The following is a 72,089-nucleotide window of genomic DNA, read 5'->3' as shown; positions in this document are numbered from 1 at the left end:
TCCTCGATATTGGGATTTCTATACATACTCATAGACTCCTTCTGGTGCTTCATAAGCCATATAGATTTCCATATCTGACATTTTGAACTTATTTGTGGTCAAAGTGTCCTAAAAAAATTCAAACTATATAAAGTTATAGACTCCTTTTGATGATAAATCAGCTATACAGAGGTCCCCCTTTGACCTCCTGAATATATTTCTGGCCAAAGAGCCCTCGATCTTGCGTTTTCGATACATACTCATAGACTCCTTCTGATGCTTCATAAGCCATATAGATGTCCATATCTGACCTTTTGAACTTATTTGTGGTCAAAGTGTCCTCAAAATTTTTCAAACTATAGAAAGTTATAGACTCCTTTTGATGATAAATCAGCTATACAGAGGTCCCTTTTTGACCTCCTGAACATGTTTCTGACCAAAGAGTCCTCGATCTTGGGCTTCCTATACATACTCATAGATTCCTTCTGATGCTTCATAAGCCATATAGATGTCCATATCTGACCTTTTGAACTTATTTGTGGTCAAAGTGTCCTCAAAATTTTTCAAACTATATAAAGTTATAGACTCCTTCTGATAAAAAAAGAGTCCTCAATCTTGAACTTTGCATTCTCACTCCTAGACTCCTTCTGATGGTTCATAAGCCACATATAGAATTCCATATTTGACCTACTGAACTTATTTCTGGTCAAATGGTCCTCAAAGGGTTTCTTATTATGTTAATTCAGCCATACAGAGGTTCCTATTTGAACTACTGAACACATTTTTGGCCAAAGAGTCTTTGAACATTAACTTTCTCTGCTTATTGACTTCTCTTAATAATACATTAGCCATACAAAAGTCCATATTTGACCTACTAATATATTTCTGGTCAAAGAGTCCCTGATCTTGACCTTTCTGTACATGCTCATTGACAGCTTCTGATGTTTCATCAGCCTGAAAGATGTCCATACTTGACCCATTGAATATATTTCTGACCATAGAGTCCTCGATCTTGAACTTTCTAAACATACTTGTAGACTTGTTAATTAATTATCTGCTATCCAATGTATTTGAACAGTAGTTCAAATTTTATATTTTGAACATATTTCTAGACTAATTGCTTTTACAATCCTTCTGATGTTTCATCAGCCATACAGTATAGTTCAAATTTGACCTATTGAACATTTCTATAACCAAAGTGTCCTCGATATTGATCGTTCTATACATAATCATAGGCTTGTTCTGATGTTTCATCATTGAGACAGAAGTCAGTTATTGACCTACTGAACATATTTCTGGCAAAAGAATCATCAAAGTTTAACTTACTGTTCCTTCTCCTAGACTATTTTTGATTTTACATCCACCATACAGTAGTCCATATTTGACCAAGAGAACATATTTCTGGCCAAAAGAGTCGTCAAAAGGTATGTTTATATGCATTCTCATCGACTACTTATGATGTTAAATCAACCATATTGTTAGTCCAAATTTGACCCATTGAACATATATCTGGCCACAGAGACCTAGAACTTTAATTATCTATACATAATTACTATCTCCTTCTGATTTTTCATCACCCAGGCTATTATCCATATTTGACAATTGAACATATTTCTGGCTGGAAGAGTCCTTGATCTTTCTATACGTACTCATAGACGCTTTCAGATAGTACTTCAGCCAAAAAATGATCCATAATTGACTACTAAACTCATTTCTGAGCGATGGGTTTATAATCTTGATTTCTCTATACATTGACTCCTTCTGATGTTACAATAGCAAAACATTACTGTATTGTATTGTATCAATATGACCTATTAAACCTATTTCTGACCAATGAGTCTATGAACATTTTTCAATACATAATGACTCCTGATTTTACAACAGCAATATAGTATTTCAAAATTTGATCAATTGAACATATTTCTGGCCAAAGAGACCTTGATCTTATTCTTTCTATACATACTCCTTCTGATGTTTCATCAGCCATATAATTGTCCACAATTGACCTACTGAACATTTTTCTGCCCGAAGAGTCTATGAACTTGAACTTTCTATACATAATCATTTACTTCTGATGTTTCTTCAGCCATACAGTAGTCCAGATTTGACATGTTGAACATATTTCTGACCAAAGAGATTTTTATCTTGAACTTTCTATTCATAATTATAGACTCTTTCAGAAAGTTACATCGGACAGACAATTGTCCATATCAATTATTAAACATATTTCTGGCCAACAAGTCCATGAACTTGAACATTCTGTACATGCTAATTGACTCCTTTTAGTGTTTCATCAGCCAGACATTAGTCCATAATTGACCTACTGAACATATTGCTGCCCGAAGAGTCTTGAACTTGAACTTTCTATATAGGCTCATTGACTCCTTCTGATGTTTCACAAGCAGACAATAGTCCATAATTGACCCTCTGAACATATTTATAGTAAAAGAGTCCTCTGTCTTGAACTTTCTATAGATTCTCAGTGACTCCATATAGATAATTGACCCACTGAACATATTTCTACCTGAAGAGTCTTTGAACTTGAACTTTCTATTCATAATCTTCTTCCTCAATCTTCATTGACTTCTGATTCATCAGCCAGACAGCAGTCCATATTTGACCCACTAAACATATTTCTGGCAAAAGAGTCCTCGATCTTGAACCTTTTAAACATACTCATAGACTCTTTCTGGTGTTTCATCAGCCATGCAGTAGTTCTGATTTGACATAATGAACATATTTCTGACCGAAGAGTCCTCGATCTTGAACTTTCTATTCATACTTATAGACTCTTTCAGATAGTACATCGGCCAGACAATTGTAGATATTGACTATTGAAGTAAAAGAGTTCTCGATCTTGAACTTTCTATACATTCTCAGTGATGCCTTATTTTGTTTCTTTAGCCATACAGAAGTCCAGAGTTGACATGTTGAACATATTTCTGACTTGAAAATTTTGTACATGCTAATTGACTCCTTTTAGTGTTTCATCAGCCAGACAGTAGTCAATAATGGACCTACTGAAAATATTTCTGGTAAAAGAGTCCTCGATTTTGAACTTTCTATACATTCTCAGTGACGCCTTATTTTGTTTCTTTAGCCATAAAGTAGTTCAGATTTAACATGTTGAACATATTTCTGACTGAAGAGTCCTTGATCTTGAACTTTCTATTCACACTTATAGACTCCTTCAGATAGTACATCGGCCAGACAACTGTCCATAATGACTTTTTTTTTTTTCTTTTTTTTTTTTGGCCAACGAGTCTATGTACTTGAACTTTCTATACATGCTCATTGACTCCTTTTGATTCTTCATAAGCCTTATTTATGTCCATATTTATGACTTATTATTATTTCTGGTCAAAGGTTCCTCAAAAGTTTTTAAACTATGTAAAATTATAGACTCCATCTGATGATAAATCAGACCAAAAGAGGTCAAATTTTGACTCTTGAGTCAATATGTATAGAGAGTTAATGTTCAATGATTCTTTGGCCAAAAATATATTCAGAGGGTCACATACCTGTTAAAGTGATGTATCATCAGAAGAAGTCTATGAGTATTTAGTAAGTTAACTTGTAAGGACCTTTTTGCCAAAAAATATTTTCAATTCGCCAGATATGGACATCTATATAGCTAATGAAGAATCAGAAAGAGTCAATGAGTATATATAGAATGGTCAAGTTGAGACTCTTTGACCAGAAAAAATTTCAGTATGTCAAATATGGACTTTTGTCATGATGATATAACATCCGAAGATATCAATCTGAATGTATAGTGTTAATCTTTAAGGACTCTTTGGCCAGTAATATTTTCGGACATCAGAAGGAGTCTATAGATTATGACAGACAAAATCCTTTTGAGAACTCTTTGGTCAAATTTTTTTTCAATCGGTCAAATATGGACTACTGCCTGCCTGGTTTGGCATTGCAAGAAGTCAGTCTATATTGTATAGTGAGTTAATGTTCACGGACTCTGGCCAGAAATATTTTCAGTAGGTCAAAAATAGACTACTGGCTGGTTAATATAACATCACAACAAGTCAATCTGTAGTCAAAAGTCAAAAGTTCAAGCAAGATAATGTTCAAGAACTCTTTGGCCAGAAATATGTTCAAAAGGTCAAAAGGTGACCTTTGTATAGCTGATTTATCATCAGAAAGAGTCTATAACTTTATATAGTTTAAAAACTTTTGATGACCAGAAATAAGTTCAAAAGGTCAGATATGGATATCTATATGGCTTATGTAACATTAGAAGGAGTCTATGAGTATGTATAGAAAGGTCAAGATCGAGAACTCTATGGCCATAAAAATATTCCTTGGGTCAAATATGGACTTCTGTATGGCCGATTTAACATCAGAAGGAGTCTATGAGTTTCTAAGAGTAAAAAACATTTTGAGGATTCTTTGGCCAAAAACATGTTAAATCTCACAATTTTTCTCCCAGTAGGTGTTTTATATGGAACAATAGTAATATCATTCATAATAAAAAATCTTTGTACATGGAGAATTGGGTCCAACACAACATTCTAATTGTTAGCCAACTAATTGACAAAAATGGGCAATTTTACACTTACCCTAATTTTATTTCAAAATATGGTTTATTTGTAAATGAAAAAGAATTTAACAAAGTAATTAAGGCTATTCCTAATGGCATACTAATATTAAACAAATTCTCAGATGTAGATATCAATAATACATCTTTACAAAATCCTCAACTCTTTGTAAATGGTCTTTCTTTATTTGATAAAGGTTTTAATAACAACTTTATAAGAAACTCCTTTAATGTTGGATCCAGTCCTCCATGTAAATCAAAGTGGCTTAAACCTTATTGTATATCTTGGCGCAACATTTGGACTATGCCCTATAAGTTTATTATTTCTAATAAAATCAAAGAAGTAGTGTACAAAATTATTCATAGATGCTATCCTGTAAATGCAACCATTAGTAGATATATTCACACTGTTTGTGATAAGTGCACTTTTTGTAACACATCACCTGAAGACATTGAACATTTGTTTTTATATTGCCCTTTTTCTATTTCTTTTTGGACTGACTTTAAAATAGATATGACGAAAAAATTGAACAGATGTCTTAATTTAGACCCTTATGACATTTTACTTTGTTTCCAAAACCCCTTTTTTTCTGAAAAACAAAATTATATAGTTAATCTTTTTATCATTTTGGCGAAATTTTATATTCATAAGACTAGAATAACTCAAAAGAAACCCTCCTATATTGCCTTCTATAACAGCGATCTAACAATATATTTTGAAACTCTTTTAAACATGAGATCACAAAATAAAAAGCTTATAAAAACAATACAAATATTAAAGCTTTTCAAATACTTATAAATGCCCTGATATTTTATACTTATATTTTTGTATTCGTTCTTATGTTTATGTTTATTTTATAATTATTTTTTCTTTTCTTTTTTTTTTTTTTCTTCTTTTTTCTTTTCTGGTTAAATATTTTGAGCTGTATTATCAATGCTTTGTAACCATTTTTTTTTTTTTGCATTGTACTGAAATGTTTTTGTATTTGAACTGACTAAATAAAAAAAAAAAATAAATAAAAAAAAAAAAATAATAATTACAACAAATTTTCTTTATGCTTTGAAAAAAAAAAAAAAAAAAAAACATGTTAAATCAGTCAAATATGGCTACAGTCTGGCTGACATAACATCACGAGAAGTCTTTATGGTAGGAGAAATATAAATAGTAAAGTAAATGTTCAAGGTCTCTGGCCAGAAATATGTTCAGAAGGTCAAATATGGACTTCTGTATGGCTGATTTAACATCAGAAGGAGTCTATACATTTATGATAGACAAAATCCTTTAGAGAACTCTTTGGTCAATTTTTTTTTTCAATCAGTCAAATATGGACTACTGTCTGCCTGATTTTACATTACGAGAAGTCAGTCTATATGTATAGTGAGTTGATGTTCACGGACTCTGGCCAGAAATATGTTCAGTAGGTCAAAAATAGACTACTGGCTGGTTAATATAACATCACAACAAGTCGATCTGTAGTATAGCAAGATAATGTTCAAGAACTCTTTGGCCAGAAATATGTTCAGAAGGTCAAAAGGTGACCTTGGTATAGCTGATTTATTATCAGAAGGAGTCTATAACTTTATATAGTTTGAAAAATTTTGAGGACACTTTGACCAGAAATAAGTTCAAAAGGTCAGATATAGACATCTATATGGCTTATGAAGCATCAGAAGGAGTCTATGAGTATGTATAGAAAGCCCAAGATCAAGGACTCTTTGGCAAGAAATATGTTCCTTGGGTCAAATATGGAATTCTGTATGTCTGACGTAACATCAGAATGAGTCAACAATATGGAAAGGTCAAGTTTCGAGTACTCACTCCTTGGCCAGAAAAAAATTCGGTAGGGCAAATAGGGACTTTTGTCAGGATGATATAACATCCGAAGATATCAGTCTGAATGTATAGTGTTAATCTTTTAGGACTCTTTGGCCAGAAATATGTTAAGTAGGTCAAAAGGGGACCTCTGAATAGCTGATTTATCATCAGAAAGAGTCTATAACTTTATATAGTTTAAAAAATTTGATGACCAGAAATAAGTTCAAAAGGTCAGATATGGACATCTATATGGCTTATGAAGCATCAGAAGGAATCTATGAGTATGTATAGAAAGCATAAGATCAAGGACTCTTTGGCCAGAAACATGTTCAGGAGGTCAAAAGGGGACCTCTGTATAGCTGATTTATAATCAAAATGAGTCTATAACTTTATATAGTTTGAATTTTTTTTAGGACACTTTGACCACAAATAAGTTCAAAAGGTCAGATATGGACATCTATATGGCTTATGAGGCATCAGAAGGAGTCTATGAGTATGTATAGAAAGCATAAGATCAAGGACTCTTTGGCCAGAAATATGTTCAGTAGTTCAAAAGGGGCCCTCTGAATAGCTGATTTATCATCTGAAAGAGTCTATAACTTTATATAGTTTAAAAAATTTGATGACCAGAAATAAGTTCAAAAGGTCAGATATGGACATCTATATGGCTTATGAAGCATCAGAAGGAGTCTATGAGTATGTATAGAAAGCCCAAGATCAAGGACTTTTGGCCAGAAATATGTACAGGAGGTCAAAAGGGGCCCTCTGTATAGCTGATTTATAATCAAAAGGAGTCTATAACTTTATATTGTTTGAATTTTTTTTTAGGACACTTTGACCACAAATAAGTTCAAAATGTCAGATATGGACATCTATATGGCTTATGAAGCAGCAGGAGTCTATGAGTATGTATAGAAATCCCAAGATCGAGGACTCTTTGGCCAGAAACATGTTCAGGAGGTCAAAAGGGGACCTCTGTATAGCTGACTTATCATCAAAAGGAGTCTATAACTTTATATAGTTTGAATTTTTTTTAGGACACTTTGACCACAAATAAGTTCAAAAGGTCAGATATGGACATCTATATGGCTTATGAAGCATCAGAAGGAGTCTATGAGTATGTATAGAAAGCATAAGATCGAGGACTCTTTGGCCAGAAACATGTTCAGGAGGTCAAAAGGGGACCTCTATAGCTGACTTATCATCAAAAGGAGTCTATAACTTTATATACTTTGAATTTTTTTTTAGGACACTTATACCACAAATAAGTTCAAAAGGTCAGATATGGACATCTATATGGCTTATGAGGCATCAGAAGGAGTCTATGAGTATGTATAGAAAGCATAAGATCGAGGAATCTTTGGCCAGAAATATTTTCAGTAGTTCAAAAGGGGCCCTAGCTGATTTATCATCAAAAGGAGTCTATAACTTTATATAGTTTGAATTTTTTTTAGGACACTTTGACCACAAATAAGTAAATGTCAGATATGGACATCTATATGGCTTATGAAGCACCAGAAGGAGTCTATGAGTATGTATAGAAATCCCAATATCGAGGACTCTTTGGCCAGAAACATGTTCAGGAGGTCAAAAGGGGACCTCTGAATAGCTGATTTATCATCAAAAGGAGTCTATAACTTTATATAGTTTGAATTTTGTTATGACACTTTGACCACAAATAAGTTCAAGAAGACAGATATGGACATCTATATGGCTTATGAAGCATCAAAAGGAGTCTATGAGTATGTATTGAAAGCCCCAAGATCAAGGACTCTTTGGCCAGAAATATGTTCAGTAGGTCAAAAGGGGACCTCTGTATAGCTGATTTATCATCAAAAGGAGTCTATAACTTTATATAGTTTGAATTTTTTTTAGGAAACTTTGACCACAAATAAGTTCAAAAGGTCAGATATGGACATCTATATGGCTTATGAGGCATCAGAAGGAGTCTATGAGTATGTATAGAAAGCATAAGATCGAGGACTCTTTGGCCAGAAATATGTTCAGTAAGTCAAAAGGGGCCCTCTGTATAGCTGATTTATCATCAAAAGGAGTCTATAACTTTCTATAGTTTGAAAAAATGTTAGGACACTTTGACCACAAATAAGTTCAAAAGGTCAGATATGGACATCAATATGGCTTATGAGGCATCAGAAGGAGTCTATGAGTATGTATAGAAAGCATAAGATCGAGGACTCTTTGGCCAGAAACATGTTCAGGAGGTCAAAAGGGGACCTCTATAGCTGACTTATCATCAAAAGGAGTCTATAACTTTATATACTTTGAATTTTTTTAGGACACTTATACCACAAATAAGTTCAAAAGGTCAGATATGGACATCTATATGGCTTATGAAGCACCAGAAGGAGTCTATGAGTATGTATAGAAATCCCAATATCGAGGACTCTTTGGCCAGAAACATGTTCAGGAGGTCAAAAGGGGACCTCTGAATAGCTGATTTATCATCAAAAGGAGTCTATAACTTTATATAGTTTGAATTTTGTTATGACACTTTGACCACAAATAAGTTCAAAGGGTCAGATATGGACATCTATATGGCTTATGAAGCATCAAAAGGAGTCTATGAGTATGTATAGAAAGCCCCAAGATCAAGGACTCTTTGGCCAGAAATATGTTCAGTAGGTCAAAAGGGGACCTCTGTATAGCTGATTTATCATCAAAAGGAGTCTATAACTTTATATAGTTTAAATTTTTTTTAGGAAACTTTGACCACAAATAAGTTCAAAAGGTCAGATATGGACATCTATATGGCTTATGAGGCATCAGAAGGAGTCTATGAGTATGTATAGAAAGCATAAGATCGAGGACTCTTTGGCCAGAAATATGTTCAGTAGTTCAAAAGGGGCCCTCTGTATAGCTGATTTATCATCAAAAGGAGTCTATAACTTTCTATAGTTTGAAAAAATGTTAGGACACTTTGACCACAAATAAGTTCAAAAGGTCAGATATGGACATCTATATGGCTTATGAAGCATCAGAAGGAGTCTATGAGTATGTATAGAAAGCCCCAAGATCAAGGACTCTTTGGTAAGAAATATGTTCAGTAGGTCAAAAGGGGACCTCTGTATAGCTGATTTATCATCAAAAGGAGTCTATAACTTTATATAGTTTAAAAACTTTTGATGACCAGAAATAAGTTCAAAAGGTCAGATATGGACATCTATATGGCTTATGAAGCATCAGAAGGAGTCTATGAGTATGTATAGAAAGCCCAAGATCGAGGACTCTTTGGCAAGAAATATGTTCCTTGCGTCAAATATGGAATTCTGTATGTCTGACGTAACATCAGAAGGAGTCTATGAGTTTCTAAGAGTAAAAAACATTTTGAGGATTCTTTGGCCAAAAACATGTTAAATCAGTCAAATATGGCTACAGTCTGGCTGACATAATATCACGAGAAGTCTTTATGGTAGGAGAAATATAAATAGTAAGGTAAATGTTCAAGGTCTCTGGCCAGAAATATGTTCAGAAGGTCAAATATGGACTTCTGTATGGCTGATTTAACATCAGAATTAGTCTATAAGATTATATAGCTTAAGTATTATATATTATATAAGATTATATATATTTAAAACCTTTTAAGGACCCATTGACCAGAAATAAGTTTAACAGGTCAGATATGGACTTCTAAATGGCTTATGAAGCATCAGAAGATGTCTAGAGTATGTACAGAAAGTTCAAGATCGAGTACTCTTTTTCCCAGTAGTTGAAATATAGCTGATTTAACATCAGAAGGAGTCTATAAATTTATAAGAGTAAAAAAAAAAAACATTTCGAGGCCTCTTTGGCCAAAAATGTGTTCAATCGGTCAAATATCCACTACTCCTTGCCTGAGTTAACATCACGAGAAGTCAGTATGTACGTATAGTAAGTTAAGTTTCATGGTCTCTTGGCAGAAATATGTTTAGTAGGTCAAAAATGTACTTTTTTATGGGTGATGTAACATCAGAAGGAGTCTATAAGTTTGTTTAAAAACCTTTGAGGACCCTTTGACCAGAAATAAGTTCAAACAGGTCAAATATGCACCTCTATATGGCTGATTAAACATCAGAAGGAGTCTATAAGTTTATAATATAAACAAAATACCTTTTGAGGACTCTTTTGCCAAAAATATGTTCAATCAGTCAAATATGGGCTACTGTCTGGCTTACTAAACATACAAGACTGACTTCTTGTGATGTTATATAAGACAAGAGGGACCTCTGTAGGACTGATATGACACATGACATATGTGAATTGGCATTGCACAATAACTAACTTATTCATTTATTCTTTTAAGGGAAATTATTGCATTTACCTCTTGCATTACAATGCATAGAATAAACTACTTCATACCTCATGTGCAATGAAAACATAACATGAGTGTTGCATTGCACAAACGATCTAAGAATTAGCGTTGAATAATAATGTATTATTATTATATCTAACTATATCAGTTAGATATTTTATGCAGTGGAATGTAGATAGTTGAGATAGTTATTGTATGTTTGTGATGCACTCATAGCTTATATGTTATTCTTCAATGCACAAAGTTTGATCTTGTGTGAAATGCAATAGCACATATTGTATTTCCTCAAAGCAAAACGCAATGTAGTTTGGGAATGAGTTACTTCTGGTGTGTAATGCAATGCAAGAAGTGCATAGCCTAAATGTTATTCTTCAATGCACAACGTTAGATCGTTAGTGCAATGCAATGCAACAGCACACATGTTATCTCTTTAATGAACATGGGAATGGTTAAGTTCTAGTGTGCAATACAATGCAAAAAGTGTATAACCTATATGTTATTCTTCAGTGCACAACGTTAGATCGTTAGTGCAATGCAATGCAACAACACACATACCATCTCTTTAAAGAACATGGGAATGATTAAGTTCTAGTGTGCAATGCAATGCAATGCAAAAAGTGCATAACCTATATGTTATTCTTCAGTGCACAACGTTACATCGCTAGTGCAATGCAACAACACACATATCATCTCTTTAAAGAACATGGGAATGATTTATTTCTGGTGTGCAATGCAATGGGAAACGTGCATAACCTATATGTTATTCTTCAGTGCACAACGTTAGATCGTTTGTGCAATGCAATGCAACAACAAACATTATCTCTTTAATGAACAAGGGAATGATTTAGTTCTGATGTGCAATGCAATGCAATGCAAAAAGTGCATAACCTAAATGTTTTTCTTCAGTGCACAACGTTATCGTTTGTGCAATAAAATGCAATGCAATGCAATTGCAACAACACACGTTATCTCTTTAATGAACATGGGAATGATTTAGTAGTCTGCAATGCAATGCAATGCGAAAAGTGCATAACCTACATGTTATTCTTCAGTGCACAACGTTAGATCGTTAGTGCAATGCAATGCAACAACACACATACCATCTCTTTAATGAACATGGGAATGATTTAGTAGTCTGGTATGCAATGCAATGCAATGCAATGCGAAAAGTGCATAACCTACATGCTATTCTTCAGTGCACAAAGTTAGATCGTTAGTGCAATGCAATGCAATGCAATGCAATGCAGTACAAGGCATTGCAAATCAATGCAATGCAACAACACACGTTATGTCTTTAATCAACATGGGAATGAGGTAGTTCTGGTGTGCAATGCAATGAAATCCAAAAAGTGCATAACCTATATGTTATTCTTGAGTGCACAACGTTACATCGCTAGTGCAATGCACTGCAATGAAATGCAGTGCAAAGCATTGCAAATCAATGCAATGCAATGCAATGCAACAACACACATATCATCTCTATAATGAACTTGGGAATGATTTTGTTCTGGTGTGCAATGCAATGCGAAAAGAGCATAACCTATATGTTATTCTTCAGTGCACAACGTTAGATCGTAAGTGCAATGCAATGCAGTGCAAAGCAATGCAAAGCAATGCAATGCAATGCAATGCAATGCAATGCAAAGCAATGCAAAGCAATGCAAAGCAATGCAAAGCAATGCAAAGCAATGCAAAGCAATGCAAAGCAACAACACATGTTATGTCTTTAATGAACATGGGAATGATTTAGTTCTGGTGTGCAATGCAATGCAATACGTGCATAACCTATATGTTATTCTTCAGTGCACAACGTTTAAGAGCGTTAGTGCAATGCAATGCAATGCAATGCAGTGCAAAGCAATGCAAATCAATATAGTGCAATACAATGCAATGAAAAACACTCGTTATGTCTTTAATCAACATGGGAATGAGGTAGTTCTGGTGTGCAATGCAATGCGAAAAGTGCATAACCTATATGTTATTCTTCAGTGCACAACGTTAGATCTTTAGTGCAATGCAATGCAATGCAATACAATGCAATGTAATGCAATGCAAATAAATTCAATGCAATGCAATGCAATGCAATGCAACAACACACGTTATGTTTTTAATCAACATGGGAATTTGAATTGCATTGCATTGCACTAACGATCTAACGTTGTGCACTGAAGAATAACATATAGGTCATGCACTTTTTGCATTGGATACCAGCATTGCATACCAGAACTAAATCATTCCAATGGTCATTAACGTGTGTTGTTGCATATATTGCATTGTATTGCATTGCATTGCATTGCAATGTATTGCAATGCAATGTTTTGCGTTGCATTACATTCATTTGCATTGCTTTGCACTGCATTGCATTGCACTAAAGATCTAATGTTGTGCACTGAAGAATAACATATAGGTTATGCTCTTTTCGCATTGCATTGCACACCAGAACAAAATCATTCCCAAGTTGATTATAGAGATGATATGTGTGTTGTTGCATTGCATTGCATTGCATTGCATTGCATTGCATTGCATTGCACTAACGCTCTAACGTTGTGCACTGAAGAATAACATATGTTATGAACTTTTTGCATTGCATTGCACACCAGAACTACCTAATTCCCATGTTCATTAAAGACATAACGTGTGTTGTTGCATTGTATTGTATTGCATTGCATTGATTTGCATTGCTTTGCACTGCATTGCATTGCACTAACGATCTAACGTTGTGCACTGAAGAATAACATTGCATTGCATTGCATTGCATTGCAATGTATTGTATTGCATTGCATTGCATTGCATTTCACTAACGATCTAACTTTGTGCACTAAAGAATAACATATAGGTTTACACTTTTTGCATTTCATTGCATTGCACACCAGACCTAAATCATTCCCGTGTTCATTAAAGAGACAACGTTTGTTGGTGCACTTTTTGCTAACGATCTAACGTTGTGCACTGAAGAATAACATATGTTATGCACTTTTTGCATTTCATTGCACACCAGAACTACCTCATTCCCATGTTGATTAAAAACATAACGTGTTGTTGCATTGCATTGCATTGGATTTATTTGCATTGCTTTGCAATGCATTGCATTGCAATGCATTGCATTGCATTGCATTGTATTGCATTGCATTGCATTGCATTGCACTAACGATCTAACGTTGTGCACTGAAGAATAACATATAGGTTATGCACTTTTCGCATTGCATTGAATTGCATACCAGAACTAAATCATTCCCATGTTCATTAAAGACATAACGTGTGTTGTTGCATTGCATTGCATTGCAATGTATTGCAATGCAATGTATTGCAATGCAATTTTTTGCGTTGCATTACATTGATTTGCATTGCTTTGCACTGCATTGCATTGCACTAAAGATCTAATGTTTTGCACTTTTCGCATTGCATTGCACACCAGAACTACCTCATTCCCATGTTGATTAAAGACATAACGAGTGTTTTTCATTGCATTGTATTGCACTATATTGATTTGCATTGCTTTGCACTTCATTGCATTGCATTGCATTGCATTGCATTACACTAACGCTCTAACGTTGTGCACTGAAGAATAACATATAGGTTATGCACGTATTGCATTGCATTGCACTCCAGAACTAAATCATTCCCATGTTCGTTAAAGACATAACGTGTGTTGTTGCATTGCATTGTATTGCATTGCTTTGCATTGCTTTGCATTGCTTTGCATTGCTTTGCATTGCTTTGCATTGCTTTGCATTGCTTTGCATTGCTTTGCATTGCTTTGCTTTGCATTGCTTTGCATTGCTTTGCATTGCTTTGCATTGCTTTGCATTGCTTTGCATTGCTTTGCATTGCTTTGCATTGCTTTGCATTGCTTTGCATTGCATTGCATTGCATTGCATTGCTTTGCACTGCTTTGCATTGCACTAACGATCTAACGTTGTGCACTGAAGAATAACATGTAGGTTATGCACTTTTCGCATTGCATTGCATTGCATACCAGACTACTAAATCATTCCCATGTTCATTAAAGAGATAACGTGTGTTGTTGCAATTGCATTGCATTGCATTTTATTGCACAAACGATCTAACGTTGTGCACTGAAGAATAACATGTAGGTTATGCACTTTTCGCATTGCATTGCATTGCACATCAGAACTAAATCATTCCCATGTTCATTAAAGAGATAATGTTTGTTGTTGCATTGCATTGCATTGCACAAACGATCTAACGTTGTGCTCTGAAGAATAACATATAGGTTATACACTTTTTGCATTGTATTGCACACTAGAACTTAACCATTCCCATGTTCATTAATTAGATAACATGTGTGCTGTTGCATTGCATTGCACTAACGATCTAACGTTGTGCATTGAAGAATAACATTTAGGCTATGCACTTCTTGCATTGCATTACACACCAGAAGTAACTCATTCCCAAACTACATTGCGTTTTGCTTTGAGGAAATACAATATGTCCTATTGCATTGCATTTCACACAAGGTCAAACTTTGTGCATTGAAGAATAACATATAAGCTATGAGTACATCACAAACATACAATAACTGTCTCAACTATCTACATTCCACTGCATAAAATATCTAACTGATATAGTTAGATATAATAATAATACATTATTATTCAACGCTAATTCTTAGATCGTTTGTGCAATGCAACAATCATGTTATGTTTTCATTGCACATGAGGTATGAAGTAGTTTATTCTATGCATTGTAATGCAAGAGGTAAATGCAATAATTTCCCTTAAAAGAATAAATGAATAAGTTAGTTATTGTGCAATGCCAATGCACATATGTCATGTGTCATATCAGTCCTACAGAGGTCCCTCTTGTCTTATATAACATCACAAGAAGTCAGTCTTGTATGTTTAGTAAGCCAGACAGTAGTCCATATTTGACTGATTGAACATATTTTGGGCAAAAGAGTCCTCAAAAGGTATTTTGTGTATATTATAAACTTATAGACTCCTTCTGATGTTAAATCAGCCATATAGAGGTGCATTTTTGACCTATTGAACTTATTTCTGGTCAAAGGGTCCTCAAAGGTTTATAAACAAACTTATAGACTCCTTCTGATGTTACATCACCCATAAAAAAAAGTACATTTTTGACCTACTAAACATATTTCTGCCAAGAGACCATGAAACTTAACTTACTATACTACTGACTGCTCGTGATGTTAACTCAGGCAAGGAGTAGTCGATATTTGACCGATTGAACACATTTTTGGCCAAAGAGGCCTCGAAATGTTTTTTTTTTTTACTCTTATAAATTTATAGACTCCTTCTGATGTTAAATCAGCCATATTTCAACTACTGGGAAAAAGAGTACTCGATCTTGAACTTTCTGTACATACTCTAGACATCTTCTGATGCTTCATAAGCCATTTAGAAGTCCATTTCTGACCTGTTAAACTTATTTCTGGTCAATGGGTCCTTAAAAGGTTTTAAATATCTTATATAATATATAATACTTAAGCTATATAATCTTATAGACTAATTCTGATTTTAAATCAGCCATACAGAAGTCCATATTTGACCTTCTGAACATATTTCTGGCCAGAGACCTTGAACATTTACCTTACTATTTATATTTCTCCTACCATAAAGACTTCTCGTGATATTATGTAAGCCAGACTGTAGCCATATTTGACTGATTTAACATGTTTTTGGCCAAAGAATCCTCAAAATGTTTTTTACTCTTAGAAACTCATAGACTCCTTCTGATGTTACGTCAGACATACAGAATTCCATATTTGACCCAAGGAACAAATTTCTTGCCAAAGAGTCCTCGATCTTGGGCTTTCTATACATAATCATAGACTCCTTCTGATGCTTCATAAGCCATATAGATGTCCATATCTGACCTTTTGAACTTATTTCTGGTCATCAAAAGTTTTTAAACTATATAAAGTTATAGACTCCTTTTGATGATAAATCAGCTATACAGAGGTCCCCTTTTGACCTACTGAACATATTTCTTACCAAAGAGTCCTTGATCTTGGGGCTTTCTATACATACTCATAGACTCCTTCTGATGCTTCATAAGCCATATAGATGTCCATATCTGACCTTTTGAACTTATTTGTGGTCAAAGTGTCCTAACATTTTTTCAAACTATAGAAAGTTATAGACTCCTTTTGATGATAAATCAGCTATGCAGAGGGCCCCTTTTGAACTACTGAACATATTTCTGGCCAAAGAGTCCTCGATCTTATGCTTTCTATACATACTCATAGACTCCTTCTGATGCCTCATAAGCCATATAGATGTCCATATCTGACCTTTTGAACTTATTTGTGGTCAAAGTTTCCAAAAAAAAATCAAACTATATAAAGTTATAGACTCCTTTTGATGATAAATCAGCTATACAGAGGTCCCCTTTTGACCTACTGAACATATTTCTTACCAAAGAGTCCTTGATCTTGGGGCTTTCTATACATACTCATAGACTCCTTCTGATGCTTCATAAGCCATATAGATGTCCATATCTGACCTTTTGAACTTATTTGTGGTCAAAGTGTCCTAACATTTTTTCAAACTATAGAAAGTTATAGACTCCTTTTGATGATAAATCAGCTATGCAGAGGGCCCCTTTTGAACTACTGAACATATTTCTGGCCAAAGAGTCCTCGATCTTATGCTTTCTATACATACTCATAGACTCCTTCTGATGCCTCATAAGCCATATAGATGTCCATATCTGACCTTTTGAACTTATTTGTGGTCAAAGTTTCCAAAAAAAAATCAAACTATATAAAGTTATAGACTCCTTTTGATGATAAATCAGCTATACAGAGGTCCCCTTTTGACCTACTGAACATATTTCTGGCCAAAGAGTCCTCGATATTGGGATTTCTATACATACTCATAGACTCCTTCTGGTGCTTCATAAGCCATATAGATGTCCATATATGACCTTTTGAACTTATTTGTGGTCAAAGTGTCCTCAAAATATTTCAAACAATAGAAAGTTATAGACTCCTTTTGATGATAAATCAGCTATACAGAGGTCCCCTTTTGACCTCCTGTACATATTTCTGGCCAAAGAGTCCTCGATCTTGGGCTTTCTATACATACTCATAGACTCCTTCTGATGCTTCATAAGCCATATAGATGTCCATATCTGACCTTTTGAACTTATTTCTGGTCATCACATTTTTTAAACTATATAAAGTTATAGACTCTTTCTGATGATAAATCAGCTATTCAGAGGTCCCCCTTTGACCTACTGAACATATTTCTTGCCAAAGAGTCCTCGATCTTGGGCTTTCTATACATACTCATAGACTCCTTCTGATGCCTCATAAGCCATATAGATGTCCATATCTGACCTTTTGAATTTATTTGTGGTCAAAGTTTCCAAAAAAAATTCAAACTATATAAAGTTATAGACTCCTTTTGATGATAAATCAGCTATACAGAGGTCCCCTTTTGACCTCCTGAACATGTTTCTGGCCAAAGAGTCCTCGATATTGGGATTTCTATACATACTCATAGACTCCTTCTGATGCTTCATAAGCCATATAGATGTCCATATCTGACCTTTTGAACTTATTTCTGGTCATCAAATTTTTTAAACTATATAAAGTTACAGACTCTTTCTGATGATAAATCAGCTATTCAGAGGTCCCCTTTTGACCTACTGAACATATTTCTGGCCAAAGAGTCCTCGATCTTATGCTTTCTGTACATACTCATAGACACCTTCTGATGCTTCATAAGCCATATAGATGTCCATATCTGACCTTTTGAACTTATTTGTGGTCAAAGTGTCATAAAAAAATTCAAACTATATAAAGTTATAGACTCCTTTTGATGATAAATCAGCTATTCAGAGGTCCCCTTTTGACCTCCTGAACATGTTTCTGGCCAAAGAGTCCTCGATATTGGGATTTCTATACATACTCATAGACTCCTTCTGGTGCTTCATAAGCCATATAGATTTCCATATCTGACATTTTGAACTTATTTGTGGTCAAAGTGTCCTAAAAAAATTCAAACTATATAAAGTTATAGACTCCTTTTGATGATAAATCAGCTATACAGAGGTCCCCCTTTGACCTCCTGAATATATTTCTGGCCAAAGAGCCCTCGATCTTGCGTTTTCGATACATACTCATAGACTCCTTCTGATGCTTCATAAGCCATATAGATGTCCATATCTGACCTTTTGAACTTATTTGTGGTCAAAGTGTCCTCAAAATTTTTCAAACTATATAAAGTTATAGACTCCTTTTGATGATAAATCAGCTATACAGAGGTCCCCTTTTGACCTACTGAACATATTTCTGGCCAAAGAGTCCTCGATATTGGGATTTCTATACATACTCATAGACTCCTTCTGGTGCTTCATAAGCCATATAGATGTCCATATATGACCTTTTGAACTTATTTGTGGTCAAAGTGTCCTCAAAATATTTCAAACAATAGAAAGTTATAGACTCCTTTTGATGATAAATCAGCTATACAGAGGTCCCCTTTTGACCTCCTGTACATATTTCTGGCCAAAGAGTCCTCGATCTTGGGCTTTCTATACATACTCATAGACTCCTTCTGATGCTTCATAAGCCATATAGATGTCCATATCTGACCTTTTGAACTTATTTCTGGTCATCACATTTTTTAAACTATATAAAGTTATAGACTCTTTCTGATGATAAATCAGCTATTCAGAGGTCCCCCTTTGACCTACTGAACATATTTCTTGCCAAAGAGTCCTCGATCTTGGGCTTTCTATACATACTCATAGACTCCTTCTGATGCCTCATAAGCCATATAGATGTCCATATCTGACCTTTTGAATTTATTTGTGGTCAAAGTTTCCAAAAAAAATTCAAACTATATAAAGTTATAGACTCCTTTTGATGATAAATCAGCTATACAGAGGTCCCCTTTTGACCTCCTGAACATGTTTCTGGCCAAAGAGTCCTCGATATTGGGATTTCTATACATACTCATAGACTCCTTCTGATGCTTCATAAGCCATATAGATGTCCATATCTGACCTTTTGAACTTATTTCTGGTCATCAAATTTTTTAAACTATATAAAGTTACAGACTCTTTCTGATGATAAATCAGCTATTCAGAGGTCCCCTTTTGACCTACTGAACATATTTCTGGCCAAAGAGTCCTCGATCTTATGCTTTCTGTACATACTCATAGACACCTTCTGATGCTTCATAAGCCATATAGATGTCCATATCTGACCTTTTGAACTTATTTGTGGTCAAAGTGTCATAAAAAAATTCAAACTATATAAAGTTATAGACTCCTTTTGATGATAAATCAGCTATTCAGAGGTCCCCTTTTGACCTCCTGAACATGTTTCTGGCCAAAGAGTCCTCGATATTGGGATTTCTATACATACTCATAGACTCCTTCTGGTGCTTCATAAGCCATATAGATTTCCATATCTGACATTTTGAACTTATTTGTGGTCAAAGTGTCCTAAAAAAATTCAAACTATATAAAGTTATAGACTCCTTTTGATGATAAATCAGCTATACAGAGGTCCCCCTTTGACCTCCTGAATATATTTCTGGCCAAAGAGCCCTCGATCTTGCGTTTTCGATACATACTCATAGACTCCTTCTGATGCTTCATAAGCCATATAGATGTCCATATCTGACCTTTTGAACTTATTTGTGGTCAAAGTGTCCTCAAAATTTTTCAAACTATAGAAAGTTATAGACTCCTTTTGATGATAAATCAGCTATACAGAGGTCCCTTTTTGACCTCCTGAACATGTTTCTGACCAAAGAGTCCTCGATCTTGGGCTTCCTATACATACTCATAGATTCCTTCTGATGCTTCATAAGCCATATAGATGTCCATATCTGACCTTTTGAACTTATTTGTGGTCAAAGTGTCCTCAAAATTTTTCAAACTATATAAAGTTATAGACTCCTTCTGATAAAAAAAGAGTCCTCAATCTTGAACTTTGCATTCTCACTCCTAGACTCCTTCTGATGGTTCATAAGCCACATATAGAATTCCATATTTGACCTACTGAACTTATTTCTGGTCAAATGGTCCTCAAAGGGTTTCTTATTATGTTAATTCAGCCATACAGAGGTTCCTATTTGAACTACTGAACACATTTTTGGCCAAAGAGTCTTTGAACATTAACTTTCTCTGCTTATTGACTTCTCTTAATAATACATTAGCCATACAAAAGTCCATATTTGACCTACTAATATATTTCTGGTCAAAGAGTCCCTGATCTTGACCTTTCTGTACATGCTCATTGACAGCTTCTGATGTTTCATCAGCCTGAAAGATGTCCATACTTGACCCATTGAATATATTTCTGACCATAGAGTCCTCGATCTTGAACTTTCTAAACATACTTGTAGACTTGTTAATTAATTATCTGCTATCCAATGTATTTGAACAGTAGTTCAAATTTTATATTTTGAACATATTTCTAGACTAATTGCTTTTACAATCCTTCTGATGTTTCATCAGCCATACAGTATAGTTCAAATTTGACCTATTGAACATTTCTATAACCAAAGTGTCCTCGATATTGATCGTTCTATACATAATCATAGGCTTGTTCTGATGTTTCATCATTGAGACAGAAGTCAGTTATTGACCTACTGAACATATTTCTGGCAAAAGAATCATCAAAGTTTAACTTACTGTTCCTTCTCCTAGACTATTTTTGATTTTACATCCACCATACAGTAGTCCATATTTGACCAAGAGAACATATTTCTGGCCAAAAGAGTCGTCAAAAGGTATGTTTATATGCATTCTCATCGACTACTTATGATGTTAAATCAACCATATTGTTAGTCCAAATTTGACCCATTGAACATATATCTGGCCACAGAGACCTAGAACTTTAATTATCTATACATAATTACTATCTCCTTCTGATTTTTCATCACCCAGGCTATTATCCATATTTGACAATTGAACATATTTCTGGCTGGAAGAGTCCTTGATCTTTCTATACGTACTCATAGACGCTTTCAGATAGTACTTCAGCCAAAAAATGATCCATAATTGACTACTAAACTCATTTCTGAGCGATGGGTTTATAATCTTGATTTCTCTATACATTGACTCCTTCTGATGTTACAATAGCAAAACATTACTGTATTGTATTGTATCAATATGACCTATTAAACCTATTTCTGACCAATGAGTCTATGAACATTTTTCAATACATAATGACTCCTGATTTTACAACAGCAATATAGTATTTCAAAATTTGATCAATTGAACATATTTCTGGCCAAAGAGACCTTGATCTTATTCTTTCTATACATACTCCTTCTGATGTTTCATCAGCCATATAATTGTCCACAATTGACCTACTGAACATTTTTCTGCCCGAAGAGTCTATGAACTTGAACTTTCTATACATAATCATTTACTTCTGATGTTTCTTCAGCCATACAGTAGTCCAGATTTGACATGTTGAACATATTTCTGACCAAAGAGATTTTTATCTTGAACTTTCTATTCATAATTATAGACTCTTTCAGAAAGTTACATCGGACAGACAATTGTCCATATCAATTATTAAACATATTTCTGGCCAACAAGTCCATGAACTTGAACATTCTGTACATGCTAATTGACTCCTTTTAGTGTTTCATCAGCCAGACATTAGTCCATAATTGACCTACTGAACATATTGCTGCCCGAAGAGTCTTGAACTTGAACTTTCTATATAGGCTCATTGACTCCTTCTGATGTTTCACAAGCAGACAATAGTCCATAATTGACCCTCTGAACATATTTATAGTAAAAGAGTCCTCTGTCTTGAACTTTCTATAGATTCTCAGTGACTCCATATAGATAATTGACCCACTGAACATATTTCTACCTGAAGAGTCTTTGAACTTGAACTTTCTATTCATAATCTTCTTCCTCAATCTTCATTGACTTCTGATTCATCAGCCAGACAGCAGTCCATATTTGACCCACTAAACATATTTCTGGCAAAAGAGTCCTCGATCTTGAACCTTTTAAACATACTCATAGACTCTTTCTGGTGTTTCATCAGCCATGCAGTAGTTCTGATTTGACATAATGAACATATTTCTGACCGAAGAGTCCTCGATCTTGAACTTTCTATTCATACTTATAGACTCTTTCAGATAGTACATCGGCCAGACAATTGTAGATATTGACTATTGAAGTAAAAGAGTTCTCGATCTTGAACTTTCTATACATTCTCAGTGATGCCTTATTTTGTTTCTTTAGCCATACAGAAGTCCAGAGTTGACATGTTGAACATATTTCTGACTTGAAAATTTTGTACATGCTAATTGACTCCTTTTAGTGTTTCATCAGCCAGACAGTAGTCAATAATGGACCTACTGAAAATATTTCTGGTAAAAGAGTCCTCGATTTTGAACTTTCTATACATTCTCAGTGACGCCTTATTTTGTTTCTTTAGCCATAAAGTAGTTCAGATTTAACATGTTGAACATATTTCTGACTGAAGAGTCCTTGATCTTGAACTTTCTATTCACACTTATAGACTCCTTCAGATAGTACATCGGCCAGACAACTGTCCATAATGACTTTTTTTTTTTTCTTTTTTTTTTTTGGCCAACGAGTCTATGTACTTGAACTTTCTATACATGCTCATTGACTCCTTTTGATTCTTCATAAGCCTTATTTATGTCCATATTTATGACTTATTATTATTTCTGGTCAAAGGTTCCTCAAAAGTTTTTAAACTATGTAAAATTATAGACTCCATCTGATGATAAATCAGACCAAAAGAGGTCAAATTTTGACTCTTGAGTCAATATGTATAGAGAGTTAATGTTCAATGATTCTTTGGCCAAAAATATATTCAGAGGGTCACATACCTGTTAAAGTGATGTATCATCAGAAGAAGTCTATGAGTATTTAGTAAGTTAACTTGTAAGGACCTTTTTGCCAAAAATATTTTCAATTCGCCAGATATGGACATCTATATAGCTAATGAAGAATCAGAAAGAGTCAATGAGTATATATAGAATGGTCAAGTTGAGACTCTTTGACCAGAAAAAATTTCAGTATGTCAAATATGGACTTTTGTCATGATGATATAACATCCGAAGATATCAATCTGAATGTATAGTGTTAATCTTTAAGGACTCTTTGGCCAGTAATATTTTCGGACATCAGAAGGAGTCTATAGATTATGACAGACAAAATCCTTTTGAGAACTCTTTGGTCAAATTTTTTTTCAATCGGTCAAATATGGACTACTGCCTGCCTGGTTTGGCATTGCAAGAAGTCAGTCTATATTGTATAGTGAGTTAATGTTCACGGACTCTGGCCAGAAATATTTTCAGTAGGTCAAAAATAGACTACTGGCTGGTTAATATAACATCACAACAAGTCAATCTGTAGTCAAAAGTCAAAAGTTCAAGCAAGATAATGTTCAAGAACTCTTTGGCCAGAAATATGTTCAAAAGGTCAAAAGGTGACCTTTGTATAGCTGATTTATCATCAGAAAGAGTCTATAACTTTATATAGTTTAAAAACTTTTGATGACCAGAAATAAGTTCAAAAGGTCAGATATGGATATCTATATGGCTTATGTAACATTAGAAGGAGTCTATGAGTATGTATAGAAAGGTCAAGATCGAGAACTCTATGGCCATAAAAATATTCCTTGGGTCAAATATGGACTTCTGTATGGCCGATTTAACATCAGAAGGAGTCTATGAGTTTCTAAGAGTAAAAAACATTTTGAGGATTCTTTGGCCAAAAACATGTTAAATCTCACAATTTTTCTCCCAGTAGGTGTTTTATATGGAACAATAGTAATATCATTCATAATAAAAAATCTTTGTACATGGAGAATTGGGTCCAACACAACATTCTAATTGTTAGCCAACTAATTGACAAAAATGGGCAATTTTACACTTACCCTAATTTTATTTCAAAATATGGTTTATTTGTAAATGAAAAAGAATTTAACAAAGTAATTAAGGCTATTCCTAATGGCATACTAATATTAAACAAATTCTCAGATGTAGATATCAATAATACATCTTTACAAAATCCTCAACTCTTTGTAAATGGTCTTTCTTTATTTGATAAAGGTTTTAATAACAACTTTATAAGAAACTCCTTTAATGTTGGATCCAGTCCTCCATGTAAATCAAAGTGGCTTAAACCTTATTGTATATCTTGGCGCAACATTTGGACTATGCCCTATAAGTTTATTATTTCTAATAAAATCAAAGAAGTAGTGTACAAAATTATTCATAGATGCTATCCTGTAAATGCAACCATTAGTAGATATATTCACACTGTTTGTGATAAGTGCACTTTTTGTAACACATCACCTGAAGACATTGAACATTTGTTTTTATATTGCCCTTTTTCTATTTCTTTTTGGACTGACTTTAAAATAGATATGACGAAAAAATTGAACAGATGTCTTAATTTAGACCCTTATGACATTTTACTTTGTTTCCAAAACCCCTTTTTTTCTGAAAAACAAAATTATATAGTTAATCTTTTTATCATTTTGGCGAAATTTTATATTCATAAGACTAGAATAACTCAAAAGAAACCCTCCTATATTGCCTTCTATAACAGCGATCTAACAATATATTTTGAAACTCTTTTAAACATGAGATCACAAAATAAAAAGCTTATAAAAACAATACAAATATTAAAGCTTTTCAAATACTTATAAATGCCCTGATATTTTATACTTATATTTTTGTATTCGTTCTTATGTTTATGTTTATTTTATAATTATTTTTTCTTTTCTTTTTTTTTTTTTTCTTCTTTTTTCTTTTCTGGTTAAATATTTTGAGCTGTATTATCAATGCTTTGTAACCATTTTTTTTTTTTTTGCATTGTACTGAAATGTTTTTGTATTTGAACTGACTAAATAAAAAAAAAAAAAAAATAATAAAAAAAAAATAATAATTACAACAAATTTTCTTTATGCTTTGAAAAAAAAAAAAAAAAAAACATGTTAAATCAGTCAAATATGGCTACAGTCTGGCTGACATAACATCACGAGAAGTCTTTATGGTAGGAGAAATATAAATAGTAAAGTAAATGTTCAAGGTCTCTGGCCAGAAATATGTTCAGAAGGTCAAATATGGACTTCTGTATGGCTGATTTAACATCAGAAGGAGTCTATACATTTATGATAGACAAAATCCTTTAGAGAACTCTTTGGTCAATTTTTTTTTTCAATCAGTCAAATATGGACTACTGTCTGCCTGATTTTACATTACGAGAAGTCAGTCTATATGTATAGTGAGTTGATGTTCACGGACTCTGGCCAGAAATATGTTCAGTAGGTCAAAAATAGACTACTGGCTGGTTAATATAACATCACAACAAGTCGATCTGTAGTATAGCAAGATAATGTTCAAGAACTCTTTGGCCAGAAATATGTTCAGAAGGTCAAAAGGTGACCTTGGTATAGCTGATTTATTATCAGAAGGAGTCTATAACTTTATATAGTTTGAAAAATTTTGAGGACACTTTGACCAGAAATAAGTTCAAAAGGTCAGATATAGACATCTATATGGCTTATGAAGCATCAGAAGGAGTCTATGAGTATGTATAGAAAGCCCAAGATCAAGGACTCTTTGGCAAGAAATATGTTCCTTGGGTCAAATATGGAATTCTGTATGTCTGACGTAACATCAGAATGAGTCAACAATATGGAAAGGTCAAGTTTCGAGTACTCACTCCTTGGCCAGAAAAAAATTCGGTAGGGCAAATAGGGACTTTTGTCAGGATGATATAACATCCGAAGATATCAGTCTGAATGTATAGTGTTAATCTTTTAGGACTCTTTGGCCAGAAATATGTTAAGTAGGTCAAAAGGGGACCTCTGAATAGCTGATTTATCATCAGAAAGAGTCTATAACTTTATATAGTTTAAAAAATTTGATGACCAGAAATAAGTTCAAAAGGTCAGATATGGACATCTATATGGCTTATGAAGCATCAGAAGGAATCTATGAGTATGTATAGAAAGCATAAGATCAAGGACTCTTTGGCCAGAAACATGTTCAGGAGGTCAAAAGGGGACCTCTGTATAGCTGATTTATAATCAAAATGAGTCTATAACTTTATATAGTTTGAATTTTTTTTAGGACACTTTGACCACAAATAAGTTCAAAAGGTCAGATATGGACATCTATATGGCTTATGAGGCATCAGAAGGAGTCTATGAGTATGTATAGAAAGCATAAGATCAAGGACTCTTTGGCCAGAAATATGTTCAGTAGTTCAAAAGGGGCCCTCTGAATAGCTGATTTATCATCTGAAAGAGTCTATAACTTTATATAGTTTAAAAAATTTGATGACCAGAAATAAGTTCAAAAGGTCAGATATGGACATCTATATGGCTTATGAAGCATCAGAAGGAGTCTATGAGTATGTATAGAAAGCCCAAGATCAAGGACTTTTGGCCAGAAATATGTACAGGAGGTCAAAAGGGGCCCTCTGTATAGCTGATTTATAATCAAAAGGAGTCTATAACTTTATATTGTTTGAATTTTTTTTTAGGACACTTTGACCACAAATAAGTTCAAAATGTCAGATATGGACATCTATATGGCTTATGAAGCAGCAGGAGTCTATGAGTATGTATAGAAATCCCAAGATCGAGGACTCTTTGGCCAGAAACATGTTCAGGAGGTCAAAAGGGGACCTCTGTATAGCTGACTTATCATCAAAAGGAGTCTATAACTTTATATAGTTTGAATTTTTTTTAGGACACTTTGACCACAAATAAGTTCAAAAGGTCAGATATGGACATCTATATGGCTTATGAAGCATCAGAAGGAGTCTATGAGTATGTATAGAAAGCATAAGATCGAGGACTCTTTGGCCAGAAACATGTTCAGGAGGTCAAAAGGGGACCTCTATAGCTGACTTATCATCAAAAGGAGTCTATAACTTTATATACTTTGAATTTTTTTTTAGGACACTTATACCACAAATAAGTTCAAAAGGTCAGATATGGACATCTATATGGCTTATGAGGCATCAGAAGGAGTCTATGAGTATGTATAGAAAGCATAAGATCGAGGAATCTTTGGCCAGAAATATTTTCAGTAGTTCAAAAGGGGCCCTAGCTGATTTATCATCAAAAGGAGTCTATAACTTTATATAGTTTGATTTTTTTTTTAGGACACTTTGACCACAAATAAGTAAATGTCAGATATGGACATCTATATGGCTTATGAAGCACCAGAAGGAGTCTATGAGTATGTATAGAAATCCCAATATCGAGGACTCTTTGGCCAGAAACATGTTCAGGAGGTCAAAAGGGGACCTCTGAATAGCTGATTTATCATCAAAAGGAGTCTATAACTTTATATAGTTTGAATTTTGTTATGACACTTTGACCACAAATAAGTTCAAGAGGACAGATATGGACATCTATATGGCTTATGAAGCATCAAAAGGAGTCTATGAGTATGTATTGAAAGCCCCAAGATCAAGGACTCTTTGGCCAGAAATATGTTCAGTAGGTCAAAAGGGGACCTCTGTATAGCTGATTTATCATCAAAAGGAGTCTATAACTTTATATAGTTTGAATTTTTTTTAGGAAACTTTGACCACAAATAAGTTCAAAAGGTCAGATATGGACATCTATATGGCTTATGAGGCATCAGAAGGAGTCTATGAGTATGTATAGAAAGCATAAGATCGAGGACTCTTTGGCCAGAAATATGTTCAGTAATTCAAAAGGGGCCCTCTGTATAGCTGATTTATCATCAAAAGGAGTCTATAACTTTCTATAGTTTGAAAAAATGTTAGGACACTTTGACCACAAATAAGTTCAAAAGGTCAGATATGGACATCTATATGGCTTATGAAGCATCAGAAGGAGTCTATGAGTATGTATAGAAAGCATAAGATCGAGGACTCTTTGGCCAGAAACATGTTCAGGAGGTCAAAAGGGGACCTCTATAGCTGACTTATCATCAAAAGGAGTCTATAACTTTATATACTTTGAATTTTTTTTAGGACACTTATACCACAAATAAGTTCAAAAGGTCAGATATGGACATCTATATGGCTTATGAAGCACCAGAAGGAGTCTATGAGTATGTATAGAAATCCCAATATCGAGGACTCTTTGGCCAGAAACATGTTCAGGAGGTCAAAAGGGGACCTCTGAATAGCTGATTTATCATCAAAAGGAGTCTATAACTTTATATAGTTTGAATTTTGTTATGACACTTTGACCACAAATAAGTTCAAAGGGTCAGATATGGACATCTATATGGCTTATGAAGCATCAAAAGGAGTCTATGAGTATGTATAGAAAGCCCCAAGATCAAGGACTCTTTGGCCAGAAATATGTTCAGTAGGTCAAAAGGGGACCTCTGTATAGCTGATTTATCATCAAAAGGAGTCTATAACTTTATATAGTTTGAATTTTTTTTAGGAAACTTTGACCACAAATAAGTTCAAAAGGTCAGATATGGACATCTATATGGCTTATGAGGCATCAGAAGGAGTCTATGAGTATGTATAGAAAGCATAAGATCGAGGACTCTTTGGCCAGAAATATGTTCAGTAGTTCAAAAGGGGCCCTCTGTATAGCTGATTTATCATCAAAAGGAGTCTATAACTTTCTATAGTTTGAAAAAATGTTAGGACACTTTGACCACAAATAAGTTCAAAAGGTCAGATATGGACATCTATATGGCTTATGAAGCACCAGAAGGAGTCTATGAGTATGTATAGAAAGCCCCAAGATCAAGGACTCTTTGGTAAGAAATATGTTCAGTAGGTGAAAAGGGGACCTCTGTATAGCTGATTTATCATCAAAAGGAGTCTATAACTTTATATAGTTTAAAAACTTTTGATGACCAGAAATAAGTTCAAAAGGTCAGATATGGACATCTATATGGCTTATGAAGCATCAGAAGGAGTCTATGAGTATGTATAGAAAGCCCAAGATCGAGGACTCTTTGGCAAGAAATATGTTCCTTGCGTCAAATATGGAATTCTGTATGTCTGACGTAACATCAGAAGGAGTCTATGAGTTTCTAAGAGTAAAAAACATTTTGAGGATTCTTTGGCCAAAAACATGTTAAATCAGTCAAATATGGCTACAGTCTGGCTGACATAACATCACGAGAAGTCTTTATGGTAGGAGAAATATAAATAGTAAGGTAAATGTTCAAGGTCTCTGGCCAGAAATATGTTCAGAAGGTCAAATATGGACTTCTGTATGGCTGATTTAACATCAGAATTAGTCTATAAGATTATATAGCTTAAGTATTATATATTATATAAGATTATATATATTTAAAACCTTTTAAGGACCCATTGACCAGAAATAAGTTTAACAGGTCAGATATGGACTTCTAAATGGCTTATGAAGCATCAGAAGATGTCTAGAGTATGTACAGAAAGTTCAAGATCGAGTACTCTTTTTCCCAGTAGTTGAAATATAGCTGATTTAACATCAGAAGGAGTCTATAAATTTATAAGAGTAAAAAAAAAAACATTTCGAGGCCTCTTTGGCCAAAAATGTGTTCAATCGGTCAAATATCCACTACTCCTTGCCTGAGTTAACATCACGAGAAGTCAGTATGTACGTATAGTAAGTTAAGTTTCATGGTCTCTTGGCAGAAATATGTTTAGTAGGTCAAAAATGTACTTTTTTATGGGTGATGTAACATCAGAAGGAGTCTATAAGTTTGTTTAAAAACCTTTGAGGACCCTTTGACCAGAAATAAGTTCAAACAGGTCAAATATGCACCTCTATATGGCTGATTAAACATCAGAAGGAGTCTATAAGTTTATAATATACACAAAATACCTTTTGAGGACTCTTTTGCCAAAAATATGTTCAATCAGTCAAATATGGGCTACTGTCTGGCTTACTAAACATACAAGACTGACTTCTTGTGATGTTATATAAGACAAGAGGGACCTCTGTAGGACTGATATGACACATGACATATGTGAATTGGCATTGCACAATAACTAACTTATTCATTTATTCTTTTAAGGGAAATTATTGCATTTACCTCTTGCATTACAATGCATAGAATAAACTACTTCATACCTCATGTGCAATGAAAACATAACATGAGTGTTGCATTGCACAAACGATCTAAGAATTAGCGTTGAATAATAATGTATTATTATTATATCTAACTATATCAGTTAGATATTTTATGCAGTGGAATGTAGATAGTTGAGATAGTTATTGTATGTTTGTGATGCACTCATAGCTTATATGTTATTCTTCAATGCACAAAGTTTGATCTTGTGTGAAATGCAATAGCACATATTGTATTTCCTCAAAGCAAAACGCAATGTAGTTTGGGAATGAGTTACTTCTGGTGTGTAATGCAATGCAAGAAGTGCATAGCCTAAATGTTATTCTTCAATGCACAACGTTAGATCGTTAGTGCAATGCAATGCAACAGCACACATGTTATCTCTTTAATGAACATGGGAATGGTTAAGTTCTAGTGTGCAATACAATGCAAAAAGTGTATAACCTATATGTTATTCTTCAGTGCACAACGTTAGATCGTTAGTGCAATGCAATGCAACAACACACATACCATCTCTTTAAAGAACATGGGAATGATTAAGTTCTAGTGTGCAATGCAATGCAATGCAAAAAGTGCATAACCTATATGTTATTCTTCAGTGCACAACGTTACATCGCTAGTGCAATGCAATGCAACAACACACATATCATCTCTTTAAAGAACATGGGAATGATTTATTTCTGGTGTGCAATGCAATGGGAAACGTGCATAACCTATATGTTATTCTTCAGTGCACAACGTTAGATCGTTTGTGCAATGCAATGCAACAACAAACATTATCTCTTTAATGAACAAGGGAATGATTTAGTTCTGATGTGCAATGCAATGCAATGCAAAAAGTGCATAACCTAAATGTTTTTCTTCAGTGCACAACGTTATCGTTTGTGCAATAAAATGCAATGCAATGCAATTGCAACAACACACGTTATCTCTTTAATGAACATGGGAATGATTTAGTAGTCTGCAATGCAATGCAATGCGAAAAGTGCATAACCTACATGTTATTCTTCAGTGCACAACGTTAGATCGTTAGTGCAATGCAATGCAACAACACACATACCATCTCTTTAATGAACATGGGAATGATTTAGTAGTCTGGTATGCAATGCAATGCAATGCGAAAAGTGCATAACCTACATGCTATTCTTCAGTGCACAAAGTTAGATCGTTAGTGCAATGCAATGCAATGCAATGCAATGCAGTACAAGGCATTGCAAATCAATGCAATGCAACAACACACGTTATGTCTTTAATCAACATGGGAATGAGGTAGTTCTGGTGTGCAATGCAATGAAATCCAAAAAGTGCATAACCTATATGTTATTCTTGAGTGCACAACGTTACATCGCTAGTGCAATGCACTGCAATGAAATGCAGTGCAAAGCATTGCAAATCAATGCAATGCAATGCAATGCAACAACACACATATCTCTATAATGAACTTGGGAATGATTTTGTTCTGGTGTGCAATGCAATGCGAAAAGAGCATAACCTATATGTTATTCTTCAGTGCACAACGTTAGATCGTAAGTGCAATGCAATGCAGTGCAAAGCAATGCAAAGCAATGCAATGCAATGCAATGCAATGCAAAGCAATGCAAAGCAATGCAAAGCAATGCAAAGCAATGCAAAGCAATGCAAAGCAATGCAATGCAACAACACACGTTATGTCTTTAATGAACATGGGAATGATTTAGTTCTGGTGTGCAATGCAATGCAATACGTGCATAACCTATATGTTATTCTTCAGTGCACAACGTTTAAGAGCGTTAGTGCAATGCAATGCAATGCAATGCAGTGCAAAGCAATGCAAATCAATATAGTGCAATACAATGCAATGAAAAACACTCGTTATGTCTTTAATCAACATGGGAATGAGGTAGTTCTGGTGTGCAATGCAATGCGAAAAGTGCATAACCTATATGTTATTCTTCAGTGCACAACGTTAGATCTTTAGTGCAATGCAATGCAATGCAATACAATGCAATGTAATGCAATGCAAATAAATTCAATGCAATGCAATGCAATGCAATGCAACAACACACGTTATGTTTTTAATCAACATGGGAATTTGAATTGCATTGCATTGCACTAACGATCTAACGTTGTGCACTGAAGAATAACATATAGGTCATGCACTTTTTGCATTGGATACCAGCATTGCATACCAGAACTAAATCATTCCAATGGTCATTAACGTGTGTTGTTGCATATATTGCATTGTATTGCATTGCATTGCATTGCAATGTATTGCAATGCAATGTTTTGCGTTGCATTACATTCATTTGCATTGCTTTGCACTGCATTGCATTGCACTAAAGATCTAATGTTGTGCACTGAAGAATAACATATAGGTTATGCTCTTTTCGCATTGCATTGCACACCAGAACAAAATCATTCCCAAGTTGATTATAGAGATGATATGTGTGTTGTTGCATTGCATTGCATTGCATTGCATTGCATTGCATTGAATTGCATTGCATTGCACTAACGATCTAACGTTGTGCACTGAAGAATAACATATGTTATGAACTTTTTGCATTGCATTGCACACCAGAACTACCTCATTCCCATGTTGATTAAAGACATAACGTGTGTTGTTGCATTGTATTGCACTATATTGATTTGCATTGCTTTGCACTGCACTGCATTGCATTGCATTACACTAACGCTCTAACGTTGTGCACTGAAGAATAACATATAGGTTATGCACTTTTTGCATTGCATTGCACACCAGAACTAAATCATTAAACCATGTTCATTAAAGACATAACGTGTGTTGTTGCATTGTATTGTATTGCATTGCATTGATTTGCATTGCTTTGCACTGCATTGCATTGCACTAACGATCTAACGTTGTGCACTGAAGAATAACATTGCATTGCATTGCATTGCATTGCATTGTATTGTATTGCATTGCATTGCATTGCATTTCACTAACGATCTAACTTTGTGCACTAAAGAATAACATATAGGTTTACACTTTTTGCATTTCATTGCATTGCACACCAGACCTAAATCATTCCCGTGTTCATTAAAGAGACAACGTTTGTTGGTGCACTTTTTGCTAACGATCTAACGTTGTGCACTGAAGAATAACATATGTTATGCACTTTTTGCATTTCATTGCACACCAGAACTACCTCATTCCCATGTTGATTAAAAACATAACGTGTTGTTGCATTGCATTGCATTGAATTTATTTGCATTGCTTTGCAATGCATTGCATTGCAATGCATTGCATTGCATTGCATTGTATTGCATTGCATTGCATTGCATTGCATTGCATTGCACTAACGATCTAACGTTGTGCACTGAAGAATGACATATAGGTTATGCACTTTTCGCATTGCATTGCATTGCATACCAGAACTAAATCATTCCCATGTTCATTAAAGACATAACGTGTGTTGTTGCATTGCATTGCATTGCAATGTATTGCAATGCAATGTATTGCAATGCAATTTTTTGCGTTGCATTACATTGATTTGCATTGCTTTGCACTGCATTGCATTGCACTAAAGATCTAATGTTTTGCACTTTTCGCATTGCATTGCACACCAGAACTACCTCATTCCCATGTTGATTAAAGACATAACGAGTGTTTTTCATTGCATTGTATTGCACTATATTTGCATTGCTTTGCACTTCATTGCATTGCATTGCATTGCAACCTACTGAACATATTTCTGGCAAAAGAATCATCAAAGTTTAACTTACTGTTCCTTCTCCTAGACTATTTTTGATTTTACATCCACCATACAGTAGTCCATATTTGACCAAGAGAACATATTTCTGGCCAAAAGAGTCGTCAAAAGGTATGTTTATATGCATTCTCATCGACTACTTTTGATGTTAAATCAACCATATTGTTAGTCCAAATTTGACCCATTGAACATATATCTGGCCACAGAGACCTAGAACTTTAATTATCTATACATAATTACTATCTCCTTCTGATTTTTCATCACCCAGGCTATTATCCATATTTGACAATTGAACATATTTCTGGCTGGAAGAGTCCTTGATCTTTCTATACGTACTCATAGACGCTTTCAGATAGTACTTCAGCCAAAAAATGATCCATAATTGACTACTAAACTCATTTCTGAGCGATGGGTTTATAATCTTGATTTCTCTATACATTGACTCCTTCTGATGTTACAATAGCAAAACATTACTGCATTGTATTGTATCAATATGACCTATTAAACCTATTTCTGACCAATGAGTCTATGAACATTTTTTACATAATGACTCCTGATTTTACAACAGCAATATAGTATTTCAAAATTTGATCAATTGAACATATTTCTGGCCAAAGAGACCTTGATCTTATTCTTTCTATACATACTCCTTCTGATGTTTCATCAGCCATATAATTGTCCACAATTGACCTACTGAACATTTTTCTGCCCGAAGAGTCTATGAACTTGAACTTTCTATACATAATCATTTACTTCTGATGTTTCTTCAGCCATACAGTAGTCCAGATTTGACATGTTGAACATATTCTGACCAAAGAGATTTTTATCTTGAACTTTCTATTCATAATTATAGACTCTTTCAGAAAGTTACATCGGACAGACAATTGTCCATATCAATTATTAAACATATTTCTGGCCAACAAGTCCATGAACTTGAACATTCTGTACATGCTAATTGACTCCTTTTAGTGTTTCATCAGCCAGACATTAGTCCATAATTGACCTACTGAACATATTGCTGCCCGAAGAGTCTTGAACTTGAACTTTCTATATAGGCTCATTGACTCCTTCTGATGTTTCACAAGCAGACAATAGTCCATAATTGACCCTCTGAACATATTTATAGTAAAAGAGTCCTCTGTCTTGAACTTTCTATAGATTCTCAGTGACTCCATATAGATAATTGACCCACTGAACATATTTCTACCTGAAGAGTCTTTGAACTTGAACTTTCTATTCATAATCTTCTTCCTCAATCTTCATTGACTTCTGATTCATCAGCCAGACAGCAGTCCATATTTGACCCACTAAACATATTTCTGGCAAAAGAGTCCTCGATCTTGAACCTTTTAAACATACTCATAGACTCTTTCTGGTGTTTCATCAGCCATGCAGTAGTTCTGATTTGACATAATGAACATATTTCTGACCGAAGAGTCCTCGATCTTGAACTTTCTATTCATACTTATAGACTCTTTCAGATAGTACATCGGCCAGACAATTGTAGATATTGACTATTGAAGTAAAAGAGTTCTCGATCTTGAACTTTCTATACATTCTCAGTGATGCCTTATTTTGTTTCTTTAGCCATACAGAAGTCCAGAGTTGACATGTTGAACATATTTCTGACTTGAAAATTTTGTACATGCTAATTGACTCCTTTTAGTGTTTCATCAGCCAGACAGTAGTCAATAATGGACCTACTGAAAATATTTCTGGTAAAAGAGTCCTCGATTTTGAACTTTCTATACATTCTCAGTGACGCCTTATTTTGTTTCTTTAGCCATAAAGTAGTTCAGATTTAACATGTTGAACATATTTCTGACTGAAGAGTCCTTGATCTTGAACTTTCTATTCACACTTATAGACTCCTTCAGATAGTACATCGGCCAGACAACTGTCCATAATGACTTTTTTTTTTTTTTTTTTTTTGGCCAACGAGTCTATGTACTTGAACTTTCTATACATGCTCATTGACTCCTTTTGATTCTTCATAAGCCATATTTATGTCCATATTTATGACTTATTATTATTTCTGGTCAAAGGTTCCTCAAAAGTTTTTAAACTATGTAAAATTATAGACTCCATCTGATGATAAATCAGACCAAAAGAGGTCAAATTTTGACTCTTGAGTCAATATGTATAGAGAGTTAATGTTCAATGATTCTTTGGCCAAAAATATATTCAGAGGGTCACATACCTGTTAAAGTGATGTATCATCAGAAGAAGTCTATGAGTATTTAGTAAGTTAACTTGTAAGGACCTTTTTGCCAAAAATATTTTCAATTCGCCAGATATGGACATCTATATAGCTAATGAAGAATCAGAAAGAGTCAATGAGTATATATAGAATGGTCAAGTTGAGACTCTTTGACCAGAAAAAATTTCAGTATGTCAAATATGGACTTTTGTCATGATGATATAACATCCGAAGATATCAATCTGAATGTATAGTGTTAATCTTTAAGGACTCGTTGGCCAGTAATATTTTCGGACATCAGAAGGAGTCTATAGATTATGACAGACAAAATCCTTTTGAGAACTCTTTGGTCAAATTTTTTTTCAATCGGTCAAATATGGACTACTGCCTGCCTGGTTTGGCATTGCAAGAAGTCAGTCTATATTGTATAGTAAGTTAATGTTCACGGACTCTGGCCAGAAATATTTTCAGTAGGTCAAAAATAGACTACTGGCTGGTTAATATAACATCACAACAAGTCAATCTGTAGTCAAAAGTCAAAAGTTCAAGCAAGATAATGTTCAAGAACTCTTTGGCCAGAAATATGTTCAAAAGGTCAAAAGGTGACCTTTGTATAGCTGATTTATCATCAGAAAGAGTCTATAACTTTATATAGTTTAAAAACTTTTGATGACCAGAAATAAGTTCAAAAGGTCAGATATGGATATCTATATGGCTTATGTAACATTAGAAGGAGTCTATGAGTATGTATAGAAAGGTCAAGATCGAGAACTCTATGGCCATAAAAATATTCCTTGGGTCAAATATGGACTTCTGTATGGCCGATTTAACATCAGAAGGAGTCTATGAGTTTCTAAGAGTAAAAAACATTTTGAGGATTCTTTGGCCAAAAACAAGTTAAATCTCACAATTTTTCTCCCAGTAGGTGTTTTATATGGAACAATAGTAATATCATTCATAATAAAAAATCTTTGTACATGGAGAATTGGGTCCAACACAACATTCTAATTGTTAGCCAACTAATTGACAAAAATGGGCAATTTTACACTTACCCTAATTTTATTTCAAAATATGGTTTATTTGTAAATGAAAAAGAATTTAACAAAGTAATTAAGGCTATTCCTAATGGCATACTAATATTAAACAAATTCTCAGATGTAGATATCAATAATACATCTTTACAAAATCCTCAACTCTTTGTAAATGGTCTTTCTTTATTTGATAAAGGTTTTAATAACAACTTTATAAGAAACTCCTTTAATGTTGGATCCAGTCCTCCATGTAAATCAAAGTGGCTTAAACCTTATTGTATATCTTGGCGCAACATTTGGACTATGCCCTATAAGTTTATTATTTCTAATAAAATCAAAGAAGTAGTGTACAAAATTATTCATAGATGCTATCCTGTAAATGCAACCATTAGTAGATATATTCACACTGTTTGTGATAAGTGCACTTTTTGTAACACATCACCTGAAGACATTGAACATTTGTTTTTATATTGCCCTTTTTCTATTTCTTTTTGGACTGACTTTAAAATAGATATGACGAAAAAATTGAACAGATGTCTTAATTTAGACCCTTATGACATTTTACTTTGTTTCCAAAACCCCTTTTTTTCTGAAAAACAAAATTATATAGTTAATCTTTTTATCATTTTGGCGAAATTTTATATTCATAAGACTAGAATAACTCAAAAGAAACCCTCCTATATTGCCTTCTATAACAGCGATCTAACAATATATTTTGAAACTCTTTTAAACATGAGATCACAAAATAAAAAGCTTATAAAAACAATACAAATATTAAAGCTTTTCAAATACTTATAAATGCCCTGATATTTTATACTTATATTTTTGTATTCGTTCTTATGTTTATGTTTATTTTATAATTATTTTTTCTTTTCTTTTTTTTTTTCTTCTTTTTTCTTTTCTGGTTAAATATTTTGAGCTGTATTATCAATGCTTTGTAACCATTTTTTTTTTTTTTGCATTGTACTGAAATGTTTTTGTATTTGAACTGACTAAATAAAATAAAAAAATAAAAAAAAAATAAAATAAAAATAATAATTACAACAAATTTTCTTTATGCTTTGAAAAAAAAAAAAAAAAAAAAAAACATGTTAAATCAGTCAAATATGGCTACAGTCTGGCTGACATAACATCACGAGAAGTCTTTATGGTAGGAGAAATATAAATAGTAAAGTAAATGTTCAAGGTCTCTGGCCAGAAATATGTTCAGAAGGTCAAATATGGACTTCTGTATGGCTGATTTAACATCAGAAGGAGTCTATACATTTATGATAGACAAAATCCTTTAGAGAACTCTTTGGTCAATTTTTTTTTTCAATCAGTCAAATATGGACTACTGTCTGCCTGATTTTACATTACGAGAAGTCAGTCTATATGTATAGTGAGTTGATGTTCACGGACTCTGGCCAGAAATATGTTCAGTAGGTCAAAAATAGACTACTGGCTGGTTAATATAACATCACAACAAGTCGATCTGTAGTATAGCAAGATAATGTTCAAGAACTCTTTGGCCAGAAATATGTTCAGAAGGTCAAAAGGTGACCTTGGTATAGCTGATTTATTATCAGAAGGAGTCTATAACTTTATATAGTTTGAAAAATTTTGAGGACACTTTGACCAGAAATAAGTTCAAAAGGTCAGATATAGACATCTATATGGCTTATGAAGCATCAGAAGGAGTCTATGAGTATGTATAGAAAGCCCAAGATCAAGGACTCTTTGGCAAGAAATATGTTCCTTGGGTCAAATATGGAATTCTGTATGTCTGACGTAACATCAGAATGAGTCAACAATATGGAAAGGTCAAGTTTCGAGTACTCACTCCTTGGCCAGAAAAAAATTCGGTAGGGCAAATAGGGACTTTTGTCAGGATGATATAACATCCGAAGATATCAGTCTGAATGTATAGTGTTAATCTTTTAGGACTCTTTGGCCAGAAATATGTTAAGTAGGTCAAAAGGGGACCTCTGAATAGCTGATTTATCATCAGAAAGAGTCTATAACTTTATATAGTTTAAAAAATTTGATGACCAGAAATAAGTTCAAAAGGTCAGATATGGACATCTATATGGCTTATGAAGCATCAGAAGGAATCTATGAGTATGTATAGAAAGCATAAGATCAAGGACTCTTTGGCCAGAAACATGTTCAGGAGGTCAAAAGGGGACCTCTGTATAGCTGATTTATAATCAAAATGAGTCTATAACTTTATATAGTTTGAATTTTTTTTAGGACACTTTGACCACAAATAAGTTCAAAAGGTCAGATATGGACATCTATATGGCTTATGAGGCATCAGAAGGAGTCTATGAGTATGTATAGAAAGCATAAGATCAAGGACTCTTTGGCCAGAAATATGTTCAGTAGTTCAAAAGGGGCCCTCTGAATAGCTGATTTATCATCTGAAAGAGTCTATAACTTTATATAGTTTAAAAAATTTGATGACCAGAAATAAGTTCAAAAGGTCAGATATGGACATCTATATGGCTTATGAAGCATCAGAAGGAGTCTATGAGTATGTATAGAAAGCCCAAGATCAAGGACTTTTGGCCAGAAATATGTACAGGAGGTCAAAAGGGGCCCTCTGTATAGCTGATTTATAATCAAAAGGAGTCTATAACTTTATATTGTTTGAATTTTTTTTTAGGACACTTTGACCACAAATAAGTTCAAAATGTCAGATATGGACATCTATATGGCTTATGAAGCAGCAGGAGTCTATGAGTATGTATAGAAATCCCAAGATCGAGGACTCTTTGGCCAGAAACATGTTCAGGAGGTCAAAAGGGGACCTCTGTATAGCTGACTTATCATCAAAAGGAGTCTATAACTTTATATAGTTTGAATTTTTTTTAGGACACTTTGACCACAAATAAGTTCAAAAGGTCAGATATGGACATCTATATGGCTTATGAAGCATCAGAAGGAGTCTATGAGTATGTATAGAAAGCATAAGATCGAGGACTCTTTGGCCAGAAACATGTTCAGGAGGTCAAAAGGGGACCTCTATAGCTGACTTATCATCAAAAGGAGTCTATAACTTTATATACTTTGAATTTTTTTTTAGGACACTTATACCACAAATAAGTTCAAAAGGTCAGATATGGACATCTATATGGCTTATGAGGCATCAGAAGGAGTCTATGAGTATGTATAGAAAGCATAAGATCGAGGAATCTTTGGCCAGAAATATTTTCAGTAGTTCAAAAGGGGCCCTAGCTGATTTATCATCAAAAGGAGTCTATAACTTTATATAGTTTGAATTTTTTTTAGGACACTTTGACCACAAATAAGTAAATGTCAGATATGGACATCTATATGGCTTATGAAGCACCAGAAGGAGTCTATGAGTATGTATAGAAATCCCAATATCGAGGACTCTTTGGCCAGAAACATGTTCAGGAGGTCAAAAGGGGACCTCTGAATAGCTGATTTATCATCAAAAGGAGTCTATAACTTTATATAGTTTGAATTTTGTTATGACACTTTGACCACAAATAAGTTCAAGAAGACAGATATGGACATCTATATGGCTTATGAAGCATCAAAAGGAGTCTATGAGTATGTATTGAAAGCCCCAAGATCAAGGACTCTTTGGCCAGAAATATGTTCAGTAGGTCAAAAGGGGACCTCTGTATAGCTGATTTATCATCAAAAGGAGTCTATAACTTTATATAGTTTGAATTTTTTTTAGGAAACTTTGACCACAAATAAGTTCAAAAGGTCAGATATGGACATCTATATGGCTTATGAGGCATCAGAAGGAGTCTATGAGTATGTATAGAAAGCATAAGATCGAGGACTCTTTGGCCAGAAATATGTTCAGTAAGTCAAAAGGGGCCCTCTGTATAGCTGATTTATCATCAAAAGGAGTCTATAACTTTCTATAGTTTGAAAAAATGTTAGGACACTTTGACCACAAATAAGTTCAAAAGGTCAGATATGGACATCAATATGGCTTATGAGGCATCAGAAGGAGTCTATGAGTATGTATAGAAAGCATAAGATCGAGGACTCTTTGGCCAGAAACATGTTCAGGAGGTCAAAAGGGGACCTCTATAGCTGACTTATCATCAAAAGGAGTCTATAACTTTATATACTTTGAATTTTTTTAGGACACTTATACCACAAATAAGTTCAAAAGGTCAGATATGGACATCTATATGGCTTATGAAGCACCAGAAGGAGTCTATGAGTATGTATAGAAATCCCAATATCGAGGACTCTTTGGCCAGAAACATGTTCAGGAGGTCAAAAGGGGACCTCTGAATAGCTGATTTATCATCAAAAGGAGTCTATAACTTTATATAGTTTGAATTTTGTTATGACACTTTGACCACAAATAAGTTCAAAGGGTCAGATATGGACATCTATATGGCTTATGAAGCATCAAAAGGAGTCTATGAGTATGTATAGAAAGCCCCAAGATCAAGGACTCTTTGGCCAGAAATATGTTCAGTAGGTCAAAAGGGGACCTCTGTATAGCTGATTTATCATCAAAAGGAGTCTATAACTTTATATAGTTTAAATTTTTTTTAGGAAACTTTGACCACAAATAAGTTCAAAAGGTCAGATATGGACATCTATATGGCTTATGAGGCATCAGAAGGAGTCTATGAGTATGTATAGAAAGCATAAGATCGAGGACTCTTTGGCCAGAAATATGTTCAGTAGTTCAAAAGGGGCCCTCTGTATAGCTGATTTATCATCAAAAGGAGTCTATAACTTTCTATAGTTTGAAAAAATGTTAGGACACTTTGACCACAAATAAGTTCAAAAGGTCAGATATGGACATCTATATGGCTTATGAAGCATCAGAAGGAGTCTATGAGTATGTATAGAAAGCCCCAAGATCAAGGACTCTTTGGTAAGAAATATGTTCAGTAGGTCAAAAGGGGACCTCTGTATAGCTGATTTATCATCAAAAGGAGTCTATAACTTTATATAGTTTAAAAACTTTTGATGACCAGAAATAAGTTCAAAAGGTCAGATATGGACATCTATATGGCTTATGAAGCATCAGAAGGAGTCTATGAGTATGTATAGAAAGCCCAAGATCGAGGACTCTTTGGCAAGAAATATGTTCCTTGCGTCAAATATGGAATTCTGTATGTCTGACGTAACATCAGAAGGAGTCTATGAGTTTCTAAGAGTAAAAAACATTTTGAGGATTCTTTGGCCAAAAACATGTTAAATCAGTCAAATATGGCTACAGTCTGGCTGACATAATATCACGAGAAGTCTTTATGGTAGGAGAAATATAAATAGTAAGGTAAATGTTCAAGGTCTCTGGCCAGAAATATGTTCAGAAGGTCAAATATGGACTTCTGTATGGCTGATTTAACATCAGAATTAGTCTATAAGATTATATAGCTTAAGTATTATATATTATATAAGATTATATATATTTAAAACCTTTTAAGGACCCATTGACCAGAAATAAGTTTAACAGGTCAGATATGGACTTCTAAATGGCTTATGAAGCATCAGAAGATGTCTAGAGTATGTACAGGAAGTTCAAGATCGAGTACTCTTTTTACCCAGTAGTTGAAATATAGCTGATTTAACATCAGAAGGAGTCTATAAATTTATAAGAGTAAAAAAAAAAACATTTCGAGGCCTCTTTGGCCAAAAATGTGTTCAATCGGTCAAATATCCACTACTCCTTGCCTGAGTTAACATCACGAGAAGTCAGTATGTACGTATAGTAAGTTAAGTTTCATGGTCTCTTGGCAGAAATATGTTTAGTAGGTCAAAAATGTACTTTTTTATGGGTGATGTAACATCAGAAGGAGTCTATAAGTTTGTTTAAAAACCTTTGAGGACCCTTTGACCAGAAATAAGTTCAAACAGGTCAAATATGCACCTCTATATGGCTGATTAAACATCAGAAGGAGTCTATAAGTTTATAATATACACAAAATACCTTTTGAGGACTCTTTTGCCAAAAATATGTTCAATCAGTCAAATATGGGCTACTGTCTGGCTTACTAAACATACAAGACTGACTTCTTGTGATGTTATATAAGACAAGAGGGACCTCTGTAGGACTGATATGACACATGACATATGTGAATTGGCATTGCACAATAACTAACTTATTCATTTATTCTTTTAAGGGAAATTATTGCATTTACCTCTTGCATTACAATGCATAGAATAAACTACTTCATACCTCATGTGCAATGAAAACATAACATGAGTGTTGCATTGCACAAACGATCTAAGAATTAGCGTTGAATAATAATGTATTATTATTATATCTAACTATATCAGTTAGATATTTTATGCAGTGGAATGTAGATAGTTGAGATAGTTATTGTATGTTTGTGATGCACTCATAGCTTATATGTTATTCTTCAATGCACAAAGTTTGATCTTGTGTGAAATGCAATAGCACATATTGTATTTCCTCAAAGCAAAACGCAATGTAGTTTGGGAATGAGTTACTTCTGGTGTGTAATGCAATGCAAGAAGTGCATAGCCTAAATGTTATTCTTCAATGCACAACGTTAGATCGTTAGTGCAATGCAATGCAACAGCACACATGTTATCTCTTTAATGAACATGGGAATGGTTAAGTTCTAGTGTGCAATACAATGCAAAAAGTGTATAACCTATATGTTATTCTTCAGTGCACAACGTTAGATCGTTAGTGCAATGCAATGCAACAACACACATACCATCTCTTTAAAGAACATGGGAATGATTAAGTTCTAGTGTGCAATGCAATGCAATGCAAAAAGTGCATAACCTATATGTTATTCTTCAGTGCACAACGTTACATCGCTAGTGCAATGCAATGCAACAACACACATATCATCTCTTTAAAGAACATGGGAATGATTTATTTCTGGTGTGCAATGCAATGGGAAACGTGCATAACCTATATGTTATTCTTCAGTGCACAACGTTAGATCGTTTGTGCAATGCAATGCAACAACAAACATTATCTCTTTAATGAACAAGGGAATGATTTAGTTCTGATGTGCAATGCAATGCAAAAAGTGCATAACCTAAATGTTTTTCTTCAGTGCACAACGTTATCGTTTGTGCAATAAAATGCAATGCAATGCAATTGCAACAACACACGTTATCTCTTTAATGAACATGGGAATGATTTAGTAGTCTGCAATGCAATGCAATGCGAAAAGTGCATAACCTACATGTTATTCTTCAGTGCACAACGTTAGATCGTTAGTGCAATGCAATGCAACAACACACATACCATCTCTTTAATGAACATGGGAATGATTTAGTAGTCTGGTATGCAATGCAATGCAATGCAATGCGAAAAGTGCATAACCTACATGCTATTCTTCAGTGCACAAAGTTAGATCGTTAGTGCAATGCAATGCAATGCAGTACAAGGCATTGCAAATCAATGCAATGCAACAGCACACGTTATGTCTTTAATCAACATGGGAATGAGGTAGTTCTGGTGTGCAATGCAATGAAATCCAAAAAGTGCATAACCTATATGTTATTCTTGAGTGCACAACGTTACATCGCTAGTGCAATACACTGCAATGAAATGCAGTGCAAAGCATTGCAAATCAATGCAATGCAATGCAATGCAACAACACACATATCATCTCTATAATGAACTTGGGAATGATTTTGTTCTGGTGTGCAATGCAATGCGAAAAGAGCATAACCTATATGTTATTCTTCAGTGCACAACGTTAGATCGTAAGTGCAATGCAATGCAGTGCAAAGCAATGCAAAGCAATGCAATGCAATGCAATGCAATGCAATGCAAAGCAATGCAAAGCAATGCAAAGCAATGCAAAGCAATGCAAAGCAATGCAAAGCAATGCAAAGCAATGCAAAGCAATGCAAAGCAATGCAAAGCAATGCAAAGCAATGCAAAGCAACAACACACGTTATGTCTTTAATGAACATGGGAATGATTTAGTTCTGGTGTGCAATGCAATGCAATACGTGCATAACCTATATGTTATTCTTCAGTGCACAACGTTTAAGAGCGTTAGTGCAATGCAATGCAATGCAATGCAGTGCAAAGCAATGCAAATCAATATAGTGCAATACAATGCAATGAAAAACACTCGTTATGTCTTTAATCAACATGGGAATGAGGTAGTTCTGGTGTGCAATGCAATGCGAAAAGTGCATAACCTATATGTTATTCTTCAGTGCACAACGTTAGATCTTTAGTGCAATGCAATGCAATGCAATACAATGCAATGTAATGCAATGCAAATAAATTCAATGCAATGCAATGCAATGCAATGCAACAACACACGTTATGTTTTTAATCAACATGGGAATTTGAATTGCATTGCATTGCACTAACGATCTAACGTTGTGCACTGAAGAATAACATATAGGTCATGCACTTTTTTCATTGGATACCAGCATTGCATACCAGAACTAAATCATTCCAATGGTCATTAACGTGTGTTGTTGCATATATTGCATTGTATTGCATTGCATTGCATTGCAATGTATTGCAATGCAATGTTTTGCGTTGCATTACATTCATTTGCATTGCTTTGCACTGCATTGCATTGCACTAAAGATCTAATGTTGTGCACTGAAGAATAACATATAGGTTATGCTCTTTTCGCATTGCATTGCACACCAGAACAAAATCATTCCCAAGTTGATTATAGAGATGATATGTGTGTTGTTGCATTGCATTGCATTGCATTGCATTGCATTGCATTGAATTGCATTGCATTGCACTAACGATCTAACGTTGTGCACTGAAGAATAACATATGTTATGAACTTTTTGCATTGCATTGCACACCAGAACTACCTCATTCCCATGTTGATTAAAGACATAACGTGTGTTGTTGCATTGTATTGCACTATATTGATTTGCATTGCTTTGCACTGCACTGCATTGCATTGCATTACACTAACGCTCTAACGTTGTGCACTGAAGAATAACATATAGGTTATGCACTTTTTGCATTGCATTGCACACCAGAACTAAATCATTAAACCATGTTCATTAAAGACATAACGTGTGTTGTTGCATTGTATTGTATTGCATTGCATTGATTTGCATTGCTTTGCACTGCATTGCATTGCACTAACGATCTAACGTTGTGCACTGAAGAATAACATTGCATTGCATTGCATTGCATTGCAATGTATTGTATTGCATTGCATTGCATTGCATTGCATTTCACTAACGATCTAACTTTGTGCACTAAAGAATAACATATAGGTTTACACTTTTTGCATTTCATTGCATTGCACACCAGACCTAAATCATTCCCGTGTTCATTAAAGAGACAACGTTTGTTGGTGCACTTTTTGCTAACGATCTAACGTTGTGCACTGAAGAATAACATATGTTATGCACTTTTTGCATTTCATTGCACACCAGAACTACCTCATTCCCATGTTGATTAAAAACATAACGTGTTGTTGCATTGCATTGCATTGAATTTATTTGCATTGCTTTGCAATGCATTGCATTGCAATGCATTGCATTGCATTGCATTGTATTGCATTGCATTGCATTGCACTAACGATCTAACGTTGTGCACTGAAGAATAACATATAGGTTATGCACTTTTCGCATTACATTGCATTGCATACCAGAACTAAATCATTCCCATGTTCATTAAAGACATAACGTGTGTTGTTGCATTGCATTGCATTGCAATGTATTGCAATGCAATGTATTGCAATGCAATTTTTTGCGTTGCATTACATTGATTTGCATTGCTTTGCACTGCATTGCATTGCACTAAGGATCTAATGTTTTGCACTTTTCGCATTGCATTGCACACCAGAACTACCTCATTCCCATGTTGATTAAAGACATAACGAGTGTTTTTCATTGCATTGTATTGCACTATATTGATTTGCATTGCTTTGCACTTCATTGCATTGCATTGCATTGCATTGCATTACACTAACGCTCTAACGTTGTGCACTGAAGAATAACATATAGGTTATGCACGTATTGCATTGCATTGCACTCCAGAACTAAATCATTCCCATGTTCGTTAAAGACATAACGTGTGTTGTTGCATTGCATTGTATTGCATTGCTTTGCATTGCTTTGCATTGCTTTGCATTGCTTTGCATTGCTTTGCATTGCTTTGCATTGCTTTGCATTGCTTTGCATTGCTTTGCATTGCATTGCATTGCATTGCATTGCTTTGCACTGCTTTGCATTGCACTAACGATCTAACGTTGTGCACTGAAGAATAACATGTAGGTTATGCACTTTTCGCATTGCATTGCATTGCATACCAGACTACTAAATCATTCCCATGTTCATTAAAGAGATAACGTGTGTTGTTGCAATTGCATTGCATTGCATTTTATTGCACAAACGATCTAACGTTGTGCACTGAAGAATAACATGTAGGTTATGCACTTTTCGCATTGCATTGCATTGCACATCAGAACTAAATCATTCCCATGTTCATTAAAGAGATAATGTTTGTTGTTGCATTGCATTGCATTGCACAAACGATCTAACGTTGTGCTCTGAAGAATAACATATAGGTTATACACTTTTTGCATTGTATTGCACACTAGAACTTAACCATTCCCATGTTCATTAATTAGATAACATGTGTGCTGTTGCATTGCATTGCACTAACGATCTAACGTTGTGCATTGAAGAATAACATTTAGGCTATGCACTTCTTGCATTGCATTACACACCAGAAGTAACTCATTCCCAAACTACATTGCGTTTTGCTTTGAGGAAATACAATATGTCCTATTGCATTGCATTTCACACAAGGTCAAACTTTGTGCATTGAAGAATAACATATAAGCTATGAGTGCATCACAAACATACAATAACTATCTCAACTATCTACATTCCACTGCATAAAATATCTAACTGATATAGTTAGATATAATAATAATACATTATTATTCAACGCTAATTCTTAGATCGTTTGTGCAATGCAACAATCATGTTATGTTTTCATTGCACATGAGGTATGAAGTAGTTTATTCTATGCATTGTAATGCAAGAGGTAAATGCAATAATTTCCCTTAAAAGAATAAATGAATAAGTTAGTTATTGTGCAATGCCAATGCACATATGTCATGTGTCATATCAGTCCTACAGAGGTCCCTCTTGTCTTATATAACATCAAAAGAAGTCAGTCTTGTATGTATGTAGTCCATATTTGACTGATTGAACATATTTTGGGCAAAAGAGTCCTCAAAAGGTATTTTGTGTATATTATAAACTTATAGACTCCTTCTGATGTTAAATCAGCCATATAGAGGTGCATTTTTGACCTATTGAACTTATTTCTGGTCAAAGGGTCCTCAAAGGTTTATAAACAAACTTATAGACTCCTTCTGATGTTACATCACCCATAAAAAAAAAGTACATTTTTGACCTACTAAACATATTTCTGCCAAGAGACCATGAAACTTAACTTACTATACTACTGACTGCTCGTGATGTTAACTCAGGCAAGGAGTAGTCGATATTTGACCGATTGAACACATTTTTGGCCAAAGAGGCCTCGAAATGTTTTTTTTTTTTTTACTCTTATAAATTTATAGACTCCTTCTGATGTTAAATCAGCCATATTTCAACTACTGGGAAAAAGAGTACTCGATCTTGAACTTTCTGTACATACTCTAGACATCTTCTGATGCTTCATAAGCCATTTAGAAGTCCATTTCTGACCTGTTAAACTTATTTCTGGTCAATGGGTCCTTAAAAGGTTTTAAATATCTTATATAATATATAATACTTAAGCTATATAATCTTATAGACTAATTCTGATTTTAAATCAGCCATACAGAAGTCCATATTTGACCTTCTGAACATATTTCTGGCCAGAGACCTTGAACATTTACCTTACTATTTATATTTCTCCTACCATAAAGACTTCTCGTGATATTATGTAAGCCAGACTGTAGCCATATTTGACTGATTTAACATGTTTTTGGCCAAAGAATCCTCAAAATGTTTTTTACTCTTAGAAACTCATAGACTCCTTCTGATGTTACGTCAGACATACAGAATTCCATATTTGACCCAAGGAACAAATTTCTTGCCAAAGAGTCCTCGATCTTGGGCTTTCTATACATAATCATAGACTCCTTCTGATGCTTCATAAGCCATATAGATGTCCATATCTGACCTTTTGAACTTATTTCTGGTCATCAAAAGTTTTTAAACTATATAAAGTTATAGACTCCTTTTGATGATAAATCAGCTATACAGAGGTCCCCTTTTGACCTACTGAACATATTTCTTACCAAAGAGTCCTTGATCTTGGGGCTTTCTATACATACTCATAGACTCCTTCTGATGCTTCATAAGCCATATAGATGTCCATATCTGACCTTTTGAACTTATTTGTGGTCAAAGTGTCCTAACATTTTTTCAAACTATAGAAAGTTATAGACTCCTTTTGATGATAAATCAGCTATGCAGAGGGCCCCTTTTGAACTACTGAACATATTTCTGGCCAAAGAGTCCTCGATCTTATGCTTTCTATACATACTCATAGACTCCTTCTGATGCCTCATAAGCCATATAGATGTCCATATCTGACCTTTTGAACTTATTTGTGGTCAAAGTTTCCAAAAAAAAATCAAACTATATAAAGTTATAGACTCCTTTTGATGATAAATCAGCTATACAGAGGTCCCCTTTTGACCTACTGAACATATTTCTGGCCAAAGAGTCCTCGATATTGGGATTTCTATACATACTCATAGACTCCTTCTGGTGCTTCATAAGCCATATAGATGTCCATATATGACCTTTTGAACTTATTTGTGGTCAAAGTGTCCTCAAAATATTTCAAACAATAGAAAGTTATAGACTCCTTTTGATGATAAATCAGCTATACAGAGGTCCCCTTTTGACCTCCTGTACATATTTCTGGCCAAAGAGTCCTCGATCTTGGGCTTTCTATACATACTCATAGACTCCTTCTGATGCTTCATAAGCCATATAGATGTCCATATCTGACCTTTTGAACTTATTTCTGGTCATCACATTTTTTAAACTATATAAAGTTATAGACTCTTTCTGATGATAAATCAGCTATTCAGAGGTCCCCTTTTGACCTACTGAACATATTTCTTGCCAAAGAGTCCTCGATCTTGGGCTTTCTATACATACTCATAGACTCCTTCTGATGCCTCATAAGCCATATAGATGTCCATATCTGACCTTTTGAATTTATTTGTGGTCAAAGTTTCCAAAAAAAATTCAAACTATATAAAGTTATAGACTCCTTTTGATGATAAATCAGCTATACAGAGGTCCCCTTTTGACCTCCTGAACATGTTTCTGGCCAAAGAGTCCTCGATATTGGGATTTCTATACATACTCATAGACTCCTTCTGATGCTTCATAAGCCATATAGATGTCCATATCTGACCTTTTGAACTTATTTCTGGTCATCAAATTTTTTAAACTATATAAAGTTACAGACTCTTTCTGATGATAAATCAGCTATTCAGAGGTCCCCTTTTGACCTACTGCACATATTTCTGGCCAAAGAGTCCTCGATCTTATGCTTTCTGTACATACTCATAGACACCTTCTGATGCTTCATAAGCCATATAGATGTCCATATCTGACCTTTTGAACTTATTTGTGGTCAAAGTGTCATAAAAAATTCAAACTATATAAAGTTATAGACTCCTTTTGATGATAAATCAGCTATTCAGAGGTCCCCTTTTGACCTCCTGAACATGTTTCTGGCCAAAGAGTCCTCGATATTGGGATTTCTATACATACTCATAGACTCCTTCTGATGCTTCATAAGCCATATAGATGTCCATATCTGACCTTTTGTACTTATTTCTGGTCATCAAATTTTTTAAACTATATAAAGTTACAGACTCTTTCTGATGATAAATCAGCTATTCAGAGGTCCCCTTTTGACCTACTGAACATATTTCTGGCCAAAGAGTCCTCGATCTTATGCTTTCTGTACATACTCATAGACACCTTCTGATGCTTCATAAGCCATATAGATGTCCATATCTGACCTTTTGAACTTATTTGTGGTCAAAGTGTCCTAAAAAAATTCAAACTATATAAAGTTATAGACTCCTTTTGATGATAAATCAGCTATACAGAGGTCCCCCTTTGACCTCCTGAACATATTTCTGGCCAAAGAGCCCTCGATCTTGCGTTTTCGATACATACTCATAGACTCCTTCTGATGCTTCATAAGCCATATAGATGTCCATATCTGACCTTTTGAACTTATTTGTGGTCAAAGTGTCCTCAAAATTTTTCAAACTATAGAAAGTTATAGACTCCTTTTGATGATAAATCAGCTATACAGAGGTCCCTTTTTGACCTCCTGAACATGTTTCTGACCAAAGAGTCCTCGATCTTGGGCTTCCTATACATACTCATAGATTCCTTCTGATGCTTCATAAGCCATATAGATGTCCATATCTGACCTTTTGAACTTATTTGTGGTCAAAGTGTCCTCAAAATTTTTCAAACTATATAAAGTTATAGACTCCTTCTGATAAAAAAGAGTCCTCAATCTTGAACTTTGCATTCTCACTCCTAGACTCCTTCTGATGGTTCATAAGCCACATATAGAATTCCATATTTGACCTACTGAACTTATTTCTGGTCAAATGGTCCTCAAAGGGTTTCTTATTATGTTAATTCAGCCATACAGAGGTTCCTATTTGAACTACTGAACACATTTTTGGCCAAAGAGTCTTTGAACATTAACTTTCTCTGCTTATTGACTTCTCTTAATAATACATTAGCCATACAAAAGTCCATATTTGACCTACTAATATATTTCTGGTCAAAGAGTCCCTGATCTTGACCTTTCTGTACATGCTCATTGACAGCTTCTGATGTTTCATCAGCCTGAAAGATGTCCATACTTGACCCATTGAATATATTTCTGACCATAGAGTCCTCGATCTTGAACTTTCTAAACATACTTGTAGACTTGTTAATTAATTATCTGCTATCCAATGTATTTGAACAGTAGTTCAAATTTTATATTTTGAACATATTTCTAGACTAATTGCTTTTACAATCCTTCTGATGTTTCATCAGCCATACAGTATAGTTCAAATTTGACCTATTGAACATTTCTATAACCAAAGTGTCCTCGATATTGATCGTTCTATACATAATCATAGGCTTGTTCTGATGTTTCATCATTGAGACAGAAGTCAGTTATTGACCTACTGAACATATTTCTGGCAAAAGAATCATCAAAGTTTAACTTACTGTTCCTTCTCCTAGACTATTTTTGATTTTACATCCACCATACAGTAGTCCATATTTGACCAAGAGAACATATTTCTGTCCAAAAGAGTCGTCAAAAGGTATGTTTATATGCATTCTCATCGACTACTTTTGATGTTAAATCAACCATATTGTTAGTCCAAATTTGACCCATTGAACATATATCTGGCCACAGAGACCTAGAACTTTAATTATCTATACATAATTACTATCTCCTTCTGATTTTTCATCACCCAGGCTATTATCCATATTTGACAATTGAACATATTTCTGGCTGGAAGAGTCCTTGATCTTTCTATACGTACTCATAGACGCTTTCAGATAGTACTTCAGCCAAAAAATGATCCATAATTGACTACTAAACTCATTTCTGAGCGATGGGTTTATAATCTTGATTTCTCTATACATTGACTCCTTCTGATGTTACAATAGCAAAACATTACTGTATTGTATTGTATCAATATGACCTATTAAACCTATTTCTGACCAATGAGTCTATGAACATTTTTCAATACATAATGACTCCTGATTTTACAACAGCAATATAGTATTTCAAAATTTGATCAATTGAACATATTTCTGGCCAAAGAGACCTTGATCTTATTCTTTCTATACATACTCCTTCTGATGTTTCATCAGCCATATAATTGTCCACAATTGACCTACTGAACATTTTTCTGCCCGAAGAGTCTATGAACTTGAACTTTCTATACATAATCATTTACTTCTGATGTTTCTTCAGCCATACAGTAGTCCAGATTTGACATGTTGAACATATTTCTGACCAAAGAGATTTTTATCTTGAACTTTCTATTCATAATTATAGACTCTTTCAGAAAGTTACATCGGACAGACAATTGTCCATATCAATTATTAAACATATTTCTGGCCAACAAGTCCATGAACTTGAACATTCTGTACATGCTAATTGACTCCTTTTAGTGTTTCATCAGCCAGACATTAGTCCATAATTGACCTACTGAACATATTGCTGCCCGAAGAGTCTTGAACTTGAACTTTCTATATAGGCTCATTGACTCCTTCTGATGTTTCACAAGCAGACAATAGTCCATAATTGACCCTCTGAACATATTTATAGTAAAAGAGTCCTCTGTCTTGAACTTTCTATAGATTCTCAGTGACTCCATATAGATAATTGACCCACTGAACATATTTCTACCTGAAGAGTCTTTGAACTTGAACTTTCTATTCATAATCTTCTTCCTCAATCTTCATTGACTTCTGATTCATCAGCCAGACAGCAGTCCATATTTGACCCACTAAACATATTTCTGGCAAAAGAGTCCTCGATCTTGAACCTTTTAAACATACTCATAGACTCTTTCTGGTGTTTCATCAGCCATGCAGTAGTTCTGATTTGACATAATGAACATATTTCTGACCGAAGAGTCCTCGATCTTGAACTTTCTATTCATACTTATAGACTCTTTCAGATAGTACATCGGCCAGACAATTGTAGATATTGACTATTGAAGTAAAAGAGTTCTCGATCTTGAACTTTCTATACATTCTCAGTGATGCCTTATTTTGTTTCTTTAGCCATACAGAAGTCCAGAGTTGACATGTTGAACATATTTCTGACTTGAAAATTTTGTACATGCTAATTGACTCCTTTTAGTGTTTCATCAGCCAGACAGTAGTCAATAATGGACCTACTGAAAATATTTCTGGTAAAAGAGTCCTCGATTTTGAACTTTCTATACATTCTCAGTGACGCCTTATTTTGTTTCTTTAGCCATAAAGTAGTTCAGATTTAACATGTTGAACATATTTCTGACTGAAGAGTCCTTGATCTTGAACTTTCTATTCACACTTATAGACTCCTTCAGATAGTACATCGGCCAGACAACTGTCCATAATGACTTTTTTTTTTTTCTTTTTTTTTTTTGGCCAACGAGTCTATGTACTTGAACTTTCTATACATGCTCATTGACTCCTTTTGATTCTTCATAAGCCTTATTTATGTCCATATTTATGACTTATTATTATTTCTGGTCAAAGGTTCCTCAAAAGTTTTTAAACTATGTAAAATTATAGACTCCATCTGATGATAAATCAGACCAAAAGAGGTCAAATTTTGACTCTTGAGTCAATATGTATAGAGAGTTAATGTTCAATGATTCTTTGGCCAAAAATATATTCAGAGGGTCACATACCTGTTAAAGTGATGTATCATCAGAAGAAGTCTATGAGTATTTAGTAAGTTAACTTGTAAGGACCTTTTTGCCAAAAATATTTTCAATTCGCCAGATATGGACATCTATATAGCTAATGAAGAATCAGAAAGAGTCAATGAGTATATATAGAATGGTCAAGTTGAGACTCTTTGACCAGAAAAAATTTCAGTATGTCAAATATGGACTTTTGTCATGATGATATAACATCCGAAGATATCAATCTGAATGTATAGTGTTAATCTTTAAGGACTCTTTGGCCAGTAATATTTTCGGACATCAGAAGGAGTCTATAGATTATGACAGACAAAATCCTTTTGAGAACTCTTTGGTCAAATTTTTTTTCAATCGGTCAAATATGGACTACTGCCTGCCTGGTTTGGCATTGCAAGAAGTCAGTCTATATTGTATAGTGAGTTAATGTTCACGGACTCTGGCCAGAAATATTTTCAGTAGGTCAAAAATAGACTACTGGCTGGTTAATATAACATCACAACAAGTCAATCTGTAGTCAAAAGTCAAAAGTTCAAGCAAGATAATGTTCAAGAACTCTTTGGCCAGAAATATGTTCAAAAGGTCAAAAGGTGACCTTTGTATAGCTGATTTATCATCAGAAAGAGTCTATAACTTTATATAGTTTAAAAACTTTTGATGACCAGAAATAAGTTCAAAAGGTCAGATATGGATATCTATATGGCTTATGTAACATTAGAAGGAGTCTATGAGTATGTATAGAAAGGTCAAGATCGAGAACTCTATGGCCATAAAAATATTCCTTGGGTCAAATATGGACTTCTGTATGGCCGATTTAACATCAGAAGGAGTCTATGAGTTTCTAAGAGTAAAAAACATTTTGAGGATTCTTTGGCCAAAAACATGTTAAATCTCACAATTTTTCTCCCAGTAGGTGTTTTATATGGAACAATAGTAATATCATTCATAATAAAAAATCTTTGTACATGGAGAATTGGGTCCAACACAACATTCTAATTGTTAGCCAACTAATTGACAAAAATGGGCAATTTTACACTTACCCTAATTTTATTTCAAAATATGGTTTATTTGTAAATGAAAAAGAATTTAACAAAGTAATTAAGGCTATTCCTAATGGCATACTAATATTAAACAAATTCTCAGATGTAGATATCAATAATACATCTTTACAAAATCCTCAACTCTTTGTAAATGGTCTTTCTTTATTTGATAAAGGTTTTAATAACAACTTTATAAGAAACTCCTTTAATGTTGGATCCAGTCCTCCATGTAAATCAAAGTGGCTTAAACCTTATTGTATATCTTGGCGCAACATTTGGACTATGCCCTATAAGTTTATTATTTCTAATAAAATCAAAGAAGTAGTGTACAAAATTATTCATAGATGCTATCCTGTAAATGCAACCATTAGTAGATATATTCACACTGTTTGTGATAAGTGCACTTTTTGTAACACATCACCTGAAGACATTGAACATTTGTTTTTATATTGCCCTTTTTCTATTTCTTTTTGGACTGACTTTAAAATAGATATGACGAAAAAATTGAACAGATGTCTTAATTTAGACCCTTATGACATTTTACTTTGTTTCCAAAACCCCTTTTTTTCTGAAAAACAAAATTATATAGTTAATCTTTTTATCATTTTGGCGAAATTTTATATTCATAAGACTAGAATAACTCAAAAGAAACCCTCCTATATTGCCTTCTATAACAGCGATCTAACAATATATTTTGAAACTCTTTTAAACATGAGATCACAAAATAAAAAGCTTATAAAAACAATACAAATATTAAAGCTTTTCAAATACTTATAAATGCCCTGATATTTTATACTTATATTTTTGTATTCGTTCTTATGTTTATGTTTATTTTATAATTATTTTTTCTTTTCTTTTTTTTTTTTTTTCTTCTTTTTTCTTTTCTGGTTAAATATTTTGAGCTGTATTATCAATGCTTTGTAACCATTTTTTTTTTTTTTTGCATTGTACTGAAATGTTTTTGTATTTGAACTGACTAAATAAAAAAAAAAAAAAAAAAAAAAAAAAAAATAATTACAACAAATTTTCTTTATGCTTTGAAAAAAAAAACAAAAAAAAAACATGTTAAATCAGTCAAATATGGCTACAGTCTGGCTGACATAACATCACGAGAAGTCTTTATGGTAGGAGAAATATAAATAGTAAAGTAAATGTTCAAGGTCTCTGGCCAGAAATATGTTCAGAAGGTCAAATATGGACTTCTGTATGGCTGATTTAACATCAGAAGGAGTCTATACATTTATGATAGACAAAATCCTTTAGAGAACTCTTTGGTCAATTTTTTTTTTCAATCAGTCAAATATGGACTACTGTCTGCCTGATTTTACATTACGAGAAGTCAGTCTATATGTATAGTGAGTTGATGTTCACGGACTCTGGCCAGAAATATGTTCAGTAGGTCAAAAATAGACTACTGGCTGGTTAATATAACATCACAACAAGTCGATCTGTAGTATAGCAAGATAATGTTCAAGAACTCTTTGGCCAGAAATATGTTCAGAAGGTCAAAAGGTGACCTTGGTATAGCTGATTTATTATCAGAAGGAGTCTATAACTTTATATAGTTTGAAAAATTTTGAGGACACTTTGACCAGAAATAAGTTCAAAAGGTCAGATATAGACATCTATATGGCTTATGAAGCATCAGAAGGAGTCTATGAGTATGTATAGAAAGCCCAAGATCGAGGACTCTTTGGCAAGAAATATGTTCCTTGGGTCAAATATGGAATTCTGTATGTCTGACGTAACATCAGAATGAGTCAACAATATGGAAAGGTCAAGTTTCGAGTACTCACTCCTTGGCCAGAAAAAAATTCGGTAGGGCAAATAGGGACTTTTGTCAGGATGATATAACATCCGAAGATATCAGTCTGAATGTATAGTGTTAATCTTTTAGGACTCTTTGGCCAGAAATATGTTAAGTAGGTCAAAAGGGGACCTCTGAATAGCTGATTTATCATCAGAAAGAGTCTATAACTTTATATAGTTTAAAAAATTTGATGACCAGAAATAAGTTCAAAAGGTCAGATATGGACATCTATATGGCTTATGAAGCATCAGAAGGAATCTATGAGTATGTATAGAAAGCATAAGATCAAGGACTCTTTGGCCAGAAACATGTTCAGGAGGTCAAAAGGGGACCTCTGTATAGCTGATTTATAATCAAAATGAGTCTATAACTTTATATAGTTTGAATTTTTTTTAGGACACTTTGACCACAAATAAGTTCAAAAGGTCAGATATGGACATCTATATGGCTTATGAGGCATCAGAAGGAGTCTATGAGTATGTATAGAAAGCATAAGATCAAGGACTCTTTGGCCAGAAATATGTTCAGTAGTTCAAAAGGGGCCCTCTGAATAGCTGATTTATCATCTGAAAGAGTCTATAACTTTATATAGTTTAAAAAATTTGATGACCAGAAATAAGTTCAAAAGGTCAGATATGGACATCTATATGGCTTATGCAGCATCAGAAGGAGTCTATGAGTATGTATAGAAAGCCCAAGATCAAGGACTTTTGGCCAGAAATATGTACAGGAGGTCAAAAGGGGCCCTCTGTATAGCTGATTTATAATCAAAAGGAGTCTATAACTTTATATTGTTTGAATTTTTTTTTAGGACACTTTGACCACAAATAAGTTCAAAATGTCAGATATGGACATCTATATGGCTTATGAAGCAGCAGGAGTCTATGAGTATGTATAGAAATCCCAAGATCGAGGACTCTTTGGCCAGAAACATGTTCAGGAGGTCAAAAGGGGACCTCTGTATAGCTGACTTATCATCAAAAGGAGTCTATAACTTTATATAGTTTGAATTTTTTTTAGGACACTTTGACCACAAATAAGTTCAAAAGGTCAGATATGGACATCTATATGGCTTATGAAGCATCAGAAGGAGTCTATGAGTATGTATAGAAAGCATAAGATCGAGGACTCTTTGGCCAGAAACATGTTCAGGAGGTCAAAAGGGGACCTCTATAGCTGACTTATCATCAAAAGGAGTCTATAACTTTATATACTTTGAATTTTTTTTTAGGACACTTATACCACAAATAAGTTCAAAAGGTAAGATATGGACATCTATATGGCTTATGAGGCATCAGAAGGAGTCTATGAGTATGTATAGAAAGCATAAGATCGAGGAATCTTTGGCCAGAAATATGTTCAGTAGTTCAAAAGGGGCCCTAGCTGATTTATCATCAAAAGGAGTCTATAACTTTATATAGTTTGAATTTTTTTTTAGGACACTTTGACCACAAATAAGTAAATGTCAGATATGGACATCTATATGGCTTATGAAGCACCAGAAGGAGTCTATGAGTATGTATAGAAATCCCAATATCGAGGACTCTTTGGCCAGAAACATGTTCAGGAGGTCAAAAGGGGACCTCTGAATAGCTGATTTATCATCAAAAGGAGTCTATAACTTTATATAGTTTGAATTTTGTTATGACACTTTGACCACAAATAAGTTCAAGAGGACAGATATGGACATCTATATGGCTTATGAAGCATCAAAAGGAGTCTATGAGTATGTATTGAAAGCCCCAAGATCAAGGACTCTTTGGCCAGAAATATGTTCAGTAGGTCAAAAGGGGACCTCTGTATAGCTGATTTATCATCAAAAGGAGTCTATAACTTTATATAGTTTGAATTTTTTTTAGGAAACTTTGACCACAAATAAGTTCAAAAGGTCAGATATGGACATCTATATGGCTTATGAGGCATCAGAAGGAGTCTATGAGTATGTATAGAAAGCATAAGATCGAGGACTCTTTGGCCAGAAATATGTTCAGTAATTCAAAAGGGGCCCTCTGTATAGCTGATTTATCATCAAAAGGAGTCTATAACTTTCTATAGTTTGAAAAAATGTTAGGACACTTTGACCACAAATAAGTTCAAAAGGTCAGATATGGACATCTATATGGCTTATGAAGCATCAGAAGGAGTCTATGAGTATGTATAGAAAGCATAAGATCGAGGACTCTTTGGCCAGAAACATGTTCAGGAGGTCAAAAGGGGACCTCTATAGCTGACTTATCATCAAAAGGAGTCTTTAACTTTATATACTTTGATTTTTTTTTAGGACACTTATACCACAAATAAGTTCAAAAGGTCAGATATGGACATCTATATGGCTTATGAAGCACCAGAAGGAGTCTATGAGTATGTATAGAAATCCCAATATCGAGGACTCTTTGGCCAGAAACATGTTCAGGAGGTCAAAAGGGGACCTCTGAATAGCTGATTTATCATCAAAAGGAGTCTATAACTTTATATAGTTTGAATTTTGTTATGACACTTTGACCACAAATAAGTTCAAAGGGTCAGATATGGACATCTATATGGCTTATGAAGCATCAAAAGGAGTCTATGAGTATGTATAGAAAGCCCCAAGATCAAGGACTCTTTGGCCAGAAATATGTTCAGTAGGTCAAAAGGGGACCTCTGTATAGCTGATTTATCATCAAAAGGAGTCTATAACTTTATATAGTTTGAATTTTTTTTAGGAAACTTTGACCACAAATAAGTTCAAAAGGTCAGATATGGACATCTATATGGCTTATGAGGCATCAGAAGGAGTCTATGAGTATGTATAGAAAGCATAAGATCGAGGACTCTTTGGCCAGAAACATGTTCAGGAGGTCAAAAGGGGACCTCTATAGCTGACTTATCATCAAAAGGAGTCTATAACTTTATATACTTTGAATTTTTTTTTAGGACACTTATACCACAAATAAGTTCAAAAGGTAAGATATGGACATCTATATGGCTTATGAGGCATCAGAAGGAGTCTATGAGTATGTATAGAAAGCATAAGATCGAGGAATCTTTGGCCAGAAATATGTTCAGTAGTTCAAAAGGGGCCCTAGCTGATTTATCATCAAAAGGAGTCTATAACTTTATATAGTTTGAATTTTTTTTTAGGACACTTTGACCACAAATAAGTAAATGTCAGATATGGACATCTATATGGCTTATGAAGCACCAGAAGGAGTCTATGAGTATGTATAGAAATCCCAATATCGAGGACTCTTTGGCCAGAAACATGTTCAGGAGGTCAAAAGGGGACCTCTGAATAGCTGATTTATCATCAAAAGGAGTCTATAACTTTATATAGTTTGAATTTTGTTATGACACTTTGACCACAAATAAGTTCAAGAGGACAGATATGGACATCTATATGGCTTATGAAGCATCAAAAGGAGTCTATGAGTATGTATTGAAAGCCCCAAGATCAAGGACTCTTTGGCCAGAAATATGTTCAGTAGGTCAAAAGGGGACCTCTGTATAGCTGATTTATCATCAAAAGGAGTCTATAACTTTATATAGTTTGAATTTTTTTTAGGAAACTTTGACCACAAATAAGTTCAAAAGGTCAGATATGGACATCTATATGGCTTATGAGGCATCAGAAGGAGTCTATGAGTATGTATAGAAAGCATAAGATCGAGGACTCTTTGGCCAGAAATATGTTCAGTAATTCAAAAGGGGCCCTCTGTATAGCTGATTTATCATCAAAAGGAGTCTATAACTTTCTATAGTTTGAAAAAATGTTAGGACACTTTGACCACAAATAAGTTCAAAAGGTCAGATATGGACATCTATATGGCTTATGAAGCATCAGAAGGAGTCTATGAGTATGTATAGAAAGCATAAGATCGAGGACTCTTTGGCCAGAAACATGTTCAGGAGGTCAAAAGGGGACCTCTATAGCTGACTTATCATCAAAAGGAGTCTATAACTTTATATACTTTGATTTTTTTTTAGGACACTTATACCACAAATAAGTTCAAAAGGTCAGATATGGACATCTATATGGCTTATGAAGCACCAGAAGGAGTCTATGAGTATGTATAGAAATCCCAATATCGAGGACTCTTTGGCCAGAAACATGTTCAGGAGGTCAAAAGGGGACCTCTGAATAGCTGATTTATCATCAAAAGGAGTCTATAACTTTATATAGTTTGAATTTTGTTATGACACTTTGACCACAAATAAGTTCAAAGGGTCAGATATGGACATCTATATGGCTTATGAAGCATCAAAAGGAGTCTATGAGTATGTATAGAAAGCCCCAAGATCAAGGACTCTTTGGCCAGAAATATGTTCAGTAGGTCAAAAGGGGACCTCTGTATAGCTGATTTATCATCAAAAGGAGTCTATAACTTTATATAGTTTGAATTTTTTTTAGGAAACTTTGACCACAAATAAGTTCAAAAGGTCAGATATGGACATCTATATGGCTTATGAGGCATCAGAAGGAGTCTATGAGTATGTATAGAAAGCATAAGATCGAGGACTCTTTGGCCAGAAATATGTTCAGTAGTTCAAAAGGGGCCCTCTGTATAGCTGATTTATCATCAAAAGGAGTCTATAACTTTATATAGTTTAAAAACTTTTGATGACCAGAAATACAGTTTTTTACAATCGCTATGACAGATTTTTCAATACATTTAACAAGTTTCCTAAACTCTTAACGCACCAACACACCTAAAACACACAATTGGCAAAACGGTTAATTTCATGCTCAAAATCACACATTATAAACTAAACTGCAAAACTAATTTTCAAAATACAATAATACACTAACACAATACACCATGTCTACCAAAACATTAACACATGTTCTCTTCCACCAGGAACATTTAGTCAATCATAGCACAATGTCATAAAAAACACTAACATCAGATGGAATTACAGAAACTGCATTATTTTATATGTGTCAGGTCTGCCCTTATACAACAGACATATTATTCTATATATATATTATACCATATCTATTATATCTATAGATATTGTATTGATCATAGATTGTGTTTTGCACTGCAGTTTCTTTTGAAGTCTCTCTACATATTTGTTTTGTTTGTAATGTAAATGCATTTTGTTGTTTTTTTTGCAGCAGAAATTCAATACAACAAAATAAATGACCCTTCTTAGAGTAGCTTTATGGAATGTATGGTTTATGAAAAAAAGAAGACAGAGACAGAATTACTGCTGTAACGGCTTTACAGTTTTTTTGGATTGCTTAAGCACAATTTTCAAAACAGGGCCCGTGTTTTCAAAACACTACACACAATTAGCACAACCACACACCCAATTAGCAAAACACTACAGATCCTTTGCATAATTAAACACTCTTGTAAAAACTATACACTTCTGTTTAAAAACCACACTTTGTTACCATATGAAACACACACGTTTCACATTACTATACTCTGTTTGCACGAGTTACACTCTGCTGTGATAAACCTAAAACACTTTTAGCACTTCTACTTCCCTATGATTAGAGTAGGCTACCATCAACAAAGTACAAATATAATGTAAATTCACCAAACACTACACAAGACCAATGTTGCAGACTGAAGAAACTCATTTATTTCTCAACACGCCCAAAATGTTGACATGGAGATTCATAATACTGTAACAAAATGTCACTTTACGTATTGTACTGTAAGTTTACTGTAAAAAAAATAAATAAAACTAGACATTGTCTCTTCGCCTAGCTGGATCTGGCCAGAGAATTTCATCAACATCGCAGGCAATGTTGTCATTAGCAAGACACCTTGGAAAGAAACGTCTTGAATGACGAATCCATCCTTGCATTGCTACTACCTCCATCTGGTCACAGGCCTCCTCCATGGCTTGGATGAGGGGTACCTCAGCCTGGAGACGGAGATCATATACCTTCCACCGCCATGCCGAGAAAAACTCTTCTATAGGGTTGAGGAATGGAGAGTATGGTGGAAGATATAGGACGGTGAAATGTGGATGTTGCTGAAACCAGTTCTGAACCAGAGCAGAGCGGTGGAAAGACACATTGTCCCAGACAACAATGTATTGCATATGATTGATTTGATTTGCTGCTGTTATGTTGTGCAATTGGTCCAAGAATGTAAGTATGAGTGCTGTGTTGTAAGGGCCCATATGGGCATGGCGGTGGAGGACCCCATTCTGTGTAATGGCTGCACAGAGTGTTATATTACCCCCACGTTGCCCTGGGACATTGACTATAGCCCTGTGGCCAATGATGTTTCTTCCCCTCCTTCGTGTTCTCGTCAGGTTGAACCCAGCCTCATCTACGTAAATGAACTCATGCTGGATCTCTTCTCCATCCATTCGTAAAACTCTCTGAAGAACAGTGTCAGGCAAAATTGTGTAGTTCAGTGTAGATCTAGTATACATATTACAGTACAGTAAAAGATTATGAGACAGTATGCAAGATCACACTGCTAAAGTGAATACATACCTCTGCATAATCATGCCGCAGTCGTTTCACCCTTTCAGAATTGCGCTCGAAAGGCACTCGATAAATTTGCTTCATTTGAATATGGTTTTTTTTTAGGATGCGTGCCAGTGTTGATGTTGAGACCTGATGGATATCGTTGAAAGTGGCGTGGTTATTGACAATGTTAGCTTGGAGCTGATTGAGTGTTATAGCATTGTTGGCCAAAACCATGTTTACTATCTCCCTCTCTTGCTGTTCTGTGAACATAGGAGGCCTTCCCCCTTGTCGTTCCTGACCCTCAATCCTATGTAGAAAAAAAAAAAACAGCATACAATAGTACAGTAATTTCACAGGAAAAGGTAACAGAATTGCTGAGTGCATAGAATACAGTACAAATACCTATTTTCCAGTCGAAATGTTCTTATCACACTTGCCACTGTGTATCGGCTTAGATTTGGCTGTACTCGCAGTCCAGCCTCCCTCAGCGTCAGGCCGTGGTTGACAACGTGGTCAACCAGTGTTGCGCGGATCTCATTTGTCAGATTCGGTCCTCTTTGAACACCTTCTTGTCTTCCTCTTCCTCTTCCTCTTCCTCTACCTCCAGCATGGCCTCCATCTCTTCCTCTTCCTCTGTTGATTCCTCCTCTGTTGATTCCTCTTCCTCCTCCTCCTCCTCCTCCTCCTCCTCCTCCTCCTCCTCCTCTTCCTCCTCTTCCTCCTCTTCCTCCTCCTCCTCCTCCTCCTCCTCCTCCTCCTCCTCCTCCTCCTCCTCCTCCTCCTCCTCCTCCTCCTCCTCCTCGTTGTCCTCGTTGTCCTCCTCGTTCTCCTCCTCGTTCTCCTCCTCGTCTTACTCTTTCTCTGACTCTTTCCATTGTGCTTGAAGACTGATGAACTCACCTGCTGCTTTTTATAGTGCTTATACACCTGATTGGTGTGTCTACAATTAAGCAAACAAGTGTTTGCACACCTGATGACTGTGTTGAACCAATTGGTTGGACGGTGCGGTAATTTGACAGTCAGTGCTTTGGTATTGCAAGGAAGTGACTTCATGATAGATTTTTGTGTGTAATGTATGTTAAGTGTGTTTAGTGTTTTGCAAATCACTGTGTGTAGAGTTTTGCAACAAGTGTGAGGTTGACAATGTGCTTATAGTTGTGCAAATATGGGCTGATGTTTTGCTTCTTGAGTGTAAGGTTTTGCTAATAGTGTACTACTTTTAATTTTAGTGTGTAAGCAATCCAAAAAAACTGTATTTGCAACAGGACATTTCTGCAAGATAACAAAAATATGCAATATAGCTGCCATTTACAGTATTACTGTATGTGAAAATACAAAATATACAAACAGAAAAGGCCATCTTCTAATCTGCCCGGTCTTCTGCATTTGTCCACATGTTCTCATCCACATCACACCTGATATCTTCCCTGGCAAGGCATCTTGGGATGAATCTTTTACAGTAACATGCCTTATCCACCCCTGGCAGTGTTCAGCTGTGATGTCTTGTATGCAGCATCTTTTGCATACAGGAGGGACATTTGGTCCTGTGGACTATGGTCAAAAACCTTTCATCTCCAGGCTGAGGAAACTCCTCAATGGGTTTGAGGAAAGGGAAGTAAGGGGCAAGGAAAATGGTCATCATCCTCTGATGGGCGTCAAACCAGGCTGTGACTAGACGGGAATGGTGGAATGTCACATTGTCCCATATTTGCATAACTTTAATCAGCTGTTTCTCACTAGCAATGGAATAATGTGAAAATACAAAATATACGAACAGAAAAAGCACCAGAAGAATAAAAAAAAAAAAAAAAAAGATCTTCTAATTATTTGCATAATTCAATCAGCTGTTTCTCAGTAAGAATATAATAAAATACAGGGGATATATTTGTGTTTCAGTTCACAATATAAACAGCGGTTTACCTTGACTTTAGCCTGTAAGGTTAGGTTTAGAACATGGTGTTATCTGTTCTGACATACAGTGTTAAAGCATTGGTAAATTTGGCAGTAAAAATCCATTGTTTTGGTCTTGTTTGAGCTTGTGTGTAAAAGAAGTTCAAGCATTTTAAATTTGTGTTAATTGTATGCATTTTGTGTTAAAGCAACAAGAAATGTGTTAATAGTATAGCTTACACAGACGGATGTAGTGCTAACTGTGTTAAGAGTTTTGGAAAATTGTTAAAAGTATTGAAAAATCTGTCATAGCAATCGTAAAAAACTGTAAGTTCAAAAGGTCAGATATGGACATCTATATGGCTTATGAAGCATCAGAAGGAGTCTATGAGTATGTATAGAAAGCCCAAGATCGAGGACTCTTTGGCAAGAAATATGTTCCTTGCGTCAAATATGGAATTCTGTATGTCTGACGTAACATCAGAAGGAGTCTATGAGTTTCTAAGAGTAAAAAACATTTTGAGGATTCTTTGGCCAAAAACATGTTAAATCAGTCAAATATGGCTACAGTCTGGCTGACATAACATCACGAGAAGTCTTTATGGTAGGAGAAATATAAATAGTAAGGTAAATGTTCAAGGTCTCTGGCCAGAAATATGTTCAGAAGGTCAAATATGGACTTCTGTATGGCTGATTTAACATCAGAATTAGTCTATAAGATTATATAGCTTAAGTATTATATATTATATAAGATTATATATATTTAAAACCTTTTAAGGACCCATTGACCAGAAATAAGTTTAACAGGTCAGATATGGACTTCTAAATGGCTTATGAAGCATCAGAAGATGTCTAGAGTATGTACAGAAAGTTCAAGATCGAGTACTCTTTTTCCCAGTAGTTGAAATATAGCTGATTTAACATCAGAAGGAGTCTATAAATTTATAAGAGTAAAAAAAAAAACATTTCGAGGCCTCTTTGGCCAAAAATGTGTTCAATCGGTCAAATATCCACTACTCCTTGCCTGAGTTAACATCACGAGAAGTCAGTATGTACGTATAGTAAGTTAAGTTTCATGGTCTCTTGGCAGAAATATGTTTAGTAGGTCAAAAATGTACTTTTTTATGGGTGATGTAACATCAGAAGGAGTCTATAAGTTTGTTTAAAAACCTTTGAGGACCCTTTGACCAGAAATAAGTTCAAACAGGTCAAATATGCACCTCTATATGGCTGATTAAACATCAGAAGGAGTCTATAAGTTTATAATATACACAAAATACCTTTTGAGGACTCTTTTGCCAAAAATATGTTCAATCAGTCAAATATGGGCTACTGTCTGGCTTACTAAACATACAAGACTGACTTCTTGTGATGTTATATAAGACAAGAGTGACCTCTGTAGGACTGATATGACACATGACATATGTGCATTGGCATTGCACAATAACTAACTTATTCATTTATTCTTTTAAGGGAAATTATTGCATTTACCTCTTGCATTACAATGCATAGAATAAACTACTTCATACCTCATGTGCAATGAAAACATAACATGAGTGTTGCATTGCACAAACGATCTAAGAATTAGCGTTGAATAATAATGTATTATTATTATATCTAACTATATCAGTTAGATATTTTATGCAGTGGAATGTAGATAGTTGAGATAGTTATTGTATGTTTGTGATGCACTCATAGCTTATATGTTATTCTTCAATGCACAAAGTTTGATCTTGTGTGAAATGCAATAGCACATATTGTATTTCCTCAAAGCAAAACGCAATGTAGTTTGGGAATGAGTTACTTCTGGTGTGTAATGCAATGCAAGAAGTGCATAGCCTAAATGTTATTCTTCAATGCACAACGTTAGATCGTTAGTGCAATGCAATGCAACAGCACACATGTTATCTCTTTAATGAACATGGGAATGGTTAAGTTCTAGTGTGCAATACAATGCAAAAAGTGTATAACCTATATGTTATTCTTCAGTGCACAACGTTAGATCGTTAGTGCAATGCAATGCAACAACACACATACCATCTCTTTAAAGAACATGGGAATGATTAAGTTCTAGTGTGCAATGCAATGCAATGCAAAAAGTGCATAACCTAAATGTTTTTCTTCAGTGCACAACGTTATCGTTTGTGCAATAAAATGCAATGCAATGCAATTGCAACAACACACGTTATCTCTTTAATGAACATGGGAATGATTTAGTAGTCTGCAATGCAATGCAATGCGAAAAGTGCATAACCTACATGTTATTCTTCAGTGCACAACGTTAGATCGTTAGTGCAATGCAATGCAACAACACATACCATCTCTTTAATGAACATGGGAATGATTTAGTAGTCTGGTATGCAATGCAATGCAATGCGAAAAGTGCATAACCTACATGTTATTCTTCAGTGCACAAAGTTAGATCGTTAGTGCAATGCAATGCAATGCAATGCAGTACAAGGCATTGCAAATCAATGCAATGCAACAACACACGTTATGTCTTTAATCAACATGGGAATGAGGTAGTTCTGGTGTGCAATGCAATGAAATCCAAAAAGTGCATAACCTATATGTTATTCTTGAGTGCACAACGTTACATCGCTAGTGCAATGCACTGCAATGAAATGCAGTGCAAAGCATTGCAAATCAATGCAATGCAATGCAATGCAACAACACACATATCATCTCTATAATGAACTTGGGAATGATTTTGTTCTGGTGTGCAATGCAATGCGAAAAGAGCATAACCTATATGTTATTCTTCAGTGCACAACGTTAGATCGTAAGTGCAATGCAATGCAGTGCAAAGCAATGCAAAGCAATGCAATGCAATGCAATGCAATGCAATGCAAAGCAATGCAAAGCAATGCAAAGCAATGCAAAGCAATGCAAAGCAATGCAATACAATGCAATGCAACAACACACGTTATGTCTTTAATGAACATGGGAATGATTTAGTTCTGGTGTGCAATGCAATGCAATACGTGCATAACCTATATGTTATTCTTCAGTGCACAACGTTTTAGAGCGTTAGTGCAATGCAATGCAATGCAATGCAGCGCAAAGCAATGCAAATCAATATAGTGCAATACAATGCAATGAAAAACACTCGTTATGTCTTTAATCAACATGGGAATGAGGTAGTTCTGGTGTGCAATGCAATGCGAAAAGTGCATAACCTATATGTTATTCTTCAGTGCACAACGTTAGATCTTTAGTGCAATGCAATGCAATGCAATACAATGCAATGTAATGCAATGCAAATAAATTCAATGCAATGCAATGCAATGCAATGCAACAACACACGTTATGTTTTTAATCAACATGGGAATTTGAATTGCATTGCATTGCACTAACGATCTAACGTTGTGCACTGAAGAATAACATATAGGTCATGCACTTTTTGCATTGGATACCAGCATTGCATACCAGAACTAAATCATTCCAATGGTCATTAACGTGTGTTGTTGCATATTGCATTGTATTGCATTGCTTTGCATTGCAATGTATTGCAATGCAATGTTTTGCGTTGCATTACATTCATTTGCATTGCTTTGCACTGCATTGCATTGCACTAAAGATCTAACGTTGTGCACTGAAGAATAACATATAGGTTATGCTCTTTTCGCATTGCATTGCACACCAGAACAAAATCATTCCCAAGTTGATTATAGAGATGATATATGTGTTGTTGCATTGCATTGCATTGCATTGCATTGCATTGAATTGCATTGCATTGCACTAACGATCTAACGTTGTGCACTGAAGAATAACATATGTTATGAACTTTTTGCATTGCATTGCACACCAGAACTACCTCATTCCCATGTTGATTAAAGACATAACGTGTGTTGTTGCATTGTATTGCACTATATTGATTTGCATTGCTTTGCACTGCACTGCATTGCATTGCATTACACTAACGCTCTAACGTTGTGCACTGAAGAATAACATATAGGTTATGCACTTTTTGCATTGCATTGCACACCAGAACTAAATCATTAAACCATGTTCATTAAAGACATAACGTGTGTTGTTGCATTGTATTGTATTGCATTGCATTGATTTGCATTGCTTTGCACTGCATTGCATTGCACTAACGATCTAACGTTGTGCACTGAAGAATAACATTGCATTGCATTGCATTGCATTGCATTGCATTGTATTGCTTTGCATTGCATTGCATTGCATTTCACTAACGATCTAACTTTGTGCACTGAAGAATAACATATAGGTTTACACTTTTTGCATTTCATTGCATTGCACACCAGACCTAAATCATTCCCGTGTTCATTAAAGAGACAACGTTTGTTGGTGCACTTTTTGCATTTCATTGCACACCAGAACTACCTCATTCCCATGTTGATTAAAAACATAACGTGTTGTTGCATTGCATTGAATTTATTTGCATTGCTTTGCAATGCATTGCATTGCAATGCATTGCATTGCATTGCATTGTATTGCATTGCATTGCATTGCATTGCATTGCACTAACGATCTAACGTTGTGCACTGAAGAATAACATATAGGTTATGCACTTTTCGCATTGCATTGCATTGCATACCAGAACTAAATCATTCCCATGTTCATTAAAGACATAACGTGTGTTGTTGCATTGCATTGCATTGCAATGTATTGCAATGCAATGTATTGCAATGCAATTTTTTGCGTTGCATTACATTGATATTACATTGATTTGCATTGCTTTGCACTGCATTGCATTGCACTAAAGATCTAATGTTTTGCACTTTTCGCATTGCATTGCACACCAGAACTACCTCATTCCCATGTTGATTAAAGACATAACGAGTGTTTTTCATTGCATTGTATTGCACTATATTGATTTGCATTGCTTTGCACTTCATTGCATTGCATTGCATTGCATTGCATTACACTAACGCTCTAACATTGTGCACTGAAGAATAACATATAGGTTATGCACGTATTGCATTGCATTGCACTCCAGAACTAAATCATTCCCATGTTCGTTAAAGACATAACGTGTGTTGTTGCATTGCATTGTATTGCATTGCTTTGCATTGCTTTGCATTGCTTTGCATTGCTTTGCATTGCTTTGCATTGCTTTGCATTGCTTTGCATTGCTTTGCATTGCTTTGCTTTGCATTGCTTTGCATTGCATTGCATTGCATTGCATTGCTTTGCACTGCTTTGCATTGCACTAACGATCTAACGTTGTGCACTGAAGAATAACATGTAGGTTATGCACTTTTCGCATTGCATTGCATTGCATACCAGACTACTAAATCATTCCCATGTTCATTAAAGAGATAACGTGTGTTAATGCAATTGCATTGCATTGCATTTTATTGCACAAACGATCTAACGTTTTGCTTTGAGGAAATACAATATGTCCTATTGCATTGCATTTCACACAAGGTCAAACTTTGTGCATTGAAGAATAACATATAAGCTATGAGTGCATCACAAACATACAATAACTATCTCAACTATCTACATTCCACTGCATAAAATATCTAACTGATATAGTTAGATATAATAATAATACATTATTATTCAACGCTAATTCTTAGATCGTTTGTGCAATGCAACAATCATGTTATGTTTTCATTGCACATGAGGTATGAAGTAGTTTATTCTATGCATTGTAATGCAAGAGGTAAATGCAATAATTTCCCTTAAAAGAATAAATGAATAAGTTAGTTATTGTGCAATGCCAATGCACATATGTCATGTGTCATATCAGTCCTACAGAGGTCCCTCTTGTCTTATATAACATCACAAGAAGTCAGTCTTGTATGTTTAGTAAGCCAGACAGTAGTCCATATTTGACTGATTGAACATATTTTGGGCAAAAGAGTCCTCAAAAGGTATTTTGTGTATATTATAAACTTATAGACTC

The sequence above is a fragment of the Scardinius erythrophthalmus genome (genome assembly GCF_964197995.2).
Source record: "Scardinius erythrophthalmus genome assembly, chromosome: 20".
NCBI classification, from domain to species: domain Eukaryota; kingdom Metazoa; phylum Chordata; class Actinopteri; order Cypriniformes; family Leuciscidae; genus Scardinius; species Scardinius erythrophthalmus.
This window is presented reverse-complemented; position numbering follows the sequence as displayed.